Source organism: Manihot esculenta, chromosome 11 (assembly GCF_001659605.2).
Source record: "Manihot esculenta cultivar AM560-2 chromosome 11, M.esculenta_v8, whole genome shotgun sequence".
NCBI classification, from domain to species: domain Eukaryota; kingdom Viridiplantae; phylum Streptophyta; class Magnoliopsida; order Malpighiales; family Euphorbiaceae; genus Manihot; species Manihot esculenta.
The window spans coordinates 12,232,629-12,304,717 of NC_035171.2; the positions used below are offsets into that span (position 1 = coordinate 12,232,629).

The 72,089-nt window shown below is 36.8% G+C and overlaps 2 protein-coding genes across 5 annotated transcripts; both read right to left on the reverse strand.

The window, feature by feature from the left end:
• Nucleotides 1–2,519: 2,519 nt before the first annotated feature.
• LOC110626325 (glycerophosphodiester phosphodiesterase GDPD1, chloroplastic) lies at nucleotides 2,520–11,478 on the reverse strand. Its single transcript, XM_021772153.2, has 7 exons — nucleotides 11,015–11,478; nucleotides 10,738–10,919; nucleotides 10,083–10,142; nucleotides 9,677–9,958; nucleotides 9,471–9,566; nucleotides 9,185–9,381; nucleotides 2,520–2,970 (listed from the first exon to the last, which is right to left on the reverse strand). The coding sequence occupies exons 1-7, from the start codon at nucleotides 11,208–11,210 to the stop codon at nucleotides 2,757–2,759; spliced, it is 1,227 nt and encodes a 408-aa protein (XP_021627845.1). The 5' UTR covers nucleotides 11,211–11,478; the 3' UTR covers nucleotides 2,520–2,756.
• A 30,771-nt stretch (nucleotides 11,479–42,249) lies between these two features.
• LOC110625935 lies at nucleotides 42,250–45,033 on the reverse strand. 4 transcript variants are annotated; one of them, XM_021771646.2, is made up of 4 exons: nucleotides 44,565–45,033; nucleotides 43,033–43,256; nucleotides 42,870–42,932; nucleotides 42,250–42,743 (listed from the first exon to the last, which is right to left on the reverse strand). In XM_021771646.2, the coding sequence occupies exons 2-4, from the start codon at nucleotides 43,246–43,248 to the stop codon at nucleotides 42,360–42,362; spliced, it is 663 nt and encodes a 220-aa protein (XP_021627338.1). In that variant the 5' UTR covers nucleotides 43,249–43,256; nucleotides 44,565–45,033; the 3' UTR covers nucleotides 42,250–42,359. The 4 variants fall into 4 exon arrangements, with proteins under 4 accessions (XP_021627338.1, XP_021627336.1, XP_021627337.1 ...); XM_021771644.2 differs by having other exon boundaries at nucleotides 43,033–43,291; XM_021771645.2 differs by having other exon boundaries at nucleotides 43,033–43,260; nucleotides 44,565–45,031.
• Nucleotides 45,034–72,089: the final 27,056 nt, after the last annotated feature.

Below are 72,089 nucleotides of genomic sequence, written 5' to 3' on the forward strand. Positions count from 1 at the left end.
TGTTGACTTTTAAAGTGATAGTTTTTTGTAGTCACAACCTCTGAATCTTTTGAATGAAATATCATCCCAACTGAAAATTTTTTAGTTGAATTTCAAAAGGAACAACCTTCTAGCTTATCATAAGGATCTATCTTTAGTAAATTAAAATCTGATGAACAATAGGCACAATAAGTTGAGAAAAGTGTGTTGTAGTATTGACGCATACTCAAACTATCTTTCTCGCCGCCATCATCATCCTCAGCAGATATCCATGAATCATTGTTCTCCTCCTCCTGCTCCTCGGCTTTATCCTCCAACTCAACATCACCAATATTATTTGACCTTCCTTCAACACTATTAGATAAATTATAATTATCGCTCTATATATTGTTCAACATTTGATTGAAGAGCATTTTCAAAGGAATCAACATTGGCATCCTCATTCATCACATTAGCACTAAAAATTATCTTAACACATATTTCTATACTATTATACTACTAATTTATGATATGTAATCAAACATAAAAGATATATTATTTTCACCCCATATTTCCATGCACTCAAATTTTATTAGTCCATATAAAATTATAAGTTTTATAAAATTAATCTCCTCTATATATTCATTGTTATCAGCTAATTTAATTGTACAGACAATTTTTTTGATTAAAACTTATCATTTTACCATTTGGAATAATATTTGAAAAATCTCCATCATAATTATATCCATGTGAACTATTTATAATATTTCTGTTACAGTGAATATTAATATATGCAGGATTGTCATTTTTTGATAAAAAATAAAATGAATATATAACTTTATGTACTATATATGAATATTAAATAAAAATTCAATGATATTTTTCCTGAATTTTTTGTTAATATTTTCATATAAATTATAATGTACTTTAATTGTCACGAGTGAAAAAAATCATCAAATAAGTTCATACTAAATAAATTATAATGTACTTTAACAAAATTTCATTCATAATTTTTTTTATTAACTAAATAATATATTTTTTAATAATAATATCTAATTTAAAGTTTTCACTTTTTAAAAATTAAAGCAATTTATAAATCTAAATAAAAATTATTAATATTTATATAAAATTTGATTATAAATATTTAAAATATCATTATAGGTTTTGCTCAATTTATACTCTAATCTCATCAAATTATTTTTTTATAATAAAATTTTATAAATTATTTTCTAAATAAATCAATCAATTTGAGTATAACATATATGTAATTGAATTTAAATATATATAAAAATCATGCAAACATAACTAAATTAAAATTAATCACAGTAAATAAGATATATGTATATTTAAATAAAAATTTATAATTTTTAATATATTTACTTTTCAGATAAATCACTAAATAGCTTTTTCATTAGATTTGATCAATGAAATGAAACCTTTTACATTCTAAAAATAATTAATTTAATATTAAATATTTATTTTTTAATAACTAAACTTAATTATTACATAAAATGTAAAATAAATTTTATTTAAAAAAATACATGAAACTTATTAGTATATTACTTTAATTGCAGTTGAAACAATAATATTAATTAGAATCAAGTGATTTTCTTCTGGAATGTCTTTCAAAATTTCTCCTCTTTTTATAAAATTTCTCTCGATCCAAAATAAATGAAATAAATTTAAAAAAATTTTTTTGTGAGTTTAAATTGGAGCAGGCATGAAGGTGACTGTTGTACCTGTTGCCCGTCACTCACAGATTTTCATGAGTGAACAGTGTCGAAAAAGTCGCTTCTACTCGCGGATTAGCGTAAGTGAACAAAACTTGTTCGCTTTGTTATAAAATCTTATGATCGTTATTGTAAAATAAAATTTTAAAACCGTAAACGCAAGTTTTAACCATTAGATTATTATTTTTTTAAAAATTAAATATATTAATTAATTATATTTAAATATAAATTAAGATTATTTTTATATATAAAATTAATTTATGTTTAAAAATAATAAAATATTACACATAATATACTACTTGAACTCTCATATTTTATTATTAAAAATTAATCAAAATTAAAATCAAATGAAAACGTTAGTTTAATTTATTTAAAATTTAAACATCTAGATTAAAATGCAAAATAATATAAATATTAAATTTTTTTAATTAAATAATCTTAGAAGTTATATTTTATTAAATATGTCAAATATTTATTAGCACTTGATATTATTTTAACCAAGTATATAATCATTTAAAATTTAAAATGTTCAAGTCAAAAATATCTAGTAAGGTAATTTTATTAATTTAAACCAAACATTCTCTTAAAACTGAATTTAAAACTAAAAAGAAAAAAAAGGGAAAACAAAAGTGTCTTATATAATTTATTAATTTTTTTATAAAAATTTATATCCTGTTTGATTCAAACGTCTTACTTTCTAAGAAGTTAACTAGCTTAGGTGAAGGTCTACCACTCATTAAATGAGCTGGTAAGGCATATATGAGAATTTTCTAGTTATTAAGATTCGATTCCCCACCCCCTCTCCCTCACCCAAATGAAGAAAATAAGAGATTTGACTCTTCAGAAAATATAAAAAAAGACCAACTAAACAAATAGAATTTTAACACTTCTTGCTAGTTGAGTTATCTCAATCAAACAAGTTCTAAAAATGGTTGCTCTTCTTCCTGTTCACGTTGTGGGGACGTATGTATGCATGTTGAGCTCCCAAGAGGATATACATCATGTACAAGCTATCAAAAGGGAGCCTAAATTGAGAAACTGTAGTGTATAACAAAGGAGCATTTTGCATCACTCCTGTATCAACTGTGGAATCAGCTTCAGAAGAAATGTGAGCTCCTTCTGTGAGAACTGAGGATTTGATTTTACCTCCTCCTCCTCTTCCTCATCCACCTTAGATGGCTTTATCATATCAGATACAGCCTCAGTTATCTCTTTAACCTGATCAACTATCACTCCATTTATGCCCATTAAGTGTTGCATATAAACAGCTTCAGGCACATTACTGCAAATCAAAAATAATTTTTCAGTGCGTAAAATTTCAAATAATACACAAAATATTCGATATTCAATTTAATAACTTCAAGGATCTTTTCAATATTTAGATTGGGACTTGACCACTTTATTCTAACACTAGAGATTGACATTGCAGGCAAGCTTTGAAACTTGACAATTCTATAGTATCAAAATCGCATGAAATGAGAAAGTTTATGTATATTAAAGAGCTTACTGAGCATTTTTTTCAATTCATGCATAATAAAAAAAGTAATTATCAATTCACGTAGAATCCGAAAATATTTTCGGATTCTGTGTGTCAGCAGAGCGTGTTCAGCAGTGTGTCGAACAATAGAGGGTTCGACACCATGGGTGTCGAACTGCCAGCTTATTCGACACTATGGGTGTCGAACAAGCTGTTCCTTGCCACGGGAGTAGTTCAAACTGCTCCCGTGACTGCATGCAGCTCCCGTGGCTGCATGCGTGGCGTGCTCGGCACCCAAGATGCCAAACACGGATCACAGGTAGATTAAAAGAAGAGTGTTCGACACTTATAGTGCCGAACACTCTTCTTTTGCAGAGCCACGGCATATGCATTAAAAGAAAAGTGTTCAACACTATAAATGCCAAACACTTTTCTTTTGCATGTAGGTCCGTAGCCCTGCATGCATGCATTGTCACGGACCTGCATTAAAAACAAAGTGTTCGATACTTATAGTGCTGAACACTTTTCTTTTACATGTAGATCTGCGTGGCTCTGCATGCATGCAGGTACGCAGATCTGCATGCATGCAGGTACGCGTGCTGCATGCGCGTACCTGCATGCATGCAGAGCCACGCGGATCTGCATGCAGGTATGCGGCACTTATAGTGCTGAACACTTTTCTTTTACATGCAGATCCGCGTGACTCTGCATGCATGCAGGTATGCGTGCTGCATGCAGAGCCACGCGGACCTGCAAGCACATGCATTTGTTCGGCACCATCATTGCCGAATTAGCCAATGGCTAGTTCCCCAGCTCCCTATAAATTACCCCACCCACCACTCTGTAAATTACCCAAAATCTGCACTATATCTCAGCAAATTGCATTCTATAAACTGTTTATTTTCCTTCACAAATTTCACAAAATTATTGTATCTACTTGTTTCGATTCGACTATAGAAAAAGAAACGCCGGTAAGTTTTAAATATTTTATATTTTAAATTTTAAATTTTTTTTATTTATATAGTAGATTGAGTAAAGGAAAATAAATTCTCAAGACAAATTATTTTTTATTCGCAAGAATTGAGTAAATTGATTTCAATGATCGATTCAGTGAAAACGTGATACAGTAATTCATTCTTAAAAGGTAAGTATATAAAAATTATAATTTTTTTAAATGAATATCTTATATTTATTGTGTTTAATTTTAATTTATTGAAATATTTAAGAATTTTTTTTTTATCAGAGAAATGGCAGTTCCTGCATATGCTAATATTCATTAGGATGGAAATATTATAAATAGTTCTCATGGTTACGATTATGATGGAGGTTTTTCAAAAATTATTTCAATGTGTAAATGGATAAGTTTTAATCAATTGGTTGAAAAAATTGCTCGTGCAATTGGACTATCTGAGAATAATGAATTTATAGAGACAATTAGCTTTAAAAAACCTATAATTGTGAATGGATCCTTAAAATTTAAATGTATGGAGATATGGGGTGAAGATGATGTACTAAAATGTTTAATTACTTGTATCAAATTGGTGGTATACCTAGTATAGAAATATATGTTAAGATACTTCGTTCTGTTGATGCGACAAATGAGGATGTTGATATAGGTCCATTTGAAACTGCTGTGGAATCAAATGATGAACAATGTGATGAGCAAAATGTAGTGAATGATTATGGTTTATCTGATAGTCTTGGAGGGCCTTCAAATAATTTATCTGATAGAGTAGAGGACGAGGATGAGGACGAGGATGAGGACGAGGATGAGGATGAGGATGAGGACGAGGACGAGGACGAGAATGAAGATGATGATGACGATGATTCATGGATGTCTACTGAGATGATAATGATGATAATGGTCAGGAGAATAGTGGGAGTGAGTCTCGATATTACGACACTCAATTTGTAATACCCGACTAGAGTCCGGCATCGGAAGTCCTGTTGTCCGATGGAATTTCTGATGTCGGAATCCTCTGGAAGGGTACGGATTATGTTTTCCTATGTTTTGAAAGCGTTTTCATGTTTTAAAGTGTTAAAGAAGTATAAGGTTTTGCAAGAAAAGCACCAAGGCAGAAAAACCAAGGTTCGGCCGCCGAAGGTGACTTTCGGCCGCTGAACGTGCATGGCATTCGGGTTCTCATTCGGCCGCCGTAGTTGGTCTGGCCAGCCAACTATAAAAGGCCCTAGGTCGGTCAAATGGATAAGATTTTCTTTCTATTTGCACGAGCTGAGGTGAGACTTGATCTTCCTTGAGTGATTTATGTGTTTTCTCAAATCTTTCATGGTTTTGATGGATTTTCATGTATTTTTGAAGTTTTTGAGCAAAAGAGCAAGTTTGGAAGCTTGGAGAGTTTGAGCACGGTTTTCTCCATATCTCCACGTAGGGATCGTTCAATCTCTTATTTGGAAGAGGTAAGTGAAGATCCTGAACTTCCTTTCTTGAGTTTTGAAGGTTTTATGAGAGTTGTATGGATAGTTATGCATGTTTAGGTTAAGGGAGGTTTTGGATGATCTTTGGTGTATATGCATGATGAAGTGTTGTTTGTTATGTTTGTTGAGGTTATAGGTTAGTGTTAGACCCTTTTTATGCATGGTCTATGGTATATGCTAGTTGGGAGTAGTTGTTATGCATGTTGGCTAGGTTTTGGGTGAAGTTTGCATGAAACAGAGCAGGTTTCTGCCCAACGGGCAAAACCAGGTTCGGCCGCCGAACCCCTTGTGGAGGCAGTTTCGGCTGCCAAAGCTTGCCTCCGAACATTTGGACTTTCATCTCTGGAGGCAAGGTTCGGCCGCCGAAATTGCTGCCGAAGGTTGAGTTTCGTCTCTGGACGAGACGTTCGGCTGCCGAAGGTGCCGCCGAACATGCATGAGTTTCGTCTCTGGAGGGGAGTTTCGGCCGCCGAACCTGCTGCCGAAAGTGCCCTATCCAGCTTTCTTTTGCATGTTTTATGTGATTGTTCTAGGATGTTTTAGAGGGTTTTTGGGGAGTTTCTTAGAGATGTTCTTGCGAGAGTTGGTTCCTCATTTCAGTCCACCTGTGTAGGAACGGACCAGAGGAACCAAGGAGTTCAACAGTGAGCACTGCTTCAGAACCTGCAGAGTCAGTACAGAGTCAGCCAGAGGTGAGTGGAACTGAACTAAAGCTTTGAATATGAGAACTCACATTTTTAGCATGTTTCATGAATCATTTATGCCATATGTATAGTATTGCATTAGTGAGTACGAAGATGTTGCATTAATCAGTGCATGTACAAATCGGGCGTAGCTTGGATTCATTAGCCCCCTAAATGAAGACCTGAGGAGCCCTGAAAGGGCCAGGCACACGGTACCATAGGGTGCTGAATGAAGACCTGATTAATCCGTCTGAGATTATGTGATTTACTTGTGTTGTGATGCACTCCATGAGATCATATTTTATAACATGTTTTATATGTACTACTCACTGGGCTAGTATAGCTCACCCTCTCCCTTAACCCCAGTCTTGCAGGTTCAGAGTCTAGAGAAGTCAGCAGAGTACAGATAAAGAGAAGAGTTATGTAATAGCTAGTGTGGACATATAATTGTAAAAGATAGTTTATGTTGTTTAGATGATGCTTGACCATATGAGTTGTAATCCCTTTTGTATATACATGGTCGGTTATGCAAATGATTTTATTGTATATGAAAAACCAGGCTTAACATTCTATGAGTTGACCTGCCTAGAGCAAAGATGAGAGCTCTAGCAGGGGTTTTACAGACCAGAGATAGAGTATGCACAGGTTAAGCCTTGGAACATAGAAAAGTTTTAATGTTTACTGAAAATGTATGATCATGTATGGGATTTCACAGGTACACAGAGTTCACAGCAGGCTTGCTACGGGTCCCGGCGGCCTCAAGCCGATCTGGATCCTAGCGCCGGTAGCAGTTCGGTTTCCGGGCTGTTACACAATTTCCTATCTTATTGTGCCTGTTGTTCATCCTCCCCCATATGCAGAAATAGACTTCTATTTGCTTAGGGTGGATCCTTATGATAAGCCAAAATGTCGTTCCTTTTGGAATCCTTCTATATGTGACAGGATGGGGCACAATAAGAAAACTTTTATGGGTGGGGAATCAAATAGATAAATATTGATCATTTTTATTATTATAAATGTATAAAATATTGCAAAGAATTCAGATAATTTTTTTTTTTTTTTAAAATAGGGGTTGGGGGAGTCGAACCTTAGACCTTTCAAGACTACAGGATGCACTTTCCACCAGGCTAAGCCTTGGAGTGCAAAGAATTCAGTTAATTATTAAGTTATTTTTAATAAATTAGTTTATTTTTATAACATAAGAATTAATTATGAATTTGTAACATAATTAAATATTAAGAGTAATAATTGAGATTATTTTTATCATTCTTTATGTTGTCTACAATTTCATTAAAATTATTTTATAATTCAGACAATACTTTTTTGTAGTTATCGATTGATTAAAAAATAATTGATTAAAAAATAATTATTAAAATTTAAGTGAAATTTAAGTTTTATTTTATTAGTTATCTTAATAAGCTGTATGCATTGAGACTATATTTCATTAGTGAACAAATGACTACAGGTTCATTAGTGAAAGTAAAATAATTTCATTTTGAACCAAAATTTATGTGAATTAAAAAACAAAACAATAAAAATATGCTAAAACATAATTGAGATTTTAATCTATTTCCCCACAAAGAATATGCAACTACAACACCAAGAAAGTCTGCAATTTTTTGATTGATCAATCTAAACAATTAACACTACTCATATCCACATGCAAGGAAGTCTGCAATTTTCTGATTTATCAATCTAAACAATTAACAAACTCATATCCACATGCAAGGAAGTCTGCAATTTTCTAATTTATCAATCTAAACAATTAACAAACTTATATCTACATACAAAGAAGTCTGCAATTTTCTGATTTATCAATCTAAACAATTAATAAACTCATATCCACATGCAAGAAAGTCTGCAAGGCTACCAGTCATTCAAAAATATCCCTACCAGTCATTCAAAAATATCCAAACATAAAGCCTAACAGAAATAATAGTGAAGCATAAGGTTGCAAATATTAATTTATTAATTGTATCATTTATGGGCGATTTTAATTTTTAAAAAATTTTACTCTTTAATATCTTATATACAAATATTAATTTATTAATTTATTACAAATTTAAAAATTAATTAATAAATTTTTATTAATTAATTAAATTTTAGAATAAAAATTATTATACTTAAATTTCCAATACATATCATAATTAAAATTACGATTATATACAAAATCATCATTTCTATTTTTAATTTTACATGTAAAAGAAAATATTCATATTCAAAAAAAAATTTGAGTAGAAGAAGAACCTGATGATGATGGTGGAGATGTTGAAAAGAGATGAAGGAGATCTGCTGGGGAGAGAGGTGGAGAGAGAGAAGAAACTGCTTAAGAGATTGGAGAAGAAAATGCTGAGAAGATGAGAAGAAAAAGCTGAGGAGAAAAGATTTCAGAAGAGAAAATGGAGAATGGGAAGATGGAGGAAGGAGACTTAAGTCCCCTTCCCTCTGTGCATGCAGGTCTGCAGGGCTGTGCATGTACAGCGCCGCGCAGGCCTACATTTTCTTCACCTAGGGGTGCAGAGATGCAGAGATTCTTTGCACCTCTAGGCGTGTTAGGCACTCAAAGTCCCGAACACGCCATATCAGCCACGGGAGCAGTTTGAACTGCTCCCATGGCAAGGGGCATCGTTGTTCGATACCATGGTATCGAACAACGACGCCACATGGCAATTTGATACCGGTATCGAACAACAACGCCACATGGCAGTTCGATACCAGTATCGAACAACGACGCCACGTGGCAGTTCGACACCCATGGGTGTTGAATAAGTGTGTTCGGCAGTATGACTACCGAATACATCCCTTCAACACGCATAATCTGAAAATATTTTTAAATTTTGCGTAATTTGAAAATTATTTTTATTATAATGCATGAATTAAAAAAAAAGCTTTGAGCTTACTTCAAGTTTCCATAGGTTAGAAGGGAGAGGTTGGCGTCCTTGATTTTGGACACTGCCCCAGGATTTCTGAAAATCCCTTTGACTTCAGAAACAACCCCATCTAGATCACCTTCTATGCACACCTTCATAGCCTCCTCTAGAGAGTTCCTCCTCACATCATAGAAAATTTCAGTTCCTCCCTCCGTCAGAAAGAAAACCTGTAAAACAAGCATCAGTTAGAAGAAAAAAAATAACATAACAGATGGTAAATAACAAGAGAACATCAAATCCTGAGGGGATGGCTTACAGGATATGTACTTTGCATTTTCCTGACAAGCAGTATTGCATCAGGATGGAAGGATGAGAAGATTATGGGTCTATCATGAACATTTTCAAACACCACCTAGACCACAAGAATGATAAGAAACTTAAGGAAACTCAATACAACTTGAATCAAGCTGAAGCTGAAGGGTGATCTATGTCCAGAAAGAGAGAGGCGAGTTATTAGTATACCTTCAAGATGGCTTGAAGGACATGGACGAGATGGTCTTCTTGGTAGACAATGTGATCATCGATCTTTAATTCTATGTTGAAGCCCACAGAAGGGTCCACTTGTTGAAATGCATCTTTCAATGTGCAAAGAGAGTCATCTTTCTCTACATTCCAGTTGACAATTTTCCCATCTTTTGTTTTTCTTAGAAGAGACTTGCCAATCTTCCCTGCTTCATTTTGGGGGCCATAGCACAGGAATTCAGATAAGCATAGCTCTGTCACTCTCTTTTCAAAAATAACACCCTGAAAATTACCAAAAAATAAAATCAACATCCACATTCCAAGATTTTATCAAAGATAAGAATGGAACGTTTGAGAGTACAAAAATGAATTTTTCTTTTCCCTCATAAGTAGTGGAGGAACTTACATTCTCTTCAGAGATGATGAAGTCGTCATGGAAAATGACAGGACAGTCATCATTGGTAACCTACAAAAAAAAGTCTGCCTCATTCAGCTCCATACTACGTTTCAATTCATTTTTTTTATCAAAAAAAAGGAAAATTCAAAAACTCCCAACCAAAATAAACATAATCAGTTCAGTATCCTCCCAAAAGAACACAATATTCTGAAACATAGCACAGAAAATTCGCATCCTCGTTTGTGGACTGAAACAGAGTATTTGCTCTGTCAACGTAGTGGAATCCTCTACCTCACTAGAAAAGTGTAAAATCACCAATCGCAGTCCTTTTTAACTTGCTCGAATGTTACTAAAAATAAAAAGAAAGCTAAAAACCAAGATAATTTAAACGACATCGTCCCAATCCAAAGATTTATACTTTTGAACTATTTTGACTCAGTTCACTATTGACTTTTTAATTAGATTTTTGAAAACCAAAATTATCAAGACTAGCGTTCTATGCATGCTGTGGACAAAGAAAAAAGCAACCAGAAGCGGCGATCGACGCCGCCCACAAACTGTGACGCGATTTCTCAATTCAAGATCAAAACCCAGTTCCGGTTTTGATATGGAACAAAAAATATTGATGGACGAGATTTACAAGAGTGGGGAAACAGGAGCTAACCTGAACGTCGAATTCGATGAAATCAATAGGGAATTTAGCAGCAGAATCGAAGGACATTATAGAGTTCTCTTTGATAGCTTTCATTCTTTGGTCCATCGAAGTCAATACATTCATTCCATTCCCTCTATGTCCAACCACTAGAAACTTTGGTATCTTATACGGTACCCTATTTAATTCCACCCCTGAAAAACCATCACCACCTAAAATTAATAAATCTTCATCCTGAAACGAACAAAACATTGAAATATCCGACGAGAAACAATCACAAATATGATACCTTTGGAGAAGCTGGCGGTGCAGAGAGCAAGAGAAGCACTCTCAGGGACCTGGTCGAGGTTAGGCACGTCGGAGACATGGACGGCTTTAAGAGCCATTATTTTATGGATTGCAGAGTGATGGAGGAGAAGGGGATACAAAAGGGATTTTATAGATTTGTTATTGTAATAAACAGTTTGGAGGAGATGGGTATACATGGGAGACCATGAGAGAAATAGAACAGGGTTGAATCTCGGCGTAGAATATTCCTCTCCCCCATTGGTATACGCTTTTGGATATTCTTCCAAGTTTTCAGTTCTACATAGTCCTTCTTCCTCAAGTCTCGGCTTTTTCCTTTTTTTTTTTTCTTTTTAATTATTTTGTTAGTGACCTGACAACGGACGTTCGTTAGTCCCGTTGTTTTCCGTTTAGTAAGATTCGGTGCGTTCTCGACCACAGTAAGCCATCGTTTTACTTCGTTTTTGCACTTCTTCCCTGAAATCTCGTGTGTAATTAACACTGAACAGAGAGGAAATCCTGATAAAAAAAAGCCTTGGAGAAGTTATTTACACATATATATGAGGTGTTTTAGATTAGTAGAAATTTAAAATATAGAAAAATGCCAGTAATATATTATCCATTTTATTAAATAAAAAATATTTATTATATTTATTTCTTTAATTAATTATTAATTATTGTACTTTTCAACTGACAAAATAAAAAACAGTATATATTCACTTAAAAAGTAACTATTACGAAAGTCATTTTTTTTAAAATATATTAATATATCTTTTGAGTAATATCCTACTCATTCGAGCATTAAAAGAAAAAAAAAAAAAAAAAAAAAAAAAAAAAAGTAGGGTTTTGAAACTTTAGCTGATTTAGGTAGGATCGAAACTGCTTAACTGCGTCCGCGCTATTTTTCATGTGTAGGGTAGGGAGAGAATATGATAATATTAATGAGTTGGTGGAATGACAAGGCGCCAGCACGGACGAGATAAGACCGGTTTTTGGTAGGAACGAATATACATGATGTGTACCCACCCCGGTCCTTACCTGTCTCCAAGTTTTACGTCAAACTAACTATACATTTTTAATAAGGAAAAAAGAAAATTTAACTTAAAGTGAATAAAATTTTTTACCACATAATTAAAGACATCTTTTATAATATATAATTAATATAATTAAATTAATAAATAAATAATATAGATTTAAGATCCACAAATTTAATTAAATAATAAATATATATAAATAACTATTTTTCCGATTTCAATTATCATTAAAACAAAATAAACCTGTAACTGTTAATTTTATAGCAAAAAATTAATCAACATGGATGTTGTGTCTCATTAACATTTGCTTTACTTTTATTATTTATAATTATTATCATAACATATTAGATTCATGCACCCAATAATTTATCGCTTATAAAAAAATAGCCCGTAAATTATACACTTTTTTATAATGGTACTTTTAACTTTTTTTTTAATAAAAATCAGTATATTAATAATGTTTTTATAATTATTTTTCATTTATATTTTTATTAAATATAAATGAAAAAAATTATTTTTAATATAAATGAAAAAAATTATTTTTAATATAAAAAATTTTTTAATTAATGAAAAAAATCTTAATTAAAATAATATTTAAACTTAAAAGTAGATATAGAGATAAAAAAATATTTTTTTATTTTGTAATTAAATTTCCAGCGGTCGGTCCATAGTAAGTACTAGAAATATAAATGAGTAAAATAATTCTATTTAGAATTTTTATTTGTTAATTGAAAGTTTCATATATTGAGTTGATTTTTTCGATTAATTTTAATAAAAATATAAATAGAAGATGCAATTGTTAAAAAATCGTTAATATAGAATATTTTTGATAATTTAATTATAAATAAATATAAAATTTAAGATGTTTATGTATATTTTCTCTAGAATAAAAAAAAAACAAAAAACTATTGACATTTACAAGTCACGTGCGTTTGTGTGATGGTTTTTGTTCAATCATAGAAAATTACAATTAAATATACATGAAAATAATTTAAATAATTTTTTATAAAATATTTATTTTCTCCTTCCTATTATTTTTATTCATTTTATTTTTTAAAAAATATTTATTATTCATTTTTATTTTTTATAATATATAAATTGACGATTATAATTATATTTAATTTTATTAATTATTTTTTATATGAGTATTTAAAATATTTTTTAATATTTAATAAAATTTAATATTTTTAAAATGAATATAATTAAAAATGTTTTTTTAATATGTGTAAAAAAATAAAATAAATAAAAAATGATAAAATAGAAAAAGTATAATATTAAATTAAATTTTATTAACAACTTGTACTAAAATTAAATTTAAATCTTCAATTTTAAATGTGAACATCTAAACATAGCATTTTATTTTTGAGTTTAGTGTCTGAACCAAAATTTTATCAGAATACCCAGAAAATAAATAAAAATCTCATATAGTTAATGACTTCAAAATCACATAATTATTTTTTAGATTACCATAATAAACAACCTCATTTTTTCCTAAATGTTTTTTAAATTTTAACCACTAAAATATTGTCTCATAGAAAAAAATATTTTTTAAACGTCTTCTTACTATATATATATATATTAAGAATTATAAAAAATTTAAGACATTATAAAATTTTTTTTATCATATTATATATTCATAAAAATCAACCTTTTTAATAAAAATTTTTGGTTATATGTATTGGTCTAATGTTTGTAATAAGAGTGTTCATAGATGGGATCTGACTATTAAATTCAACCAATTCAATTCAATTTCAACTAATCTCTATACTCTTTTGTTGGTTAACCAACAAATTACTATTTTACATCTAATTATATATTATAACCTTAACTTTATCTTTAGTTTGGATATAATATTAATTAATTTTTTTATATTTTTATTGGTATTAGGAATGTAATATCACAAAATTTAATTATCTTTATTTTATTTTTATTTTTTGATTTTAAAAAATTAAAATTAGTCATATTTTTACATATGTAATGTGTTTGGCAGACACATTATTTTATTATTCTATAATTATTTCAGGTGCAATAATTTTTTTAATTTTTATAAAATTAAAATTACTCATATTTTTTAAAAAATAATTATTTTAACTTTTTAATTCGTGTAAAATTAAAATTAAATATATTTCTAAAAAAAGTTAAAATGATATACGAAAATTATTTTATTTTTTAATTTATGTAAATTTAAAGTTAGTCACATTTTTTAAAAAGTAATATAATATGCAAATTCTTTTAACATTTTATTTTCTGTAAAATTAAAATTAAAGTTATAATTTTTATTTGAAATTAACTCTTTTGTTTGTATTTTGATTATCAGAACGTAGTTTGCAAGATTTAAAAGGTCTATAATTTATAAAATTAATTATATGTTTTTTATTTTTTATTATTTAAATTTAATTATTTAATTTAATTTTTATAATACTTTTTAATTTGTATTTTTTTATTGTGTTTTTATAATTTTAACAAAATATAAATAAATGAGTGATTTGCTTTTCAACTACGAAGGGATGATACTACGTTTGTATTTTGATAGTTAGTATAATATTAATTAGGTAAAATTTATTTTGATCGTCGTTGGTATGACGTTATTAAATTATTTAAATGGTTAATTAATAAATAAAATATATTTTATTGGAATTCAACTAACTAGTAACTAGTTTTATGATGGATGAAAATGGTTTGAATTAAAACCAACCTTTAAATAACTCTAATTTGTAGTTTAATCAAAAATTAAACTAAACTAAATTAATCAGTTCGATTTTTTAGTCTATTTAATTTGGTTCAATTAATAATTTCAAAAAATATTAATTTTAAATTTGATTCAATTAATTTAATAATATAATTGAACTAATCTAACCAATTGATTTAATAAACCATGGCGTTTTAGACCTTTATATATTTATATCAAAAAAATTGAAAACTATTCTCCAAGCCGACCCTTCCTCTGCCTCTTAAACCCTTCACTAAAGCCATTCATGTGGATTCCAAATTATATTGCCATTCTAGTATGGAATCTACATATTAGTCTTGCAATCTACGGCTTGTCGATTTTAATTTTTCATTAAATTTACTGATTTACTATTTTTATTGAATATGTTGATTGAATATTAAAATATTCACAACTATGCTAAAGATTTTAAGTTTGTTGATTTCAATTTATTTTAGATCGATTCAAATTAAATTTTATTAATTTCATTTGATTTGATTATACTTTAATATTTAATTTAGTTTGATTTTTAATTTTTTGGTTTGTTTTAAAATTGAACCGATTAAGGGTGAGCATTCGATCGGTTTGATTCAAAATCAAATCAAACCGAATAAACCACAAACTGAAATTTTGGTATTTATGAAAATCAAACTGAATTAATTGTGGTTAAAAATCAAATCGAATCAATCTGATTCAATTGGATTCGATTTGATTGGTTTAAATTTTTAATAAATTTTTTATTTTTTATCCTTTATTTTTAATATTTAAATTTTAATTAGAATATTTTAACTTGATTTAACTTCTCTATATTATTAAAAATAATATATTATTATCACTAATCCGCTCGATTCAATTTTTTTGATTTTTTATCAAAATCGAATCGAATTGAAATAATCAAAATTTTTAAAATTAAAAATCAAACAGAACCAAACCGAAATGAATAAAAAACTGAATTAAATTTATAAATTAATTTAATTCAATTAATTTTTTTAATTTGAATTGAATACGACGTATCTAGAACCGACTAATTGCACAACTCTTATAGTATTTATTATAAATTCAAATATAATTTACATTTTAAAGTTATATTAATATATATTAAAATAATTATTCAAAAAATTATTTATAAAATTTAATTTACTTTTAATAACATCTATTTTATTTAAAATTTAAGAATTTTATTAATTGTATTTAAAAAAAAAAGGCCACATAGCTAGCATATTTGCCCATTCGTTTCTACTTATCCTTATTGGTATATATCAAATAATTTTAAAAAAATAAAAAATATAATAATCAACTTATTTTTAGAATTTAAAGTTGAATTGTTTATATTTTATACCTTTATTAAATATAAAATTAAATATCATAGTTATAATTTATTTAAATGAGTATCAAATAACTTTAAAAAATAAAAAATATAATCAACTTTATTTTAGAATTTAAAGTCAAATTATTTATATTTTATATCTTTATTAAATATAAAATTAAATCTAGTAGTTATAATTTATTTAAACGAGATTATAAATAATTTGGACAATGAACTCACAAATTTAGTATAATAATAAATATATCTAAATAAATTTAAAAAATTTTAAATTTTATTTTTTCAATCTCTAATTTTTATTTTAAAATAAAAAAAAAAAATTCGAGCAATCGCCCTTAATTCAACTAGTTTATTACTGAAGTGGGGAAAGAAACGGGAGGATCGCAGTTTGTTGCGAATTTTTCTCTGCCATACATTAATAATTATATATTATTATTTTAATTTATAATTTATTTTATATATTTAAATATATAAATATTTTTAAATTTTATAAATAATATATATAAGATTAAAGTTGTACAAAAGTCGTTTTATGAATTTTAGCCTTAAAATTATTCAGATTTCAGTACCGATCTGATTCATAAGGTTAAGAATAATATATAAAGAAGATCCTCTTTGAATTTGAAGTTGGAGCGGGTGATTGAAGAGTTAAAAATGTATTTTTTTAAAAAAACATATTTTAAATATAATTAAAGTGTTTAATTTTTTTTTAAATATTTATAACTAAACTATATTAATTTAAAAACGTTTAAATTATTTTAATAATCTGTATTCATTTAAATAGACAATATTTCCAATGACAAGTTCAAGAAGAGAAATACATGAAAGTGTCATTTATTTGTAAACATAATTTAAATTTTGATACCCAAAATGTATGAAGTAATGATAGATGTTTCAGATTTTACAATTTTACATGTGTATTTCCTGCTGATTTATAGGTCTTTAAATTAAATTTTTTACAAACTTTTATTTTGTAATCACTGAGTTAAAGGACTAAGAATGTCTTATTTTTAAAATATTTAAGTACATGAAAAAGTTCTAAGAAAGAAAAATACACAATGAAAACTAAAGAAGAGGAACTCTAGATCTAGATGCAAGTTTCCATTCGAAAGGATTAGACTCGATTTAATAAGACTTTCTCCTATCCTCTCCATAGAGCTTTTGGTCATTTGAGGAAGAAAAGACGCTATTTAGGCTTGATCGGACCTCTAGAAGTAGCTTTTTAAGCTCATGAAAACATACTGAAGCATTGGAGAAAATAAAAAAAATACAAGTAATCAACAAACCCAGCGGAAGAGGAAGCACATGAATTCCATTTATGCATATACAAAAATAGATATGAGAGTTGCCTACCACCATCAGAGAGAAAATTAACTTTTCAAGATATCGATAGTGACAAATCCTTTCTGGTTCAGAAAACAAGAAATGTAATACCCGGCTAGACCTCGGTATCGGAATTTCAACCTTCCGGCGGAATCTCCGTTGGAATCTGGAATTTCTCGGACGTCGGAACCTTCTAGAAGGGTAAAATAAGGTTTTCATAAAATGTTTTTAATGCTTTTATGGTTTTAGTGAAGAAAGAAAATTGAGTTTTAAAAGAAAAAGTCATGGAGGAAAAACCCAGGTTCGGCCGCCGAACCTCAAGTTCAGCCGCCGAACATGGGGAGTTTACGGAAGCTCTTTTGGCCCCCGAAGGTGGTCTGGCCAGCCACCTATAAAAGGCCCCTTGTCCGAAAATGGGCGAGTTTTCTCTCTTTATTTTCAGGCATAGGTGAGATTTCGCCCTCCTTTGGTTGATTTTATGTTTTCCTTCAAATCCTTCAAGTTTTTGATGAGTTTTTACCTTTGTTTTGAAGATTTTAAGCTAAGATCAAAGTTTTGAAGCTTGGAGACCCCCGGAGCTCGTTCCTCCATATCTCCAAGTTTGGGATCACATCTCCTCTCGATCTTCAAGAGGTAAGTGTAGATCCTCCTCTTCTTTTAGGTTTTAAGTGAGTTTTAAGGGGTTTTAAGGGTGTTTAATGCATGACTAGAGTAGATCTAGAATGTTAGGGTTTATGTTAGTTTAATGAGAAATATGATGTTAAATGTAATGTTTATTGGGGTATAGGCTAGTTTTATGCCCCTATATTCTTGATGACGTGTTTATGCATGCTTTTGAGTGTTGAGTATGAGTTTGGAGGGTTTTGGGAGGCTAGATGAGAGAGGCGAATCGGGTTCTGTCATTCTGGAGAACCCAGGTTCGGCTACCGAAGCCATGTTCGGTCGTCGAACCTGCCTGTGGAGGCAGCTTTAGGCCGCCTAAACTCGCCCCTGAAAGTTGAAATTTCGGCTCTGGAGGGGAGTTTCGACTGCCGAACCTGCCCCCGAAGGTTAGTGACTTTCGGATTTGGAGGGAGTTCCGGCCGCCGAACCTGCCCCCGAAAGTGCTTGACTTTCGAATCTGGAGGGACCTTCGGCCGTCGAATGCATGTTTCATGATGTTTTAGGGGGTTTTTGGGGAGTTGTTTAGAGTCATGTTAGAGTATGTTTGGTCCCTCATTTGAGTCCACCTGGTAGGATCGGACCTGAGGAACCGAGGTGATCAGCAGTGAGATAGCTGCTTCAGAGTTAGTTCAGAGTCAGTCAGAGGTGAGTAGAACTAAGCTAATCTTTTATTTTAAGAAATCAAATGTTTTAAGCATGTTTATGCATCATGTATATGAAATAGGTTGGATGCATTAGATTTCACGAATATGCCACATAGCATAATTGGTTGTTGATGTGGATGGACAACAGGACGACCCATTAGCCCTCTAGATATTATGTTATGTAATGAAAGACCAGGGCTGCCATTCTACGTCCCTAGCACAGAGTACAGGAAAGACTAGGTGTGGCCTACACTACGCCCTTGGCACACAGCTTATGTTATGTAATAGAAGTCCTGAGGAGCTCCACCGAGGGCCGGGCACAGAGTAGAGGGATTTTTGGGTCAGTCCATCCGTGATGTGAATTGTTTGTGTTGTGATGCATTCCATGAAAGCATATGTTTATTAAATTGTTTTCACTGTTCTGCTCACTGGACTTTTGTAGCTCACCCCTCTCCCCTAACCCCCAGGTTTGCAGGAGCACAGGTAGCTATGGGAACGTCAGCAAGGTTATGGTACAATCTATATAATAGATTAGTAGTGGACATGTAACGTAATATAAGGTATTGTTCAGTAATGTAATGAGGATTAGTTTTGTGCTTGGCCCTAATGTATGGTTAATCCCTTTTATACATGATCTTTATGTAAATATTTTAATGATAAGTTATGTTGAACCAAGCTTGATGTATGAGATGTTGACCCAACTGGAGCATTTGATGACGGCTCCAGTAAGGGGTTTTATGTATACAGTTTTAGTACATGCACAGATCAAGTTTGGTATATGAAAAGTTTAAAGTTTTTATGAAAATGTATGATCATGTATGGGATTTTATCAGATGTATAGGATGTATGTTAGGCTTGCTACGGGTTTTGGCGACCTTAAGTTGATCTGAATTCTAGCGCCGGTACCGGTCCGGTTTTCGGGTCGTTACAGAGTGGTATCAGAGCCCTAGGTTCATATGGTCGAACCTAGAGTGTGTCGGGCTCATAGATATTATAGAAGGGCAAGCACAATAGGAAAAATCATGTCCACTAGGATAGGATGTAGAGTCCTGTCTTGATGATGATGTGAAATGTAATGACCCGGAAACCAGACCGCTACCGGCGCTAGGATCCAGATCGGCTTAAGGCCGCCGGGACCCATAGCAAGCCTAACATACATCCTGTATACCTGTTAAATCCCATACATGATCATACATATACATAAAAACTTTAAACTTTTTCCTTCATTCACCAAGGTTAACCTGTGCATGCACGAACTCATAAACATAAAACCCCACACTGGAGCCCTCATCAAATGCTCCAATGGGGTAACATATCATACATTAAGCTTGGTTTACATAAACATCATTAAAACATTTCATTAAAAAGATCATGTACCAAAAAGGGATTAACATACACTAGGGCCAAGCACAATTCTATCCTCAATATAATTCTTTACATTACATCACATTATAACATTTTACAATACATGTCCACATCTAACTATTATATACATAAACCTCTAGTCCTGGTGACTTCTTGGTCTATCCCGTACCTGCAAACCTGGGGGATTAAGGGAATGGGGTGAGCTACTAGAGCCCAGTGAGCAGAATAGTAAAACATTATATTAAAATTCATGCTTTCATGAAATGCATCACATCACAAATAAATCACATTAAGGATGAACTTGTCACCAATAGCCCTCTACATATCCAATAGTGCCAGAACATAGACTGGATCCTGGTCTTTCCCTTACATAACATATCATAATATTCCAATGTGCCAGGGACGTAGAATGGGTCTTCCTGGACTTTCTCTTACATTGTGCCAGAGACGTAGAATGGGTTTTCCTGGACTTCCATACCGTATCATCATCATATCATATCATACCATACGAGGGCTAATGGATCATCCAATGTTCACCCGCATCAACATCATATTATGCAATGCAACATATTCGTGAATTCTAATGCAGGCAACCTAATATATCTCATGGTATTCGTGATGCATGAACATGCTCAAAATTTATTTATTTACTTTGCAATATAAAGAGTCATTCTACTCACCTTAGGCTAGCTCTGAAAAGACTCTGAAGCAGCTATCTCACTGCTGGGGTCCTTGGTTCCTCGGGTCCGAACCTACACAGGTGGACTTAAATGAGGGACCAAACATAGACTAACATGACTCTAAAAAACTCCCCAAAAACCCCCTAAAACACCTTAAAACAATCATAGAAATCATGCAAAGCAAGGCTGAATAGGGTGCAAAGCAAGGCTGAAAAGGGCACTTTCGGTGGCAGGTTCGGCTGCCGAAAGTCCCTCCAGAGCCGAAACTCAGCCACTTTCGGCGGCACCTTCGGCTGCCGAAAGTCCCTTCCAGAGACGAAACTCATGCATGTTCAGCGGCACATTCGGCGACCGAAACTCCCCTCCAGAGCCGAAAGTCCAACTTTCGGGGGCAGGGTTCGGCAGCCAAAAGCTTGCCTCCACAGGCAGGTTCGGCGGCCGAAAGTCCTTCAGCTGCCGAACCTGAGTTCTTCCAAAGTGGCAGAACTCAGCCTCCTCATGCACATTTTGCCTCCTAAACCTTTCAAACATGCATTTAGCTATTCTACAACATGCATACTCATGCAAACAAGCATATAGGGGTCTCACACTCTCCTAAACCCCAACAACAACACATATAGCAACTCATACAACATACATTACACATTTTCAACAAAACTCACATAAACCCTAACATTAAACAACTAGCTTAAACATGCATTTCTACCCCATAAACTTTCATAAAACTTGCTTAGAATATCGAAGAAGGTGAGGATCGACCTTACCTCTTGAAGATCGAGAGAAAACGTGACCCAACTTGGAGATTTGGGGAAAATGGGTTCCGGAGGTCTCCAAGCTTCCAAACTTCGCTATTTGCTCAAAAACTTCAAAAACAAGTTAAAGCTTGTTAAAAACTTGAAAGATTTGAGAAAAATCATCAAAACCAACCATGGGAGGGCATGGACTCACCGTTGACCGAAAATAGGGGAGAAAACTCGCCCATTTTCGGCCATGGGGCTTTTTATAGGTGGCTGGCCAGACCACCTTCGGAAGCCAAAGGTGACTCCAAAACTCCACCATATTCGGCGGCCGAACCTGGATTTTCCTCTATGGTCATTTGCATTCAAAACTCAGTTTCTTTCTTACTTGAAACCTTAAAATACATGAAAACATTTTATAAAAATATTATTTTACCCTTCTAGAGGTTTTCGACATCCGAGATTCCACCGGACGGTAGGAATTCCGATACCGAAGTCTAGCCGGGTATTACATGAAATGCCATGACTATATGCATGCGCATTAATGATATGTGATGTATGTGATGCGGGTTCATGTGTTTCCACATGAACCATATGATGCTAATGTTTATGTGTATATGTTGTTTTTCAGAAAACAGAATGAGAGGCACTCGTCGATATGCACGATTGACTGGAGTCCCACCTGAGAATGAGGGCATGGATGCCCTTCCCCCTGCTTTGCCAAGGGCAATGTCTAGTAGGTCCAGCAGGGAAGAGACATCAAGGGACCCTAGAAGGTCTTTTGATGTAAACAGGAGGAGAACAGATCCGGGTAGAATGTCAACTGATGTGAGGGAGGCAGAGGAGGATGAACAGAGAAGAGATGGTAGTCTGGGCATGAGTATGTCAGAAGAGGATATGGGAGAGTCCCAAGGAGGCGCTCAGGCCTCGGGTTTTGTTCAACCACCCCAGTACCAACCCTTTCCACAGGGCCCAGGGTATCCGATGGGGGTACATCGGATTACTCCAGTTATAATCCATATCCTACCTTCATGCCCTATCCTCCCTTTTACCCACTATATCCACAGTACCCCATGTTTCCACCCTCACCCTTCTATCCAAATCCAGCAAACCCTAACCCAGGGAATGCTGCACCTCCTCCACCACCAGCAGAACCTATGGTCCCTGATATCCAAACACCCAAACCTAGCTCATCTGTGGGGAGCAAAGTAAAGATGACAGATTACCTGAAGCTGGATGCTCCCAAGTTCAAGACAGGTGATGATCCGTTTGAGTACCTCAAGACGGTAAAGATGATAATGGATAAGCTAGGAGCCAGTGACAGTAGAGCCATTCAAATGGCGGGGTTCACATTGAAATGTAAGAAAGCTCGGGAATGGTTTAAAAATTATGTGGACCCAAGGTTGGATAGCCTATCCTGGGAAGAGTTTGCCGACGAGTTTATTGGATGGGCTTTTCCGAATAGTTCAAGGGAGCTAAAGGTTGTTGAGTTTGAGCAGCTGAGGCAGACAGATGATATGAGTGTCGATGAGTACACGAATAAGTTTCTGGAGTTGCTGCAGTATGTGGGACAGGCATATGACACGGATCAGAAGAAAGCCAGGAGGTATACCATGAGGCTCCACTCTAGGTACTCCTCCCTGATCCTAGCAGCAGAGAGGGAGAGCTTCCACACCATAGTGGATGCGGCCAGAAAGATGGAGGCTAGTGCCATCATTCAAGGAACAGTGAAACAGCAAGTGGCACAGCCCTCGGGTTCCAAGACCCCAGGTTCAGGGAAGTTCGACCTCTCTTCTTTGAGTACAGCAGCTTCGGGTAGCAAAAAGTGGGACAGAGGCTCTAAAAAGCCGAAGAAGAATAAGTTCTGGAGCCGGTTGAAGATGGGTCTGGGATTAGGTGGTGGTTCGAACTCTGGTTCAGATGGCTCCAAATGCTTGAGGTGCGGTAAATCGCACAAGGGAGTCTGTCGGTTTGGGACATCAGCATGTTATAGATGTGGGCAGGAGGGACACATAGCACGGGAGTGTCCTAGAGTAGCCTTTATGGCACCGTCCCAGCAGATAGCTTCAGGCAGTGTGGCTAAGCCAGTAGCTCCAGCCACGACACAGGGCAGTGGTAGAGGCAGAGGGAGAGGGACAGCCTCTTCTTCAGCAGGTTCTCGGGGTGAAGGTCCATCAGCTCCAGCTCGGATCTTCACTATGACACAGCAGGAGGCTAACACGTCAAACACCATGGTGTCAGGTAATCTCATCATTGGATGTTCTGATGTGTATGCTTTAATGGACCCTGGTGCATCTCATTCTTTTTGTTGCTCCGAGAGCCGTAGATAGAGTGGGTTTGATAGTCTCTGGGTTAGAGTGTCCCCTTTGGGTCAGTGGACCCAAGTGTGATCCATCTGTGGCAGAGTCAGTCTGCCGGTTCAGTCCAGTTTTTGTTGAGGGTAGATGCCTTCCAGCCGACCTTGTGGTTCTAGATTTGACTGATTTTGATGTCATTCTAGGGATGGATTGGCTATCTGCTCATGGTGCTACCTTAGATCGCAGAGACAAGGTAGTCAGGTTCAGAGATCAGGATGGGTCAGAGGTTGTCTTCAGGGGAGACAGGAGGGGTACACCTAGAGGTTTGATATCAGCCCTACAGGCTCGTAGGTTGCTCAAGAGAGGTTATCAGGGGTTTCTAGCTCATGTTAGAGAGCTTGATAGTCAGGTCAGGGAGCCCGCCTCAGTGCTCGTAGTCAGAGAGTTTCTAGATGTCTTCCCAGACGAGCTTCCAGGACTACCACCTGCTAGGGAGATAGAGTTTGAAATAGAAGTGATGCCTGGAACTAGACTGATCTCTATCCCTCCCTACAGGATGGCACCTGTAGAGTTGAAAGATCAGCTGCAAGAGTTGGTAGATAAGGGTTTCATCCGACCGAGTACCTCACCTTGGGGTGCTCTAATGCTGTTTGTAAAGAAGAAGGATGGATCCCTAAGACTTTGTATCGACTACAGACAATTGAACAAAATCACTACCAAGAACAAGTATCCTCTACCTAGGATCGACGATCTATTTGACCAGCTAGCAGGAGCAGGTTGTTTTTCCAAGATAGATCTGAGATCTGGGTACCACCAGCTAAGAATCAGAGAGGAAGATATGCCGAAGACGGCATTCAGGACCTGATATGGGCATTATGAGTTCCTAGTGATGCCGTTTGGGCTGACCAATGCCCCTGCAGCATTCATGGACCTCATAAACAGAGTTTTTAGCCAGTATCTAGATCACTTTGTTATCTTTTTCATTGACGATATCTTAGTGTATTCCAGAAATGCAGAAGAACATGCCCATCATCTGAGGATAATTTTTCAGACCCTGAGGGAGCACGGCTTGTATGCCAAGTTCTCCAAGTGTGAATTCTGGTTGAGGAGCATTTCTTTCTTGGGACATGTTGTGTCAGAAAAAGGAATTGAAGTGGATCCCAAGAAGGTAGAAGCTATAGCTAACTGGCCTAGACCCACTACAGTAACTGAGATTAAGAGCTCTTTGGATTTGGTAGGTTACTACAGGAGGTTCGTTTAGGACTTCTCCAAAATTGCCGCTCCTATGACCAGGTTGACCAAGAAAAATCAGAGGTTTGTGTGGTCTGAACAGTGTGAGAAAAGCTTTGAAGAGCTGAAGAAAATGTTAATATCAGCACCGGTGTTAGCTCTGCCTACCAGTAATGAAGACTTCACAGTGTTTTGTGATGCATCCCGTGTGGGACTAGGTTGTGTGTTGATGCAGAATGAGAGGGTAATTGCTTATGCTTCTAGGCAGCTGAAGAAGCATGAGTTGAATTATCCTACACATGACCTAGAGATGGCAGCTGTGATCTTTGCACTCAAGATGTGGAGGCATTACCTTTATGGGGTTAAATGTGAGATCTTTACAGATCATAAGAGTTTGCAGTACATCTTGAGTTAGAGAGAGTTGAACCTGAGGCAGAGAAGATGGGTAGAACTGCTTAGTGACTATGATTGCAAGATTCAGTACCATCCGGGAAAGGCAAATGTTGTGGCAAATGCCCTAAGCCGGAAATCACTTGGCAGTTTATACCATGTTATAGCAGAGAGAAGACCGGTGGTGAAGGAATTCTATAAGCTCATTGATGAAGGGCTGCAGTTGGTGTTGTCTGGTACAGGTGCTTTGATAGCTCAGATGAGAGTGACACCCGTGTTTCTGGAGCAGATGGCTCAGAAACAGCACGAGGACCCCGAGTTGGTGAAGATAGCCAGAGCAGTTCAAGCAGGCAAGAATGAGGAGTTCAGATTCGACGATAAGGGGATCCTCCATTACGGGAACAGGTTATTTATACCAGATGACATGAGTCTGAAGGGAGACATTATGAGGGAAGCTCATAATGCCAGGTACAGCGTTCACCCTGGGGCCACCAAAATGTACCAGGATCTGAAAAGAGTCTATTGGTGGCCAGCTATGAAAAGAGAAGTGGCACAGTTCGTGTCCGCCTGCGAAGTATGTTAGAGGGTGAAGCTGGAACATTAGAAGCCGGCTAGAATGCTTAACCCACTGCCGATTCCAGAGTGGAAATGAGAGAATATAGCTATGGATTTCATGGTGGGGTTACCGGTAACGTCCAACAAACTAGACTCCATATGGGTGATTGTGGACAGACTGACCAAATCTGCTCACTTCATCCCTATCAGGAGTGGCTATTCTGTGGACAAATTGGCGCAGGTGTATGTTGATGAAGTTGTTAGGTTGCATGGGGCTCCCGTTTCAATAGTGTCAAATAGGGGACCCTAGTTCACCTCTAGGTTTTGGCGGAGTCTGCAGAATGCTATGGGTACCAGGCTGGACTTTAGCACTGCTTTCCATCCATAGACGGATGGACAGTCAGAGAGGACCATCCAGACTATAGAAGATATGCTCAGAATGTGCGTGCTAGATTTTGGCGGTTCTTGGAGGCAACATCTACCCTTGGTGGAGTTTGCCTACAATAACAGCTATCATGCTAGCATAGGGATGGCTCCTTATGAAGCTCTTTATGGGAGGAAGTGCAGGTCACCTGTTTGCTGGAAAGAAGTGGGAGAAAGGGCCTTAGCAGGGCCTGAGATAGTAGAGATCACCAGCAGGGTAGTGCCCATTATCAGAGAAAGGATCAGAACTGCTGTGAGCCGGCAGAAAAGCTATGCAGATGTCCGCAGGAAGCATGTAGAGTTTCAAGAGGGAGATATGGTGTTGCTCAAGGTGTCTCCTATGAAAGGGGTGATTCGTTTTGGGAAGAAAGGTAAGCTAGCTCCACGGTACATCGGACCCTTTGAAATCTTGCAGAAGATTGGGAATGTATCGTACAAGTTGGACTTACCTGCTTCAATGGAGAGAATCCATCCGGTTTTCCATGTTTCCATATTACAGAAGTTCGTGTTAGATCCGGGCAAGGTTCTTAATGAGCCTGATGTGGAGATCCTAGGAGATCTCACCTATATTGAGCAGCCAGTGCGGATCCAAGACATGCAGATCAGAAAGCTGAGAAACAAGGAAATCCCAATGGTGAAAGTCCTTTGGAATCACCACAACATAGAAGAATGTACCTGGGAGACACAGGAGTCTATGCTCCAGCAATACCCTTATCTCTTTTAAGGTTAGTGTCTATGTGTTTTTATGTGTTTATGTTTATGCCATGCTGTGTTTGTTTGTTGAACATTCGGGGACGAATGTTCTTAAAGGGGGGAAGAATGTAATACCCGGCTAGACCCTGGCATCGGAATTCCGGCGGAATCTCCGTTGGAATCCGGTATTTCTCGGACGTCGGAGCCTTCTAGAAGGGTAAAATAAGGTTTTCATAAAATGTTTTTAATGCTTTTATGGTTTTAATGAAGAAAGAAAATTGAGTTTTGAAAAAAAAAAGCCATGGAGGAAAAACCCAGGTTCGGCCGCCGAACATGGGGAGTTTGCGGAAGCTCTTTTGGCCCCCGAAGGTGGTCTGGCCAGCCACCTATAAAAGGCCCCTTGTCCGAAAATGGGCGAGTTTTCTCTCTCTATTTTCGGGTATAAATGAGATTTCGCCCTCCTTTGGTTGATTTTATATTTTCCTTCAAATCCTTCAAGTTTTTGATGAGTTTTTACCTTTGTTTTGAAGATTTTAAGCTAAGATCAAAGTTTTGAAGTTTGGAGACCCCCAGAGCTCGTTCCTCCATATCTCCAAGTTTGGGATCGCATCTCCTCTCGATCTTCAAGAGGTAAGTGTAGATCCTCCTCTTCTTTTAGGTTTTAAGTGAGTTTTAAGGGGCTTTAAGGGTGTTTAATGCATGACTAGAGTAGATCTAGAATGTTAGGGTTTATGTTAGTTTAATGAGAAATGTGATGTTAAATGTAATGTTTGTTGGGGTATATGCTAGTTTTATGCCCCTATATGCTTGATAACGTGATTATGCATGCTTTTGAGTGTTGAGTATGAGTTTGGAGGGTTTTGCGAGGCTAGATGAGAGAGGCGAATCGGGTTCTGCCATTCTGGAGAACCCATGTTCGGCTGCCGAAGCCATGTTCGGCCGCCAAACCTGCTTGTGGAGGCAGCTTTAGGCCGCCTAAACTCGCCCCCGAAAGTTGGAATTTCGGCTTTGGAGGGGAGTTTCGGCCGCCGAATCTGCCCCCGAAGGTTAGTGACTTTCGGATCTGGAGGGAGTTTCGGCCGCCGAACCTGCCCCCGAAAGTGCTTGACTTTCGGATCTGCAGAGACCTTCGGCCGCCGAACCTGCTGTAACGACCCGAAAATCGGACCGCTACCGGCGCTAGGATCCGGGTCGACTTAAGGCCGCCGGGACCCGTAGCAAGCCAAACATACATCCTGGAAACCTGTATAATCCCATACATGATCAACAACATGCATAAAAATTGAAACTTTTCTTTCAACCATCCAACTCAACCTGAACATAGACTGTGCATAGTCATAATCATAATCATAATCCCTCTGTGGGATCTCAACAATGCCCCAATGGGCGATACATCATGAGATGAGTTGGCTTTCATAAACAAAATAAAACATAACTATAGATCATGTATCAAAAGGGATAACAATACTCATAGGGTCAAGCACAACTATAACCTCAATATACCTCATTACATAACATACTGTAATCTCTTACATCATCTTACAATTTATCATAGTACAATTGTCATGTCCACAATCTAACTATTACATCAGCATATGCCGAAACTCTGGCTAACCTCCTGGTCTACCTTGTACCTGCACATCTGGGGTTAGGGGAGAGGGGTGAGCTACAAAGCCCAGTGAGCAGAATAGTGAAATCATATATATAAAAATCTCATGCTTTCATGAAATGCAACACATCACAACAAATCACATCTCGGATGGTATTGTCACCAATAGTCCTCTACATAGTCCAACTGTGCCGGGACGTAGAATGGGTACAACCGGTCTTTCCCTTATCATAACATATCATAACATACCAATGTGCCAGGGACGTAGAATGGGTACAACCTGGACTTTCTCTTACATCGTGCCAGGGACGTAGAATGGGTACAACCTGGACTTCCATACCATCTCATGCCGTAGCATCATCATATCATATGAGGACTAAAGGATCATTCAATAACCAATCCACATCAACATCATAAATGCAATGCAACATATTCGTGAATACTAATGCAAACAACCTACTACATCTCATGGCATTCATGATGCATGGATCATGCTCAAAATTCATATTTCATTTATTTTTAAAACTTAAGGTTTATTCCACTCACCTCTGGCTAGCTCTGACAAACTCTGTAGCAGCTGGCTCACTGCTGGGGTCCTCGGTTCCTCGGGTCCGAACCTACACAGGTGGACTCCAATGAGGGACCAAACATACATAAACATAACTCTAATATACTCCCCAAAAACCCCCTAAAACATCATAAAACAACTACATAAAAACATGCAAGAAATGGCTGAACAGGGCACTTTCGGCGGCAGGTTCGGCGGCCGAAAGTCCCTCCAGAGCCGAAAGTCAGGCAGGTTCGGCGGCACCTTCGGCGGCCGAAACTCCCAGACAGAGGCGAAACTCATGCATGTTCGGCGGCACCTTTGGTGGCCGAAAGTCCCAGACAGAGATGAAAGTCTCTTTTCGGGGGCAACTTCGGCAGCCGAAAGGCCTGCCTCCACAAGGGGGTTCGGCGGCCGAAACTCCCTTCGGCTGCCGAACCTGGTTTCTCCCAAAAGGGCAGAAACTTGGTTCACATGAGCCTCTTGCCTCCCAAAACCTCAAATCATGCATATAGTTCAACTAAAACATGCATACAAGTTCCTAGGGGTCTCAAACAATCATATACCCCAACTACAATACTTCAAACACACACAATCAACACACATTTCTTAAAACATCAATATTAACCCATAACTCAACATATATCCTAACATGCATTCTACCCCATAAAACAACTTAAAACTTACTTAAAATACATAAGGAGCTTAAGATCGGCTCTTACCTCTTGAAGATCGAGAGGGAGACGACCTAAACTTGGAGATCCACGAAAATGAGCTCTTGAGTTCCCAAAGCTCCAAAACTTGTTTCAAAAGTTCAAAACCTTCAATGCAAGCTTAAAACTCAAGAAAAATGGTGGGGATTTGAAGGAAGAACACTAGATTTGGAAGAGGGAGGTCGGAAGCTAGCTATGGCCGAAAATGGGAGAAAGCTCGCCCATTTCGGCTAAGTGACCCTTTTATAGGTGGCTGGCCAGGCCACGTTCGGGGGCCGAAAGTGCTTCCGCATGCATGCCATGTTCGGCGGCCGAACTTGACTTTCGGCGGCCGAACCTGAACTTCCCTCACTTATGCTTTCGGGGGCCTAACGTGCCTCCAAAACGCATGCATGTTCGGCGGCCGAACTTGAGGTTCGGCGGCCGAACCTGAGTTTTCCTCCAAAGACTTTTCATGCAAAAACTCATTTAATTTTCATACTTAAAACCATGAAATACCTTAAAAAATTTTAAGAAAACATGTTTCTACCCTACTAGAGGCTTCCGATATCCGAGATTCCACCGGACGGTAGGAATTCCGATACCGGAGTCTAGCCGGGTATTACATTCTCCCCCCTTAAGAACATTCGTCCCCGAATGTTCCTCAACTAGCACATAACAAGGCATAAAACATAACATACATATATACACATAGAGTTCTAACCTTAAAAGAGATGAGGGTACTGCTGGAGCATAGACTCCCGTGTCTCCCAAGTGCATTCTTCCATATTGTGGTGGTTCCATAGGACTTTCACCATCGGGATTTTCTTGTTCCTTAACTTTCTGATCTGGGTGTCTATGATCCGTACTGGCTGTTCAACATAGGTGAGATCCTCTTGGACCTCCACATCAGGCTCACTAAGAACCTTGCTCGGATCTGACACAAACTTCCTCAACATTGAAACATGGAAAACCGGATGGATTCTTTCCATTGAAGCAGGTAAATCCAACTTGTACGACACATTCCCAATCTTTTGCAAGATTTCAAAGGGTCCGATGTATCGTGGGGCTAGTTTACCTTTCTTCCCGAAGCGAACCACTCCTTTCATTGGAGACACCTTGAGCAATACCAGATCCCCCTCCTAAAACTCTAACTATCTTCTGCGGACGTCTGCATAACTCTTTTGTCTGCTGGCAGCAGTCTTGATTCTCTCTCTGATTATGGGTACCACCCTGCTGGTGATCTCTACTAGCTCAGGCCCTGCTAAGGCCTTTTCTCCTACTTCCTCCCAGCAAACAGGTGATCTGCACTTCCTTCCGTACAAAGCTTCATATGGAGCCATCCCGATGCTAACATGATGGCTGTTGTTGTAGGCAAACTCCACCAAAGGTAGATGCTGCCTCCAAGAACCGCCAAAGTCCAGCACACACATTCTGAGCATATCCTCTATGGTCTGGATGGTCCTTTCGGACTGTCCGTCCGTCTGGGGGTGGAAGGCAGTACTGAAATCCAACCTAGTACCCATGGCATTCTGCAGACTCCGCCAAAATCTGGAGGTGAACTGGGGCCCTCTATCTGACACTATCGAAACAGGAACCCCATGCAACCTGACGATCTCATCCACATACACCTGCGCCAACTTGTCCACAGAATAGCCACTCCTGACAGGAATGAAGTGAGCAGATTTGGTGAGTCTGTCCACAATCACCCATATGGAGTCCAATCTGTTGGACGTCGCCGGTAACCCCACTACGAAGTCCATAGCTATGTTCTCCCATTTTCACTCTGGAATAGGTAGCGGGTTAAGCATTCCAGCTGGCTTCTGATGTTCCAGCTTCACCCTCTGACACACTTCGCAGGCTGACACAAACTGTGCCACTTCTTTCTTCATAGCTGGCCACCAATAAACCTTCTTTAGATCTTGATACATCTTAGTGGCTCCGGGGTGAATGCTGTATCTTGCATTATGAGCCTCTCTCATAATGTCTCCTTTTAGCCCAATGTCATCTGGTACGCATAGTCTGCTCCCATAGCGGAGGATCCCCTTGCTGTCGAATCTGAACTCATTACCATTGCCTGACTGAACAGTCCTGGCAATCTTCACTAACTCCGGGTCCTCATGCTGTTTCTGAGCCACCTGCTCCAGAAACACGGGTGCTACTCTCATCTGGGCCACCAAGGCACCTGTACCAGACAACTCCATCTGTAGACCTTCCTCAATGAGCTTGTAAAATTCCTTCACCACTGGCCTCCTCTCTGCCGATATGTGGGATAAACTGCCTAGTGACTTCCGGCTTAGGGCGTCTGCCACGACATTCGCCTTACCCGGATGATACTGAATCTTGCAATCATAGTCACTCAGCAGCTCCACCCATCTCCTCTGTCTCAAGTTCAAATCTCTTTGACTCAGGATGTACTGCAGGCTTTTATGATCTGTGAAGATCTCACATTTTACCCCGTAGAGGTAGTGCCTCCATATCTTGAGTGCAAAGATTACTGCTGCCATCTCCAGGTCGTGTGTGGGGTAATTCAACTCATGCTTCTTCAGCTGCCTAGAAGCATAAGCAATCACCCTCTCATTCTGCATCAGTACACAACCCAGTCCCATACGGGATGCATCACAAAAGACCGTAAAGTCTTCATTACTAGATGGCAGAGCTAAAACTGGTGCTGAAGTCAACCTCTTCTTAAGCTCTTCAAAACTTTCTTCGCACTGGTCGGTCCACAGAAATTTCTGATTCTTCCTGGTTAACCTGGTCAGAGGAGCTGCTATCTTTGAGAAGTCCTGAACGAACCTCCTGTAGTAACCTGCCAAACCCAAGAAACTTCTAATCTCTGTCACTGAAGTGGGTCTAGGCCAGTTAGCCACAGTTTCTGTCTTCTTGGGGTCTACCTCAATCCCATTCTCTGACACTACATGCCCCAAGAACGAAATGCTCCTCAGCCAGAATTCACATTTAGAGAACTTGGCATACAAGCCGTGTTCCCTCAAGGTCTGCAAGACCAACCGCAGATGATGGGCATGCTCCTCTGCATTCCTGGAATACACTAAGATATCATCTATAAAGACAATAACAAAGTGATCCAGGTACTGACTAAACACTCTGTTCATGAGATCCATGAATGCTGCAGGGGCGTTAGTTAACCCGAACGGCATTACAAGGAACTCAAAATGCCCATATCTGGTCCTGAAAGCTGTCTTCGGCACATCCTCATCCCTTATCCTTAGCTGATGGTACCCCGATCTCAGATCTATTTTGGAGAAACAACCCGCTCCTGCTAGCTGGTCGAATAGATCATCGATCCTTGGCAGAGGGTACCTATTTTCGGTAGTGACTTTGTTCAACTGCCTGTAGTCGATACAAAGTCTGAGGGATCCATCCTTCTTCCTCACAAACAAGACCGGAGCACCCCAAGGTGAGGTACTCTGTCGGATGAAACCCTTTTCTACCAGCCCTTGCAACTGCTCTTTCAACTCCTTCAACTCGGCTGGGGCCATCCTGTAGGGAGGGATAGAGATCGGTCTAGCTCCAGGCACCAACTCTATTTCGAACTCTATCTCCCTAGCAGGTGGTAAACCTGGAAGCTCATCCGGAAAAACATCTTGAAACTCTCTGACAACTGGCACCGAGGCCGGTTCCCTGACCTGACTGTCTAGCTCTCTCACATGAGCTAAGTACCCCTGACATCCCTTCCTAAGCAACCTACGAGCCTGAAGAGCTGATATCAGACCTCTAGGTGTACCCCTCTTGTCTCCTCTGAAGACGACCTCTGACCCGTTCTGATCTCTGAACCTGACTACCTTGTCCCTGCAGTCCAAGGTAGCACCATGGGTAGATAGCCAATCCATCCCTAGAATGACGTCAAAGTCTGTCAAATCTAGAACCACAAGGTCGGCGGAGAGGCATCTTCCCTCAACAAAAACTGGACTGTACTGGCAGACTGACACTGCCACCGACGGGTCACACTTGGGTCCACTGACCCATAGGGGACACTCTAACCCAGAGACTATCAGACCCAACCTCTCAACGGCTCTCGGAGCAATAAATGAATGAGATGCACCCGGGTCCATTAATGCATACACATCAGAACACCCAATGACGAGATTACCTGACACCACGGTGTTGGATGTGTTAGCCTCCTGCTGAGTCATGGTGAAGATCCTGGCTGGAGCTGATGGACCTTCACCTCGGGAACCAGAAGAAGAGGCTGCCCCTCTCCCTCTACCTCTGCCACTGCCCTGAGTTGTGGCTGGAACTGCTGGCTGTGCCACACTACCAGAAGCTGTCTGCTGGGGCTGGCCCATAAAAGGCGCTCTAGGACACTCCCGAGCTATGTGTCCCTCCTGTCCACATCTGAAACATGTATTTGTCCCAGCTCGACACACTCCCCTGTGCGGTCTTCCACATCTCTGGCATTCTGTACCATCTGAGCCTGAGCTCGAGCCACCGCCAAATCCCAGACCGGATTTCAACTTGTTCCAAAACTTATTCTTCTTCGGCTTCCTGGTGGTGTTATCCCACCTCTTCTTACTTGAGCTCTGAGAAGAGAAACCTGGTCCTCCTCTGCCTGGGTTCTTAACCCCTGAAGACTGGGTCACTGACTGCTTCACTGACCCCTCAACTACAGCACTTGCTTCCATTCTTCGAGCCATATCCACCACAGTGTGGAAACTTTCTCTCTCAGCTGACTGAATCAACGAGGAGTACCTGGAATGCAGCTTCATAACATACCTCTTGGCTTTCTTCGTATCTGTATCTAGAGCTTGCCCTGAAAAAGGCAATAGCTCTAAGAATTTATCCGTGAACTCCTCTACACCCATGTGCTCTGACTGCCTCAGTTGCTCAAACTCAATCATCTTCAGTTCTCTAGAATTGTCTGGAAAAGCCCATCCAGCGAACTCATTCGCAAATTCTTCCCATGTCATACCGTCTAGTCTCGGGTCCGCATAACATTTGAACCATTTCCGTGCCTTCTTGCACTTTAAAGTGAACCCTGCCATCTGAATGGCCCTGCTGTCACTTGCCCCTAGCTCATCAGTTATTGTCTTCACCGCTCTCAGATACTCAAAGGGGTCATCCCCTGACTTATATTTGGGAGCATCTAGCTTGAGGTAATCTGTCATCTTTACCTTGCTCCCATCGGCTGAGCTAGGTCTAGGAGGTTGAGTAACTGGGGCTGCTGGTTCTGTAGGTGGTGGAGGTGGAGGTGCAGCATTCCCCGAGGTGGGGTTTGCTGGGTTTGGATAGAAGGGTGAGGGTGGATAAGCTGGGTACTGTGTGTAAGGTGGATAGAAAGGTGGATAAGGCATGTAGGTAGGGTAGGGGTTAAAGCTGGAGTAATTCGATGTACCTCCCATCGGATACCCTGAACCCTGTGGGAAGGGTGGATAATGGGGTGGAAAACCATACCCCGAGGCCTGAACGCCTCCTTGAGACTCCCCTGTCCCTTCTTCCTCTATGCTCACATCCAGGTTCCCATCCCTCCTCTGCTCCTCTTCCATAACCTCCCTCACATCTGAAGAACTTCCTCCTCTATCTGTCCCCCTTCTGCTAGCATCAAAAGACCGTCTAGGGTCCCTTGACACTCTTTCTCTGTTGGCTCTACAAGACATTGCCCTAGGCAATGTGGGAGGACGGGCGCTCGTGCCCTCATCCTCAGGTGGCACTCTAGTCAATCGTGCAGATCGACGAGTTCCTCTCATCCTGTTTTCTGAAAAACAGCACACATCATACAAGCATTAGCATCATATGGTTCATGTGGGCACACATGAACCCTCATCACATACATCACATAGTATAGCATATCATTAATGCACATGCACAAAATCATGGCATTTCACATCATCAAACAAGACAGGACTCCACATCCTATCCTAGAGGACATGATCTTCCTATTGTGCTTGACCTTCTAGAACATCTATGAGCCCGACACTCTAGGTCCGATCCTATGAACCTAGGGCTCTGATACCATTCTGTAACGACCCGAAAATCGGACCGCTATCGGCGCTAGGATCCGGGTCGACTTAAGGCCGCCGGGACCCGTAGCAAGCCAAACATACATCCTGGAAACCTGTATAATCCCATACATGATCAACAACATGCATAAAAATTGAAACTTTTCTTTCAACCATCCAACTCAACCTGAACATAGACTGTGCATAGTCATAATCATAATCATAATCCCTCTGTGGGATCTCAACAATGCCCCAATGGGCGATACATCATGAGATGAGTTGGCTTTCATAAACAAAATAAAACATAACTATAGATCATGTATCAAAAGGGATAACAATACTCATAGGGTCAAGCACAACTATAACCTCAATATACCTCATTACATAACATACTGTAATCTCTTACATCATCTTACAATTTATCATAGTACAATTGTCATGTCCACAATCTAACTATTACATCAGCATATGCCGAAACTCTGGCTAACCTCCTGGTCTACCCTGTACCTGCACATCTGAGGTTAGGGGAGAGGGGTGAGCTACAAAGCCCAGTGAGCAGAATAGTGAAATCATATATATAAAAATCTCATGCTTTCATGAAATGCAACACATCACAACAAATCACATCTCGGATGGTATTGTCACCAATAGTCCTCTACATAGTCCAACTGTGCCGGGACGTAGAATGGGTACAACCGGTCTTTCCCTTATCATAACATATCATAACATACCAATGTGCCAGGGACGTAGAATGGGTACAACCTGGACTTTCTCTTACATCGTGCCAGGGACGTAGAATGGGTACAACCTGGACTTCCATACCATCTCATGCCGTAGCATCATCATATCATATGAGGACTAAAGGATCATTCAATAACCAATCCACATCAACATCATAAAATGCAATGCAACATATTCGTGAATACTAATGCAAACAACCTACTACATCTCATGGCATTCATGATGCATGGATCATGCTCAAAATTCATATTTCATTTATTTTTAAAACTTAAGGTTTATTCCACTCACCTCTGGCTAGCTCTGACAAACTCTGTAGCAGCTGGCTCACTGCTGGGGTCCTCGGTTCCTCGGGTCCGAACCTACACAGGTGGACTCCAATGAGGGACCAAACATACATAAACATAACTCTAATATACTCCCCAAAAACCCCCTAAAACATCATAAAACAACTACATAAAAACATGCAAGAAATGGCTGAACAGGGCACTTTCGGCGGCAGGTTCGGCGGCCGAAAGTCCCTCCAGAGCCGAAAGTCATGCAGGTTCGGCGGCACCTTCGGCGGCCGAAACTCCCAGACAGAGGCGAAACTCATGCATGTTCGGCGGCACCTTCGGCGGCCGAAAGTCCCAGACAGAGACGAAAGTCTCTTTTCGGGGGCAACTTCGGCAGCCGAAAGGCCTGCCTCCACAAGGGGGTTCGGCGGCCGAAACTCCCTTCGGCTGCCGAACCTGGTTTCTCCCAAAAGGGCAGAAACTTGGTTCACATGAGCCTCTTGCCTCCCAAAACCTCAAATCATGCATATAGTTCAACTAAAACATGCATACAAGTTCCTAGGGGTCTCAAACAATCATATACCCCAACTACAACACTTCAAACACACACAATCAACACACATTGCTTAAAACATCAATATTAACCCATAACTCAACATATATCCTAACATGCATTCTACCCCATAAAACAACTTAAAACTTACTTAAAACACATAAGGAGCTTAAGATCGACTCTTACCTCTTGAAGATCGAGAGGGAGACGACCTAAACTTGGAGATCCACGAAAATGAGCTCCTGAGTTCCCAAAGCTCCAAAACTTGTTTCAAAAGTTCAAAACCTTCAATGCAAGCTTAAAACTCAAGAAAAATGGTGGGGATTTGAAGGAAGAACACTAGATTTGGAAGAGGGAGGTCGGAAGCTAGCTATGGCCGAAAATGGGAGAAAGCTCGCCCATTTCGGCTAAGTGACCCTTTTATAGGTGGCTGGCCAGGCCACGTTCGGGGGCCGAAAGTGCTTCCGCATGCATGCCATGTTCGGCGGCCGAACTTGACTTTCGGCGGCCGAACCTGAACTTCCCTCACTTATGCTTTCGGGGGCCTAACGTGCCTCCAAAACGCATGCATGTTCGGCGGCCGAACTTGAGGTTCGGCGGCCGAACCTGAGTTTTCCTCCAAAGACTTTTCATGCAAAAACTCATTTAATTTTCATACTTAAAACCATGAAATACCTTAAAACATTTTAAGAAAACATGTTTCTACCCTACTAGAGGCTTCCGATATCCGAGATTCCACCGGACGGTAGGAATTCCGATACCGGAGTCTAGCCGGGTATTACACCTGCCGCCGAAAGTCCCCTGCCCAGCCTTCCTTTGCTTGTTTTGCATGCATGTTTCATGATGTTTTAGGGGTTTTGGGGAGTTGTTTAGAGTCATGTTAGAGTATGTTTGGTCCCTCATTTGAGTCCACCTGTGTAAGATCGGACCTGAGGAACCGAGGTGATCAGCAATGAGATAGCTGCTTCAGAGTTAGTTCAAAGTCAGCCAGAGGTGAGTAGAACTAAGCTAATCTTTTATTTCAAGAAATCAAATGTTTTAAGCATGTTCATGCATCATGTATATGAAATAGGTTGTATGCATTAGATTTCACGAATATGCCGCATTGCATAATTAGTTGTTGATGTGACGACCCATTAGCCCTCTAGATATTATGTTATGTAATGAAAGACCAGGGCTGCCATTCTACGCCCCTGGCATAGAGTACAGGAAATCTTTGAGACCAGAGTACAGGAAATTTTTAGATGTGGTTCTCAAGCATTATGGAGGCGAGCTAAGAGAGGACCACTTAATAAGTCTCAACAAAAAAACAAATCTTTGAGACCAGAGCAACATAGCGGAGGGACATCGTGAGTTTCACTGAGATAACTAATTGTTGCTCGTAGAAGGAGAAGATTAATATGCAAAATATATAACAGAGCACCAACCATAGAGCACACACAACCAAAAAAAGCATAACTATATATATATATAAAAAAAAAACTTCTTTCGATCACCACTGCTGCGTTCAACTATAAAAATAAAAATATTTATAACCCGTCCTAGATAGGAGAGTGTAAACCCACGTCTGGATGGAGAAAGGAGTAGTATTTCCCTGTCCAAGAAATATAAAAAAATTGATCAGTGAACAAGAAGAAGAGAAAAAGGAGAAGAGTACCTCTATCTAGATAAAACTAGAGAGAGAAAAATTTGGAATGCATAAAATAAATATCTACAAATAAATTATAAATGATGTGTGCGGTATCACTATAGGATTTCTGTTTTTTATTTTCTCAAAATTAAAAACAGTTTTTTTATTTTTATTATTTACTTTTTAAAAATGGTTTTTAAAACGGTTTTAATAAAAATAAGTATAAATTTTTATATAAAAGTAAGAAATAAAAATATTATTTAAAATATAATATTTAATAATAAAATAAAAATATAAATAATTTTATAAATAGTTATATATAAAAATAATAACCATTTATGCTTACATGATATATAATATTATAATAAAAAAATTATTATTTGATATCTATAATATAGAAAAATTTATTTGTTAGTCTTTTAATTTTAAAAAATATATTAAAATGTCTCTGAAATTTTAAAAAATATACCAATTAATCTTTCCGATAATTTTAGCAGTAAAGTATTATAAAATTAAAAATTACTATTTAATTTCTATTATATAGAAAAATTTACCAATTAATCCATTAATTTTAAAAAATATATTAAAACGTCACTAAAATTTTAAAAAATCTATCAATTAATCTTTCCTTCAATTTTAACGGTTAAATATTACAAAAAAGTTTTAAATATTCTTAATACAAAAAAATTAATTAGTAGACATTTTTATAAAATTGAGAGACAATTAATGAATTAGCAAAATATTTAATAGTTAAAACTAATGAAAGGACTAATTAATATATTTTTAATATTTTACAGATACTTTAATATATTTTTTCAAAATAAAAAGATAAATAAATAAATTTTTTCATATTATAAAAATTAAATAGTAATTTTTTTAAAAAAAAATTAAAATACTTTTAATATAAAAAAACTAATTAGTATGCATTTTTACAATATTAAAAATTAATTAATAAATTTTTCATATTATAAAAATTAAATAATAAAATATTTAACGACTAAAATTAGTGAAAGAATTAATTAGTATATTTTTTAAATTTTTAAAATATTTTAATTTATTTTTTAAAATTGAAAATTAATTAATAAATTTTTGTATATCACAGAGATTATATAATAAATTTTTTTATAATAATAAAATAAAAATATATTTCATAAATTAAGTAAAATATATTTAAAAATATGAATTGAATTGATTAGATAAAATTTTGAAAATTTTAATGATAATTTAATAAAAATGGTAAAAAAAACAATGATTTGATAATATGTAACTAAAAACTAATATTTGTAATTTTTATTTTTTATTTTTTTATTTTTTATTTTCAAAAATATTTTTAACAAATAGTAAAAATAAAAATGCAACATCATCAAACTAACAAATTTTATATATTTTTATAAATAAAAAAAATAACCGCAATGATAACTCACACACCTAAAATGTTTTAGTGATTTCCAAATATTTATGTCAAATTTACCAACTCATTAAATAGTCAGTTAATAATTTGTGAAATTAAAATTTTATTCTCAAATTTATCGGAAGATTTTAAAGTCTGTTGAAAATTTACCAAAGAATTCTGAAAATTTATGGCAAATTTAAGAGGAAAAATCTCGCCTTCTTTTTTAAAGCCCTTTTTTTTTTTAATTTACCAATGAATTTTAAAATATATTAATAAATTTAAGAGCAAAAAAAATTGTCATTTATTTTGAAGCCAACTTTTCTTTTTTTTTTTTTTTGATTTAACAGTGATTTTTTGAATATTATTAGTAAATTATCGATAGATTTTAAAATTCATTAGTAACTAATAGAAAAGCTAGCTTTTTAAAAAATTTACCAACCAGTTTGCAATATATTGGTAAATTAATTGCTAATCCCACATATTTATATCCAAAAATGGCTATTTTCTCTCAAATTGATTATTTTCTTTCCAGCCCTTTTGACGTCTCCCTTTTCTTTTATTTACCTTCATTTCCTCTTACTTTTATCAGTTTTTTTTATTTTACTCTTTATTTTTTTTCTCCCATTTTCCTGATCATGTTCTTCTCCTTTCTCTAACTTTCTTATTATTTCTAATTATTTTTCATGGCTTCTTTTCTTTTTCTCTTCCGTTTTCTCTTATTTTATTTTTCTTTCTCCTCATTTCTTAACATTTATATTATTTTCTTTAGTTTTCCTTTTCTATTTTTCTTACTCTATTTCTCTCATTTCACATTTTTTCTTTTTATTACTCCACATTTCTATTATTTCCTACTCTTTTGACTATAACATACAACCAGATTAATAATTGAAATTTCCATTACTAATCACAAAAAAATATGTTAATAAAAGAATATAGGAATGGATTTGTAACGACAGTTTTCTATTTGCATGAACATCAATTTGTAACAAAGATTTTCTTGCTTAATGGCAGTATTTCAATCATATAATTTTAGTAACAAAATAGGTTCAGCAACAAATATTCATTATAAAAATTGTTACAGAATTTATGAATACAGACATGAGTTTCATACAAGTAGCAAGTAGAGTTGCTTGGGTTACGGTAATTTAGTAATGGATTTTCTGTTACTAATTTGGACAACCATATTTAAAAATTTTATTACATATAACGAAAACTAAATAACCAGTCAAAGAATATATATACTCCAACATAAATGAATAACAAATCAAACCTCCAACAAAGCAAATCTTTTCGCTTTGGCTCTTAGCATTTTGGTTTCATGTCTTTTTTATCAAATTAACTCACCGTCCACATCTCGTTCATCAACCTCTGAGCCTCCTCTGCTTTACACATTAAACATGTGCCCAGAAAAGCAATCTAAGCATTTGATTTGCTAACATAGTAAGGTCTTCATTGCAGGGAAAAAAATTATATCCTTGCTTGTTACATTGCTTACGTTTTATTCCTGAGCTTGGTTGGCTTGTTTTGCTGGTTATGGATCTGTTTGTGTGTTTTTGGATATCGAGTTTAGGGTTTCTAGGCATTTTCTCTTAGATTTTCATACCTAACTAAGTGGAGGCTTTGTTTTAGTTTTACTGTATGAGTTTAGTAGCACTATCTTATTAAATTTTCATGAATCCTTTAGTAATATTTTTCTTATGAAAAAAAAAACAATTTTATACTACAACCCCGTTATCTTTTCACATAGATAATTCATTAAAATCCAAGTATAAATGTTAGATAGCCAAATCAAACAAAATAAATATTAGACAGCCATAAAAAATATCTAGGAAATTTCAAATCTTTAATTTCATTGTTATTCTTGTCATCTCCATGGAGATTCTCTGAAGGCTAAGTAGAAGAACCAATATTACCTGTTGGAGCAGCAGTTTGGGATGACGGACTCTGAGCGATAACGCGACGCAGCAAATCCCTCATCTCCAGAATCTCTTTGGCACTCTGCTCATAACTTTGAGTGAGCTCCTCTATCTTCTCTTCTAGTTGTTGCTTTCTCTGCTCATACTCATCATGCTTAAATGTCGGTTTTGACGTTAAAGAATAAGAAGTAGCAGATGATGACGATTTAAAAGCAGATGTCTGAGAACCCACTCCGTGTACTATTCTTTCTTTCTTCCCACTGATTGCCTCCAGCTGCACATCATCTGGCTGCGTAGCCTCACTACACCCCTCCTCTTGTTGCTGTGTTGCATTTTCCTTAAGCTCAATGAAGTGCTCCTGCATGGAATTAAAATTACAAGCGATCACTTTAGAACTATTTTGGTAAATTAAAACTATGTATAAATATTTAATTTTCACATACATGGATAGCTTTAAGGCGTGCATGAATAAAATTTGAAGTACCCTTTTTTCCGGGAGTAGCCTAAAAAACTCATGTGGGTAAGGATCTTTGTCCAACCTTTCTCGCTATGATGGAAAAAATTTTAAATTATTTAGATACTTTACTCATTTAATTGCACTAATTCATACTAAATATGATATGAGTAAAAGTAGAATTAAACAATACCGTTTGTTGATGATGACGATACCGAGATGTGGAGTCCTTATAATAGCGTGAGATAGTTGCTCCGTCATTGCCGGTTTTCCTCCTCCTATTCCATGAGAATTTCTTGAATTTTCCTAGAGGCTCATAATCACTCCAAGTATATCTCCGCCACTCCACTACTCTGTTTGAGACTGACAACCTCTTATTCTTGCCATTCCACGATCTGATGCTATACATTCGTGCTTCTGCCTTCATGGATTCATGATAGAAGCAGTGATTGCTAAATAATACAAGACAAATATCTTCTGATGGTTATTATGAAGATACGAGCATTTGGTAGCTTAACAATTTCTCTGTTTTAGCCCTTTAATAACGAGCTTATAAGCTATAATTTGTCCTATAATGCAATTGTTGAGTTCCGAGTCAAAAAAGGTATATTTGTTTCTTATTTAATTTGTTGTATGTCTAACGTATAATCATGAAGAAAATTCAAAAACACCATGTGCAGAGGAATAATACCTTCAATAGTTAAGTATAAGAGACTTAACCCAATTTTCATCTACATTTCTATGATTGAATATAATTCTTAGACCCTGAAGATGACTGCTCCAAGATATTCAGATTCCAAAAGCTTTTCCAAACTGAACAAGCTAGAGCATCTATACAGCAACTTGCTGGATAAACAAGTTTTAAAGGTTTTGGGTAAATTCTCGGCCCTCACAGTAATTCTATGGCAGGTCAACCATCTGAGCTAGGTACGTGCATTTGCAAATTTAATTTCCTCTTTTTTTTTTTTTTATGCTTAGTTGCTAAGAAAATTGAGTTTAATAAGATTTGAATTAACCTAATTTGGTTTAAATCTTGCTGAACTTAGCAACTTGAAGTACTTAGTCTGCAATTCAATGACCCTGAATGGAACTCTGCCCATTCCTTGTTAAAAAAATTATTCTATCAAATTTCTATTCCTATTCACAAGTACATTTCCAAAATTTTATTAGCATGTTTTTCTTGGTAGATTTGGGCAATTTCAGGAGTTTGGAGATTTTGGACTGGAGAGAGAACCATTTCACTGGAAGCATTCCACCAAACATATGAACAAATCTGTACATTACCATAAAATTTAGAGATTTTGCCTGTTCACATGAAGCATATATGTATAGATGGACTTGATATTTTGTGAAATTATTATAAAGTTTCATATGTTCATAATTTCTTGAAATTATCTGGTAACATACTGATGGGCTGGTCCAAATATCCAATATATACTTCATATGAACAATGCACTGGGCATCTGTCATCTCTCAGAGCTTTAATTCCTGGGTAGCTAAAGTTTTAAATTTTATTTTTCCCTATTAATTTTTGTTGTGCAATCACAATCAGAGGGGAAAGGGAAGAGTGAACCAAAAACCATCAACAAATGAATCCAAACAAATAACAGACAATCAACAAATTTCAACAAAATAAATCTCTAAACTTCAACAAATGAACAACCCAGGAAGCAAGAACCAAAAATCAAAAGCAAATGATGCACTGAAGAAGAAGAAGCAAAGAACCTCTTGCAATGAACTGTCGAACTGAAGCAGGAAGCAGGAAACAAAACGCAGTCGATCTGCTTCCTACAAAAGTTACAAACGCAATTGAACTGAAGCAGGAATCAGGAAGCAAATGATGAATTGAGCGTTCCTCCAAAATCGAACATAAAGAGAGAGAGAGAGAGAGAGAGAGAGAGCGAGAGAGTTCCAGAGGGAGAGAGAGTTTCTAAGAGAGACAGAATTAGGATTGCTCTTCGCGCAGTGGCAGAAAGAGGAGGATATAAAAATTTAGGGTTAAGAAATCACTAACGGATTCCTATTTCGGTTACCGATTTGTGTTTACAGATTTTTAAGACTCTTATTTATTTAGACAGAAATATTTTATCATAATAACAGATTCATTTCCATTACAAACGTAGCATGCCGAGAGACTTCCATGCTCGCCATTGATCGAAGCTGATTCTCTGCTGTTTGTTCGAGCCATCAATCTTGATCACCCTTTGCTGCTCATACTTTAGCTTCTCAGACTGCTCGTGATACGAATTTTACATGCAATGCTACTGAATGTATGCACTTTTTTATTTATAATCCCTCAATTTAGAAATTCATCATTCAACTTTATTCAATATTAATTTAAATATTATTAAATTGAAAAATTATTATAAAATCCCTAAACTTTACAAAAATTCACTACTTAATCTTTATAATTCACAGAGAATTAAAATATACCTCACTTAAATTAAGTAGAACTAAGTAATCATTCTATCCATCTTTTCCTTAATCAAGGTAGAGAAGAATTAGTTAAAGAGGAGAGAAATCTTTATAATTTCAAAAATAACCCCAATATCTACCCCTTATATTACCCTAGTTTTAGGTACCAAAAATTTCACTTCCCACTTTTCTTTTTTTTTATTTTTGTTTTTCATTGTTTTTTTTTTTTAAAACACCAATCTTTGTGAAACACAAGTATATTTCCATTTCTTCTGTTTTGTGGTAGTAGGAGCATGTCTCAATTAAGCGGCACAATAGGAACATTTGAGATTAGGTTGAAGAACCATGACTGTCGCTATTGGATAAGAGCCAATGTAAGAGTCTCTAAAACTGCAGAAAATCCAAATCAGCCTTACTACTATTTTAGGGAAAATAAATGTGAAAGTTTCAGGGGATGGTGTGAAAGTTTTCCATCCTTCACTGCCACATCACCTGGAGATATCATAAATTTGGATACGAGGCAAATAGGTTGGCAAAGGTTGGTGGCTGAGTTGAAGGAAGAAGTTACCAAGCTGAAAGAAGATATTAGAATGGCTAAAATGCAGCTAGAAAAGATTGAAATCCATATTGGATATTTGAAGTCTATTTTGTTAATACTAATTGTTTTGTTTATTTTCATTAATATGAAAATAATGTGAATCCCTTTTGCTAAATTACAGATAACTGAGGTTGGTGTTGTTTAGTAAATGTTCCTTTGTAAATTTAATTATGTTCATTTTAGTTGATTAATGATATGTCTCGTAGACTTCTCATATTGCTCTATGTGTAGCTGAGTTCAAATAATGAAAAGTGAGGGAGCAAATAATTATTAAATGTAAATGTAAATGGCTCAATAATATTTATATTTGAAATGTGAGGGACCCAATAGTACAATAAATAGAAAGTGAGGGACTGCACAATTTGAAGTAAATGGTGATTGTTATTTCAACTACCTTGAAAAATTTATGGAAATGGATGTAACTCAATATATTAATCGAAGGAAATTCATTCATCAATCAAAATAATACAAATAATGTGAACTCAATAGCATATTTCCATTGCTTATTCATAGTCAAAAGCCCCACCGTTACATTAAACAAATATGTTTCTAAAATGATTAACACATTGTTAATCATTTGAGTGATCGAGTCTATTACATTCCTTCTATCAACCAAAAAATGACCTCAAAAAGTATCCTAACCACCCTGCATACAGCTCTAATCCAAAATAACATTTACAAACTTCCTAATGATAGTCAGGTCACATTCTTTTCATCCAAAATAAACATAATGACATTCTCGTCTCCAAAACAAAACATAACAAAATATATCCTAAAATAGACTTCATAACTAATCCTATATATCATAGTAACTAAATTTGGATTTAAGGATAACTGGAATTGATATCTTCCAATGTTTACCTTGAGAATAATTATGCAAAAATGTTAATGCTAGTTATGCACTTAGAAAATAAATAAATAAAAACAAATAAAAATCTATACAACTTACTGCAATTAGTAAACCCTGTCAGGTTTTAGTGTTGTATCCAAATTGCTTATATCTAGCACATATTACAGTGGCATTTCTCTTTCTTTTTGCTGCAGGTCCTAGCTCTCTTTCTTTCCTTCTCCTTGCTTTTCTAGGTTTGTCAGGTTGTCGTATTAATGGTGGAGATTTTATTGCTGGGAATTTTTCATTTGGATGTAAATTACTTTCTAAAATTGGATGAATAGAACCTTCATATACTTTGAGATATGTTTCCTTAGCAAAGTATTCATGGCAGTAGTCTTCAATATCCTATCTCTTATATCCAATGGTCTTGGCTGCATATTTACAAGGCAGACCTGTGAAATCCCACCATCTGCATGAGCAACTCTTCCTCTCAAGATTGATTGCAAATTTGCAGCTATCTTCTTCAACGCAATAACTTCACATATCTACTTTGAGTTATAATCTTGTTTAAGCTTTTTGTGATCCTTGGAATCAACTTCCCTTCCCATGTGCATGCCTTATATCTTTTGTGAAATATGACCATACACTTTCTTTTGATTGAATCAATAATTTGAATAATTGGCTACTCCCTCAATTTTCCTATCCAACTATTGAAGGATTCAGTCATGTTGTTAGTGTAATGATCTAACTTGGTTTCAGCCCAAAAAGCATGCCTAGCCCATTGTGGTGGGGGAATTTTTACCAACCAATCATAAGACTCTTGTTGTCTTCAACTTTTTAGAATATTCATATTCAACCAAAACTCTTTTACACGAGTTGCTTTGGCTAAATTTCAAAAGTATTCTTTCAATGAGAAGTTTGGAAATCTCTTTTTGAAGTTGTTAAAAAGATGTTTACAACAAAACTTGTGTCTAGCATTAGGAAAATAATTCCTAATAGTATCAACTATAGCCTGTTTAAAAATGAGAAGCCTGAACTGTTATCAATCCCTGAAATTTTCAATCAAATATTAAGGACACTAATGATAGTCAACTCAATCAAAATATTAATGAAACTGACCTTTTGTCTGTCATACATGAAGATGAATGGCTTATTGTTAGTTCTTCCACTAATATAGTCATATAGATTCTCCATAAAGAAATTTCAGCTATTAAGATACTCTAACTCAACAATACCAAATGCTAGAGGCAAAACTCCTCTATTACCATCAAGAACTACTGCATATAAAAGTATACCACCATATGACCCCTTCAAATGGCAGTCATCAACATCAATCAATAGTCTACAATCCTCTAAAACCCTTTTTTTAATTGCACCAAATATAATGTATATTCTCTTAAAAACTAGTGGATCACTATCTATTTCTCTTATCTCCAATTGAATCTTAACCACAATTCCAGGGTTATATATTATGAGATAATAAATATACTTATTCAAGTTCTTGTAACTCTCAGCATGCTCATCAAAATTGTATAGCTTTGCAATGCATCTTGCTCTATACAATTGCCAAATTGGAGCATCTACTCCCCCAATATTGCATTAAGTTATGGTTCATTAACTCATACCTCATTTTCGGATCAGCCTTGAGAGAATCCACAAGTTTGTATGCTATCCATTTTGTTGTTATGTAACTATTCTATTCTTAATAGGTCTAATGCATTATGCTCCTCATTTAATGTTTTAACCATAAAGGTTATTTTGTCTGCTAACCTATATACATACAACCTCCAAGGGCAACCCTTAAATGGGCATTTGATTGGAACTCTCAGATTATTATTTTTCAATCTCTTGATTTCATACCCTATTTTAACAATATAATCCTTAAGGGCAGCTCTAAGGACATTCACATCTCCAAATGTTTGGCCAATTCTAAAACTAGTTTCCTCTCCAACACCTTGAACATATGGCTCTGCATACATGCTAGTAAAGTGATCTTGATCACTTTCAGCTTCAGGAACCCCAATCACATGCACATCTTCTTCTTGACCACTTTCTATGTCAAACATGTTGTCATTTGACTCAACCTCAAACTCATCACCCTCTCTATCTCCATCTGATTCAGAACTAGAGCTTAACTACCAACTGGTGCAGCCATCTAATCATCATCATCAGATTTAGAAAATTTAAATTCACTATTAGTAAGTGTAATAGCCTCTTATGTATTTTCTAATCTGACCCTACCTCCCTTTATTCTACCTTTATAAATGTTTGAACCCTCCTTATTCACCTTTTTATGGACTGTTTCACTCCTAATATATCCCCTTCTAGCATACTCATAACCTATCATAGTAGACTCTGATCCAATTCCCACTAGCTTGAAATCCCATCCAGTAGCCTCACAACCCATCACATTAGCCTCAAAACTCCCTTTAATAATACCAAAATCCACCCCTACAGCATCATCATTAACCCTCCTAGCAATGACATAGCCCATCTCAACATCCTTAGCAACCATCCTACCAATCTCTGACCCACTCCCAATAGGTCAGAAAGTAACCTAGCAACTATAGAATCCCTCCTAACTACAGAACCCTTCTTACCTCCTCTTAAAGGCATTACACTGGACCTTCCCCTCCTCATTGATCTGCCTATATGAACATCACTGTTATCACTCTCCCTATCTAAAGGTGGGTGAACACTAATAGCAGCACAAGACTTACATTCAAAATGATCACATGACTATTCTTGTATAATTCCATAATCAACAACAAATCCAAATCATTTTCTATTATTAGCCTATTTGAAGCTTTTATACTTACAAAGTCTACCCCAATATCTAATAACTTATAAATATCACTTAGTAAGGCTATGTATGAGTACCTTTTTGCAAACACATGAAATAACTGACCATGTTGCCCTTCGTACTTTATAATCAAGGTATACCATTCTGCATATGACATATTGCTTACTCTCTGAAATCAAAAGCAGTAAGCTATCAAGAATGAGATGCACAAGCCATTATTAATAAATATCAACAAAACCTTAGAATATAAACAAATAAAATGCAGTACACATACAATAATATTAAACATTTATATATATCATCAATAAGGGACCACTGATAATATTGAACACGAGAAATATAAAATATATAATAACTCCACTTTGTCCCATAAATAAACAACAAAATAGATTAACTTTAAAAAATTAAAATCCTAACCCTTCGACAACAAGGGACCATCAATAATATTCAACACAAATCTTTGTCAACTGTCGAAACTCAGGGACCACTAACAGATTGAAGGAAAATGATAAAATCGAGCGCAAATTACTATTGATAGATTGTCGATAGTGACATGAGGCCAAAATATCCAAAGATTTAGTGAAATTAGAAGAGTGAAATTAGAAGAATGAAATGAGTAGAGTAAAATTAATTTTTCCTATAGTTAGGGATTTTAAAGTCTAACTTTATAGAGAGGTTACCTAATAATTAAACAAGGGCGATTTTGACTTTTTTTATGTAAACAAACAGAGAATCTGATAATCAAACTTCATGGAAAGATCACTTAGTTCTATTTAACTAAAGTGAGGTACATTTTATTTGCCTTTAAGAATTATAAGGATCAAGTAGTGAATTTCCCTGAAACTCAGGGACCTCATCATAATTTTTCCTATTAAATTCCTTCTAACATATTGTTATAGGTTTTCAAATTAATTCAATTAAAATATTATTTTTCATACTTTTTATATAATTTCATTTTTTATAATTAAAATTTAATAAATTTTAAATATTTATGCCAAAAATAATATATTTGCACATATCATATAAATTTATTATTTTTTAACTATTAAATATATTAATTCCTTTGAATAGAATAAAAAATTTTCTACTCTTTTTATCTATTTCATTTTTATAAAATTAAATATTAAAATAAATAAATATTCAATATTAATAAAATTGAAATAATTCATAAATATTTAAATATCATTAATTTTAATTCCAATTGTATTTTGTTAAATATTATTATTATTTTCATATCATAATTATTATATGCTAACATTATTAAGTATAATTTAAAAAAATTTTCTAGTTAGATATTTATTTCATATTAGTATTTAAAAATAAAATAATACAATAAATGAATAAAAGAATAACTAGTTTAGGTCCTAACTATTTTTTACTTTTCTTTGATTTATATTCTTTATTAAAATTTAGCAATTGACATGGTTATAGAATTTTTCACGAATTAAAATATATTGAAGTGTACTATCAATGTAATTAGATAACCATTAAAATAGTCAGAATGGCCAAATCTCATATAATAATAATAATAATAATAATAAAGAAAAGTTACTACTTAGTCCTTATAGTATAGGAAAATTTACTACTTAATTTCTGTATTTTTTAAAATAGAGGTGAGCATTCGGTCTGTTGGTGCTGATAAAAATAATAAGGAAACAAAAACAAAAGAGAGAAAGTGGATCTCTGTTATTCAGTCAAAGAAAAGAAAACAAAGCCTTTTATAGGCATTACAAAGTAAAGTAAACAAAACTAAATGGCCTAAAAATCTGCAATTAATCTACAGCAGATATGATTTTATTTGCCACTACTAACAATAACATAATATCAGGAATAGAAACTAAACACTTATGATTTTGTAATCAAATCTTAACATGCCCTCTTGATTCAAAATCACTGATACCCAATTGTTGACCAAAATAAGCATGTTTTGGCTGAGACAACGACTTAGTGAATAAGTCTGCAACTTGATCATTAGTACCACAAAATTCCAGCTCTATTTCTCCATTTGCAACCAACCTTCGAATAAAATGGTGCCGAATCTCAATGTGCTTTGTTCTGCTGTGGAAAGCTGGGTTTTTTGTCATTGCTATTGTACCTTTGTTATCACAATAAATTTTAGTTGTTGCCACTTGCTCTTGACCCAAGTCAGCCAGAACTCGCCTAAGCCACACAGCTTGACATGCTGCAGAAGTTGCAGCAATATATTCCGCTTCTGAAGATGACAAAGCGATAGTATCCTGCTTCTTTGAGCTCCATGAGATGGCACCTGAACCAAGATTGAAAGTGTAACCTGATGTACTCTTTCTATCATCTAAAGAACCTGCCCAATCACTATCAGTGTAGCCAAATAATTTGAAATTTGATACGGTGGTATACCAAATTCCAAAATTAACAGTTCCAGCAACATATCGCAATACCCTTTTTGCTGCTCCAAGATGATGCTTTGTTGGACTGTGCATGAACCTGGATAAGACACTAACAGAGAAGGCGATATCAGGTCGTGTATGAGACAAATAGTTCAGTCCACCAACCATCCTCTGAAAATAAGTTACATCAGCCTTCTCCGTCCCATCTTCAGCTTGTAATTTTTCATTCAAATTCATTGGAGTTGCAGCCACATTGCATTTTGCCATGCTAAATTTCTTAAGCAAATCATTTGTATATTTTTGTTGTCCAACAAATATCCCATCTGCATATTGTTTTACCTCAAGCCCAAGAAAATATTGCAATAACCCCAAATCTGTCATCTCAAAATTTCTCATCATAGAAGACTTAAAATCAGCAATAAGACAATTATTGGATCCAAAATAAATCATGTCATCAACGTAAATACACACAACCAGAAATCCAGCTTTGCCTTCTCTTTTTAGGTATAAAGTGGGCTCATTTTCACTTTTAACAAAATCATTTTCACCAAAATAGCTGTCAATTTTACTATACCAGGCTCGCGGTGCTTGCTTAAGCCCGTAGAGAGCTTTTCTCAATCTGAAAACTTTATCCTTATGATCTTTTTCAACAAAGCCCTCAGGTTGAGAAACATAAACTTCTTCCTCTAACTCTCCGTTCAAAAAGGCAGACTTCACATCAAATTGAAAGACAGGAAGAGATAATTGAGCAGCTAAAGCAAGCAATAATCTTACAGTTTCAAGACGAGCGACTGGTGAGAATGTTTCTTCATAGTCGATACCTCGTTGTTGGGCATATCCCTTTGCTACAAGTCGTGCTTTATGCTTTTGCACACTCCCATCAGCATGATACTTGGTTCTGAAAATCCATTTGAGACCAATAACATTCTTTCCTTTCGGTAAATCAACCAACTCCCAAGTTTGATTTTTCTGAATTGAAGCCATTTCTTCATTCATAGCAATTTTCCATTCTTCCATTGTTGCTGCCTCCTTATAGAAAATTGGATCTGAAACATTCAAAGCAAAAGAACAAGTTTCATATATTTCTTTTAAGGATCGGGTCTTTCTCGGAGAAGTTTCAGTTGATGATGAACTTGTGCTGATTGGACTGGAAGATTCTGTGCTGGCTGGACTTGATGAGTTGCTACTTGCTGAATTTGATGATGAAAAATCAGCAACATCATTTGATGGTGAAGAATCAGTAGGTTCACAAAAATCAGCAGCTTTATTCTCTATCACTGGAGCTTGGTCTGACTTCATATATTTTGTCCAATCCCATCTTGCATCTTCATTAAAAACCACATTTCTGCTAACAATAATTTTGCCACTTAAAGGGTTATATAGCCTATATGCTTTAGATTGAGTGCAATAGCCAACAAAAATGCATTTTTTAGATTTTTCATCAAGTTTATGGTGAGAATTAACTAAAGCATATGCTATACAACCAAAAATTCTTAAGTGACTTACACGTGGTTTTCTACCTCTCCATGCTTCATATGGTGTTTCATTCATGACAGCCCTTGTTGGAGAAATATTCAAAAGATATACTGCAGTTGCGACAGCTTCAGCCCAGAAAGAATTCGGAAGGCCTTTGACTTTGAGTAAGCTTCTGGCCATCTCCATAACAGTCCGATTCTTCCGCTCGACAATACCATTCTGCTCTGGTGTGTATGGTGCAGTAAGCTCCCTGTGAATGCCATTTTCTTCGCAAAAAACATTAAACTCAATAGAATTAAATTCACCACCTCTGTCAGTCCGGAGACATTTGATACTACTATCATGTTGATTTTCTACCAGGCTTTTAAATTTCTTGAAAGTGACAAGGGCTTCAGATTTACAATTCAAGAAATAAACCCAGTTCATACGGCTATAGTCATCAATCAGCAAAAAGAAATACCGACTACCACCAAAAGATTCAGTTTGCATGGGTCCACATAAATCCGCATGTATCAATTCAAGACAACCATCAGCTCTCCATGACTTTCCTACGGGAAATGACTTTTTACTTTGTTTACCCAAAACACATCCCTCACAAAAATCAATAGATCCAATATTGGGTAATCCATTAACCATATTTTGTTGACTCAACAACTTCAACCCTCTTTCATGCAAATGTCCATAACGTAAATGCCACAAAGTAGATTCAGCAATTGTATTGACAGCAAGAGCACCATTTTCAATGGAAGCATCTAATGGAAACATCTTGTTTTGAGCCATTGGAACATTAACAATGGTAAGACCCGTTTTCTTATCCATAATGCTACATGAGTTATCATCAAATACGATTTTATATCCACTAGTCATCAATTGCCCAATACTTAATAGATTATAAGCCAAACTAGGAGCATATTGCACATCATTTAAGAGTTTGGTTTTACCGTGACAAGTTTTGATGGCAACTGTACCTTTCCCTTCCACTTGAAGTACCTTGTCATCACCTAGCCGAACTGTTGATTTCTCTTTCTCATCAAGCTCTTTAAACAATTGCTTTGTACCTGACATGTGATTAGAACACCCACTATCCAAAAACCAAACAGCATTAGCATGGATAGCAATTTTATCAACAGCATGAGCCATAAACAGCATACTCTCTTCTGGTTCCTCTTCTTCTTCAGCAACATTGGCATGCTTTCCTTCATTCTTTTGCTTTTCTTCATCCCTTTTCTTGGCAAAACAATCAGCTTCTCTATGGCCTGGTATCAGAGCCACTATTTGAGCAAAGTGGAGAGAGAGGAAAAAAAAATTAGGGAAAAGAGTGGTTCACGCAAACCTTTCAAATGGCAGTAAATGGCACTGCTACTTCCACCCAACCTTTAATTCCTTCCTTCAACGGTGTCAATTATGAATTTTGGGCCATAAAAATGCGAACCATGTTTATTTCGCAGGAATTGTGGGAGCTGGTTGAGTCCGGGTACAGCGACTCAGATGATGAGAAAAAGCTAAAAGACAACAGAAAGAGAGATGCAAAAGCTCTGTTCTTCCTTCAACAAGCTGTATCAGAAGAGATCTTTTCGGGTATTTCAGCAGCAGAAACTTCTAAGGAAGCATGGCAGATTCTAAAAAATGAATTTCAAGGTTCCTCAAAGGTAATCACTGTGAAACTTCAATCTCTCCGTCGATCATTTGAAACGCTTCAAATGAGTGATTCTGAGTCTGTTTATGCATATTTATCAAGAGCTTCTAAAATTGTCTCTCAAATGAAAGCATATGGTGAAAAAATTACTGATGAGACTGTGGTTTTAAAATTGTTGAGGAGTCTGACTCCTAAATTTGATCATGTGGTTGCTGCAATAGAAGAGTCTAAAGACTTATCTTCTTATTCTTTTGATGATTTAATGGGTTCTTTACAAGCTCATGAAGGACGGATAAATAAATCATTAGTGAGAATTGAAGAAAAGGCATTTCAAGTGAAAGGAGAATCCTCTCACAGTGGTTATCATGCTAGTTATCATGGTCGAGGTCGCGGCAGCAGCAGCAGCCGTGGAAGAGGAGGTCGTTCTGGAGAACAGCGACAGTATGGAAGTTATGTAATCAAATGCTGCTATTGTGATAAACCAGGCTCTGATACCAAAATATGTTGGTGCTGATAAAAATAATAAGGAAACAAAAACAAAAGAGAGAAAGTGGATCTCTGTTATTCAGTCAAAGAAAAGAAAACAAAGCCTTTTATAGGCATTACAAAGTAAACTAAACAAAACTAAATGGCCTAAAAATATGCAATTAATCTACAGCAGATATGATTTTATTTGCCACTACTAACAATAACATAATATCAGGAATAGAAACTAAACACTTATGATTTTGTAATCAAATCTTAACATGGTCGGTTCGGTTCAAAACCGAACCGAACCGAATAAACCGAAAACCAAAATTTTAGTGTTTATGAAAATTGAACTGAACTGATTTTGGTCAGAAACCGAATCGAACCGAACCGGTCTGATTCGGTTCGATTCGGTTCGGTTTGATCGGTTTCAATTTTTAATAATTTATTTATTTTTTACACTTTATTTTTAATATTTTAAAATTTAATTAAAATATTTTAATTTTAATATGATTTAATTTCTCTATATTATTGAAAAAATATATTATTATCACTAATCGGTTCGGTTCGATTTTTTCGGTTTTTTTCTGATCAAAACCAAATCGAACTGAAATAACCGAAATTTCTGAAATTAAAAACTAAACCGAACCGAAATGTATAAAAAACTGAACCAAATTTTCAAATCGATTCGATTCGATCGGTTTTTTCGGTTTGAACCGAATACTGCTCATCCCTATTTAAAAATACATTAAAACATCTCTTACATTTTAATAATTCAATTAGTTAATTTCTACCATTAGTTTTTATGTTTGATACTGTTAGTTTTGATGAGAAATGATGAGAGAGAAAATTTATATTCCAAAAATAATATTTTTGTAATGTTTATAAGTAAAATTAAATAAGGAATTCAGAGAGAAAATTTAAAAATACATGTCAAAATCACGAAAAACTTCTATCAACCGGACTAAAATTACACACCTAAACACTCACGAGTCACAACCACAAACCGCATTAAGAATAAAGGCTTAAACTTTTGGGATGTCTCAAGACATTATCTATCAGAAAAAACAATCAGCTGAAGAGTCTTGTGGCCTTACAAAAAAAAAAATCATCATGCATGGAAAAAGAGAGAGACTCGGTGAGGTGGGGAGGCAGAGTGTGACATGTTGGGAGAGAGGGAAAAAGGGGAGAAGGATGTTGGTGGGCTGAGAAATAGCAGAGAGAGAAGACAAGAGAAGGGAAAGAGGAGAGAGGGAGAAAGAGGGAAATTGGGGGTTTAGGATTTTCTTTAATTCTTTAGGCTATTTAAGTTATTACAGTAAATTATTAAGGGTATTTTTATCTTTTCGTTTATCTTTAACGGAAAAAATAACAGAAATATTAACTAATTAAATTATTAAAATATTTATTAAAAATATTAACTTATTAAAATGTGAGAGATATTTTAATATATTTTTAAAATTTTAATAATTAAATAGTGAATTTTTTTATATTATAGAGACTAAATAATAATTTTTTTAATAATAATAATAATAATTCTTCAAAATTATCGTAATAATATTTAAGTTTAAATTTAAATTTTGAAAATTTTTAGTGTTAAACTTATTATTATGTATTTTTTAATAAAATAAAGAGAGAAAAAAAAAAAGAAAAAATAGATTTAAAGAGAGATAGTAAGAAAGAGAAAAGAATTAAATGTTTGTAAACCTGAAAAATTGAAATAACGAGTAAAAGAGAGTTTTCTGATAATCAAATTAAAGTTAAAAATTTTTTAAAGTTAAATTGAAATAAAGTGATATTAGGATAAAAATTAACTTATTATTATTTCTACAACATTTTATAGTTTTTTTCATATTTTTTTTCTTTTTTCTATCACAAAATTTTATTGATCTTTTCTTTCATTTTCTTTTTTTCCGCTTATTTCCTATCTTTTTCTAATTTTTTTTCCTTAAACCTCACAATTTTACCAAATATTATTTATTTTCATTATTATAATTTATTTAATTATCCTCATTTGCTTTTGTAATAATTAATTGTCATAAAGTAAAAACATATTTAAAATAATAACAAAAATTTTAATTTAAATTAATCAGTATAACAATAATATTTATAAAATTTTTTAGAAGTTTTATTTTACCAATATAATTACCCAACAGATTTGAAATTATTAGTAATTTTACTAACAAATTTAGTATTTAATACTTTTATATCCCAAAATAGGCTTATTATTATTTTTACATTAATTTTGTTCATAATTTTTGTTCATTTTATTTTTATTATTTTAAAATTATTAACCATATTAACTTTATTTTATTTTATTTTATTTCTAAAAAGACCTTTAAAAATATTTTTTAGTATTTGATAAAATTTAAAGTACTTAGTATAGGTATAATGAGAAAATTTAAAAAAATTATTTTTTTAATATATGTAAAATAGTAAAGTGAATAAAAATTATAAGATGGAGAAATAGTTAATAAGTAAAAGTTATAAATTTTATGTTATCATTCCTATTGTACTACTTATTTATATTCCTTCATTACTTAAATTATTCTTAAAATTAATATATTTTAATTTTTAATACATATTAAATAGAAATATATTAAAATTAATAAATAAATTACTATTTCAAACAAAATATTATCTATCTATACAATAAATAAAAGTGAAAATTGGGAGAATAATAGAATTTTCATAATGTCCTTAAATTTTTAAATTATTTATAATAATATTTAATTATTTAAATAGTTGATAATTTTATTTTTAAAATGTAATTTTTAAAATAGATGATAATTTTATTTTTTAAATTATTTTTAATTAATTAAAAATATTTTTAAAAAATCATTCGATTTAATATAATTATAATGAAGAACTAAATTTGATTGGCTATTAAAAGATTTTATTACAATTTTTAGATAATTTAAAATTCTATTCTTATTTCCACTTAAATTCTATATTATAATTTAAACTAAAAGTATAGAAGTCCTAACAAATTTAGGTGTATTAATATTTTAATTCTATATATATTTATATGTAAAAATTACTAGCACTAATTTTAATTTTTCAAAGGAATTTATATTTTAAATTTTATTGAAATACACAAAAAAAAAAGTTAACAAAAGACACTAAAATAATTAAATGGTAAAATATTGATAGGTGTTGAAACTATAAAAAATAATTTTTTACTTTTTCAAAACAAAATAAATTGTGACAGTGGTGAGTTGATCGATTCCACATAGATGAGAAAAAAATAATTCTATTGAGCGAATAAAAATAATAATAAAAATAAAATAGAAAGATTTTAACCGTAAAGAAATAAAAAATTAATTTAACAAAAAATAAATTAAATTAATTTAAAGTGGTAAGTAATTAAATTTAAGATAAAAAAATAATATGAGATGAATTTAGTCAAAGGATCAATATTAGTTTTAACTTCATTGCTTGATCACGGATGTAAAAATAATTCTAAATTATTTTTTGATAAATTAGTTATAAATATTGAAAACGTTTTAGATATCCTATATTTTTTTAATTTTTAAATTAGTTAAAAGATACTCGTTAACTTGTTCTCGTTATTGAATAATTATACAAGACGCTCTTAGAATTTAATCCAATTACTGCATTAAGAATTAGAAGAATATGATTTTAATTAACAAACACGAGACGCTCAATTTATTTAAGTTAGATTATATTATTTATTAGGAAGGTCTTACGCGACCTAATTCACCGCTTATTTCATATTAAACTAAATAATTACAGATTTAATCAATTTGAATAATAATATATTATTTTAACAATTGCACAATGTGCTCTTATTATAACAATTGATAAAATAATAATAGACACTAGTTATATGAATAATATAAGTACCAAAAGATAATAAAGAAATTATAAAGTCATTAGATCTTACGACCAATTGAACTAAAATTTTAATTATCCTTCAACTAAAAAAAGGATTTAGCTACAAATGTTCATGAAACACAATAAGAAGAAGTGTGTTTTCAACCTTCCAAAATTAATTCAGAGCAAAAGGTGATGTTATTCATCAAAATATGATCTTTATATAATACTAAAAGTCTTAGTTCATCCTAAAAACAAGTAATCAAAATCAGGTAGAAAGGTGTATTTGAGTGTATCCATGATTCCTCTTTCATTCAATGCTTTATTTTCCTTAAAATAATTGAGTTTGACATGTCTTGGTAGATAAGAATTTTCTTATCCCATATCAGATTTGAAATTGAACTCTGATTCTTCTCGTTAAATACGTTATACCCATAACATAGTTCATAACACAGTACGTCTGAGAGTTAAAATTCTCTTGTGAACTTGGTTATGCACATGACTCTTTTTAATTTCAGAATGTAGAGTCCAAAATATAATTTTTCTCTTGTTATTCTCCAATTCTTACTTAACCTACCAAGATATCAAAATTCAAACAAATCAACTTATTTTAAATAGAATCAAACTTAAAATCTAAGTATTTTAGAATATTAAAACTATACAAATATGTAGATTATCAATTCCCCAACACTTAGATCATGCTATCTCAAAAACTCAAAGGTGCTACCTACAATCCTTAGAATTAATGGCTCAAAGAGCTAAGCCAATTGACATTAAACAACTAGCATGCCACAACACGATCTACTAATGTATACAAATCATAAAAGAAATATCAACACAATCTTTAAAGCCAAAATGTAACAAACTCATTTTAATATGTAAGTACACAATTAAATTCAATAATTTTTAAGTTAATGCATAAAGAAACATATACCCAACCAAACAAGAAAGTCTCTAAAATTGTAATTTTTCACTAAAGAACAAAGTAATCCATTTTTTTTATTTGATGGTCTTGGTTCGAGATTTTTATTAGCTCCTATGAGGATGTATTCTCCTAATAATAATATTTTCCATTCACAAGAGATATCACTTATTTAAGAGGAATGGGCAGGAACCATCCAAACCAACCAATGATGGTGAACCATCTTATTAGTGGTATATTTCGAAATATTGACGGCCCTATAAGGTATAGTTCTCCAAATCATAGACTTTTCTTTATTTACAAAGGACATCTCTTACTTAAGGAGAATGAGTGTCATACCGCTTGAATCAACCAATTTTAGTGAACTACTTATTTATTTATTTATTCAACATATAAGGTTCCTTGGGGTATTATTCTTCATTGAAACTCACCAAAGCAAGTTGAACAAAGTTTCAGAATGCACTAACATGTCTTTTAATTAGCAATATCAATTTATTTAAATATGAGTTTGCACATTTTCCATAAAGACAAATGCTATAATTACTTATGATTTGCATAAAAAGATAAGCGGAAGTCATTTGTGCTAGTTACCTAAAGTAATTCAATCTAACTCTAAAAATCACAACTCTTTTTTTAACATAAAAAGAAAAGAAAAATAAATAAAATAGAACATAAAATAAATAAAACAATAAAACTAAAGAAAATAAAGATAAAATAAAATAATTAAATTAAAGAAATATAATGCAATGGACATCATGGATATGGACATTAGAATATGGTCTCTAAACTCTTCCCTCACACTTATGTAACGACCCGAAAATCGGACCGCTACTGGCGCTAGGATCCAGGTCGGCTTAAGGCCGCCGGAACCCGTAGCAAGCCTAACATGAGACCTGTAAACCTGTATAATCCCATACATGATCAACAAACTTGCATAAGAATTAAAACTTTTCTTTTCATATACATCAACCAAACTCAACCTGAGCATAACATAAACATAATCATGACCCCTCTGTGGGATCTCATCAATGCCCCAAAAGGGCGATACATTAAACGTTGAGTTGGTTTGCATAATCATCATTAAATATCTAAGATCATGTATTGAAAGGGATACTTCATACATAAAGTCAAGCACAATCTCTAATCCTCAATATCATTACATGACTGAAACTGTACTTTTACATAACATTAATACATTTACCATGTCCACATTATCTATTACATACACATAACTTCATTACTCTAATGGATCTCCTGGTCTACCCTGTACCTGCAATCCTGGGAAAAATGGGAGAGGGGTGAGCTACTAGAGCCCAGTGAGCAGAATGATAAAAACATTTAAATCATATGGATCATGGAATGCATCACATCACAGCTAATCACATCAAGGATGAACTTGTCACCAATAGCCCTCTACATGGTCCAACTGTGCCAGAACGTGGAATGGGTCCTGGTCTTTCCCTTACATATCATAACATAACAGTGTCCAACTGTGCCAGAACGTAGAATGGGTCCTGGTCTTTCCCTTACATAGTGCCAGCGAACGTAGAATGGGTCCCACTGGTCTTACGATCCGTACCGTACATATCACATCGTCATATCATAGGTCGAGGGCTATGGATCATCCAACATTCATCCACATCAACATTTAAAATGTGCAATGCAACATATTCATGAATTCTAATGCAAGCAACCTAATTCATCACATGGCATTCATGATGCGTGAAACATGCTGAAAAGTCCATTATTTGCTTTAAAACATAATAAGTTATTCCACTCACCTCTGGGTAGCTCTGACCAGACACTGGAGCAGCTGACTCACTGCTGGGGTCCTCGGTTCCTCGGGTCCGAACCTACACAGGTGGACTCAAATGAGGGACCAAACAAACAAGAACATAACTCTAAACTACTCCCCAAAAACCCCCTAAAACATCATGAAACAATCATAGAAAAACATGCAAGAAATGGCTGAACAGGGCACTTTCGGCGGCAGGTTCGGCGGCCGAAAGTCCCTCAAGAGCCGAAAGTCAGGCAGGTTCGGCGGCACCTTCGGCGGCCGAAACTCCCAGACAGAGGCGAAACTCATGCATGTTCGGCGGCACTTTCGGCGGTCGAAACTCCCAGACAGAGACGAAAGTCTCCTTTCGGGGGCAAGCTTTGGCAGCCGAAGGCTGCCTCCACAAGAGGGTTTGGCGGCCGAAAGTCCCTTCAGCTGCCAAACCTGGTTTCTCCCAAAGGGCAGAAACTCAGTTCAAACATGCACAATTGCCTCCAAACTCAAACCAACATGCATTTAGCTCAACCAAAATATGCATTCAAGCTCCTAGGGGTCTCAAACTACCTTAAACCCCAACTACAACACATCAAACACACATTACAAGCCACATTGTTCAAGAACATACATTTATACCCATAAACATAACTATGACCTAAACATGCATTCCATCCCCATGAACTTCATAAAACTTACTTAAAACATAATATAAGCTAGAGATCGACTCTTACCTCTTGAAGATAGAGAGTAGAGGCGACCAAACTTGGAGTTGGGAGAGATTTGAGTTCTTGAACCTCAAAGCTCCAAAACTTTGCTTAAAAGCTCAAATCTTCAAAACGAAGTTAAAACAAATGAAAAACTTGAAAGATCTAGAGGAAAAACATCAAAGATCGGTGAGGGGCGGCAGAAAGCTCACCTTGGCCGAAAATGGGGAAAAGCTCGCCCGTTTTCGGCTAAGGGACCCTTTTATAGTGGCTGGCCAGGCCACGTTCGGGGGCCGAATATGCCTCCGCATGCATGCCATGTTCGGCGGCCGAACTTGAGGTTTGGCGGCCGAACCTGGACTTCCTCACTTATGCTTTCGGGGGCCTAAAGGCGCTCCCGAAGGCATGCATGTTCGGCGGCCGAACCTGAGTTTTCCTCCAAGGTTGTTTTTATGCAAAAACTCATTTTCATTTTACTTAAAACCTTGAAATACCTTAAAACATTTTATGAAAACATGATTCTACCCTACTAGAGGCTTCCGACATCCGAGATTCCACCGGACGGTAGGAATTCCGATATCAGAGTCTAGCCGGGTATTACATTCTCCCCCCTTAAGAACATTCATCCCCGAATGTTCCTCAACTAGCACATAGCATGGCATAAAACATAACATACATACATAGCACATAAACACATAGAGATCTAACCTTAGAAGAGATGAGGGTACTGCTGGAGCATAGACTCCCGTGTCTCCCAAGTGCATTCCTCCAAATTGTGGTGGTTCCACAGGACTTTCACCATCGGGATTTCCTTGTTTCTTAGCTTTCTGATCTGGGTGTCTATGATCCGTACTGGCTGTTCAACATAGGTGAGATCCTCTTGGACCTCCACATCAGGCTCACTAAGAACCTTGCTCGGATCAGACACAAACTTCCTCAACATTGAAACATGGAAAACCGGATGGATTCTTTCTATTGAAGCAGGTAAATCCAGCTTGTACGACACATTCCCAATCTTTTGCAAGATTTCAAAGGGTCCGATGTATCGTGGGGCTAGTTTACCTTTCTTTCCGAAGCGAACCACTCCTTTCATAGGAGACACCTTGAGCAATACCAGATCCCCCTCCTGAAACTCGACCTGACTTCTGCGGATGTCTGCATAACTCTTCTGTCTGCTTGCAGCAGTCTTGATTCTTTCTCTGATTATGGGTACTACCCTGCTGGTAATCTCTACTAGCTCAGGCCCTACCAAGGCTTTTTCCCCAACTTCTTCCCAGCAAACAGGTGACCTGCACTTCCTCCCATATAAAGCTTCATATGGGGCCATCCCGATGCTAGCATGATGGCTGTTATTGTAGGCAAACTCCACCAAAGGTAGATGCTGCCTCCAAGAACCGCCAAAGTCCAGCACACACATTCTGAGCATATCCTCTATGGTCTGGATGGTCCTTTCTGATTGTCCGTCCGTCTGGGGGTGGAAGGCAGTACTGAAATCCAACCTGGTACCCATGGCGTTCTGCAGACTCCGCCAAAATCTAGAGGTGAACTGGGGCCCTCTATCTGACACTATCGAAACAGGAACCCCATGCAGCCTGACGATCTCATCCACATATACCTGCGCCAACTTGTCCACAGAGTAGCCACTCCTGACAGGAATGAAGTGAGCAGATTTGATGAGTCTGTCCACAATCACCCATATGGAGTCCACTCTGTTGGACGCCGCCGGTAACCCCATTACGAAGTCCATAGCTATATTTTCCCATTTCCATTCTGGAATAGGTAGCGGGTTAAGCATTCCAGCCGGCTTCTGATGTTCCAGCTTCACCCTCTAACACACTTCGCAGGCTGACACAAACTGTGCCACTTCTTTCTTCATCGCTGGCCACCAATAAACCTTCTTCAGATCTTGATACATCTTGGTGGCTTCGGGGTGAACGCTGTATCTTGCATTATGAGCCTCTCTCATAATGTCTCCTTTTAGCCCTATGTCGTCTGGTACACATAGTCGGCTCCCATAGCGGAGGATCCCCTTGCTGTCGAATCTGAACTCACTATCTTTGCCTGACTGAACAGTCCTGGCAATCTTCACTAACTCCGGGTCCTCATGCTATTTCTGAGCCACCTGCTCCAGAAACACGGGTGCCACTCTCATCTGGGCCACCAAGGCACCTGTACCAGACAACTCCATCTGTAGACCTTCATCAATGAGCTTGTGAAACTCCTTCACCACTGGTCTCCTCTCTGCCGTGATATGGGATAAACTGCCGAGTGATTTCCGGCTTAAGGCGTCTGCCACAACGTTCGCCTTACCCGGATGGTACTGAATCTTGCAATCATAGTCACTCAGCAGCTCTACCCATCTCCTCTGTCTCAAGTTCAAATCTCTTTGACTCAGGATGTACTGTAGGCTCTTATGATTCGTAAAGATCTCACATTTAACCCCATAGAGGTAGTGCCTCCACATCTTGAGTGCAAAGATTATTGCTGCCATCTCCAGGTCATGTGTGGGGTAATTCAACTCATGCTTCTTCAGCTGCCTAGAAGCATAAGCAATCACCCTCTCATTCTGCATCAGTACACAACCCAGTCCCACACGGGACGCATCACAAAAGACTGTAAAGTCCTCATCACTAGATGGCAGAGCTAAAACTGGTGCTGAAGTCAACCTCTTCTTAAGCTCTTCAAAACTCTCTTCGCACTGGTCGGTCCACAGAAACTTCTGATTCTTCCTGGTTAGTCTGGTCAGAGGAGCTGCTATCTTTGAGAAGTCCTGAACGAACCTCCTGTAGTAACCTGCCAAACCCAAGAAACTTCTGATCTCCGTCACTGAAGTGGGTCTAGGCCAGTTAGCCACAGTTTCTGTCTTCTTGGGGTCCACCTCAATCCCATTCTCTGACACTACATGCCCCAAGAACGAAATGCTCCTCAGCCAGAACTCACATTTAGAGAACTTGGCATACAAGCCATGTTCCCTCAAGGTCTGCAAGACCAACCGTAGATGATGGGCATGCTCCTCTGCATTCCTGGAATACACTAAGATATCATCTATGAAGACAATAACGAAGTGATCCAGGTACTGGCTAAACACTCTGTTCATGAGATCCATGAATGCTGCAGGGGCGTTGGTTAACCCGAACGGCATTACAAGGAACTCAAAATGCCCATATCTGGTCCTGAAAGCTGTCTTCGGCACATCTTCATCCCTTATCCTTAGCTGATGGTACCCCGATCTCAGATCTATTTTGGAGAAACAACCTGCTCCAGCTAGCTGGTCGAATAGATCGTCGATCCTTGGCAATGGGTACTTATTCTTGGTAGTGACTTTGTTCAACTGCCTGTAGTCGATACAAAGTCTAAGGGATCCATCCTTCTTTCTCACAAACAAGACCGGAGCACCCCAAGGTGAGTTACTCTGTCGGATGAAGCCCCTTTCTACCAGCTCCTGCAATTTCTCTTTCAACTCCTTCAACTCGGCTGGGGCCATCTTGTAGGGAGGGATAGAGATCGGTCTAGTTTCAGGCATCAACTCTATCTCGAACTCTATCTCCCTAGCAGGTGGTAAACCTGGAAGCTCATCTGCAAAGACATCCTGAAACTCTCTGACAACTGGCACCGAGGCTGGCTCCCTGACCTGACTGTCTAGCTCTCTCACATGAGCTAAGTACCCCTGACATCCCTTCCTAAGCAACCTACGAGCCTGAAGAGCTGATATCAGACCTCTAGGTGTGCCCCTTTTGTCTCCTCTGAAGACGACCTCTGACCCGTTCTGATCTCTGAACCTGACTACCTTGTCCCTGCAGTCCAAGGTATCACCATGGGTAGATAGCCAATCCATCCCTAGAATGACGTCAAAGTCTGTCAAATCTAGAACCACAAGGTCGGCGGAGAGGCATCTTCCCTCAACAAAAACTGGACTGAACTGGCAGACTGACTCTGCCACTAACGGGTCACACTTGGGTCCACTGACCCATAGGAGACACTCTAACCCAGAGACTATCAGACCCAACCTCTCAACGGCTCTCAGAGCAATAAATGAATGAGATGCACCCGGGTCCATTAAAGCATACACATCAGAACACCCAATGACGAGATTACCTGACACCACAGTGTTGGATGTGTTAGCCTCCTGCTGAGTCATGGTGAAGATCCTGGCTGGAGCTGATGTGTAATACCCGGCTATACTCCGGTATCGGAATTCCTACCGTCCGGTGGGATCTCGAATGTCGGAGACCTCTAGAAGGGTAAAATCATATTTTTGTAAAATGTTTTCATGTTTTTAATGGTTTTAAGTATGAAATTAAATGAGTTTTTGCATGAAAAGTCCTTAGAGGAAAACCCAGGTTCGGCCGCCGAAAGTCAAGTTCGGCCGCCGAACATGGCATGGATGCGGAAGCGCATTCGGCCCCCGAACGTGGCCTGGCCAGCCACCTATAAAAGGGGCACTTAGCCGAAATGGGCGAGTTTTCTCCCATTTTCAGCCACAGCAAGCTTCCGACCTTCCCTTTGCAACTCTCGTGTTCTTCCTCCAAATCTCTTCCATTTTCTTGAGTTTTAAACTCACGTTTGCAAGTTTGAGCATTTAAACCAAGTTTTGGAGCTTTGGGAACTCAGGAGCTCATGTTCGTGGATCTCCAAGTTTAAGTCGTCTCCCTCTCGATCTTCAAGAGGTAAGGGCCGATCTTAAGCTCCTTATGTGTTTTAAATAAGTTTTATGCAAGATCTATGGGTAGAAATGCATGTTAGGTTATATGTTGAGTTATGGATTAATGTTGATGTTTTGAACAATGTGTGTGGATTTTGTGTGTTTGAAGTGTTGTAGTTGGGGTATATGACTGCTTGAGACCCCTAGGAACTTGTATGCATGTTTTAGTTGAGATTTATGCATGATTTGAGGTTTTGGGAGGCAAGAGGTTCATGTGAACCAAGTTTCGGCCGCCGAAAGGAGTTTCGGCCGCTGAACCAAGTTTCTGCCCTTCTGGCAGAAACCAGGTTCGGCCGCCGAAAGGAGTTTCGGCCGCTGAACCCCCTTGTGGAGGCAGCATTCGGCTGCCGAAGCTTGCCCCCGAAAGAAGACTTTCGGATCTGTCTGGGACTTTCGGCCGCCGAAGGTGCCACCGAAAGTGCCTGACTTTCGGCTTTGGAGGGACTTTCGGCCGCCGAACTTGCCGCCGAAAGTGCCCTGTTCAGCCATTTCTTGCATGTTTTTATGTGAAGTTTTCATGATGTTTTAGGGGGTTTTTGGGGAGTAGTTTATAGTTATGTTCAGGTGTGTTTGGTCCCTCATTTGAGTCCACCTGTGTAGGTTCGGACCCGAGGAACCGAGGACCCCAGCAGTGAGTTCAGCTGCTTCGGTGTTGTCAGAGTCAGCCAGAGGTGAGTGGAACTAAACTTAATCTTTTAAATTAAATGTTTTATCATGTTTCATGCATCATGATTATGCAATAGGGTGATTGCATTAGTTCACGAATATGCCGCATTGCATCATGTGTTGTTGATGTGAGTGAATGTTGGATGACCCAATTAGTCCATGACAGGAAGACCAGGACCCCATTCTACGGCCTGGCACGGAAATGAAAGACCAGGACCCCATTCTACGGCCTGGCACGATTGTGGACTCGAAGACCAGGAGCCCAGAGGAGGCCCTGGAATAATGGTAAGTAATGTATGTATGACAGGAAGACCAGGACCCCATGCTACGGCCTGGCACTATGTTAGCTTGGACTAATTGGTGACAAGTTCACCTAACCCTTATGTGAATTGTTTGTGTTATGATGCATTTCATAGAGCATAGTATTTATGTGTTTTAATAGTTCAGCTCACTGGGCTTTTAGCTCACCCCTCTCCCTTTACCCCCAGGCTTGCAGGTACAGTATAGTGCGGGAGTCCGGATAGAGTAAAGAAGTCATGCTTATGTAATAGCTAGCAATGGACATGATCAAATTGTAATGTAAAAGTACATTATAGTTATGTAATGAGGTTTATGGATGTTAGTGTGTGCTTGACCATAGATTGTGCTATCCCTTTAACACATGATCTTAGAGATTTTTACGATGTTTATGTAAACCAACTCAACGTATGTTATGTCACCCCTTGGGGGCACTGATGAGATCCCACAGAGGGATCAATGTTATGTTAATGTTTATGCACAGGTTGAGTTTGGTTGATGTTCATGTAAAGAAAAGTTTTAATTTTTATGTATGTTGTGGATCATGTATGGGATTATACAGGTTTACAGGTTATATGTCAGGCTTGCTACGGGTCCCGGCGGCCTTAAGCCGATCTGGATCCTAGCGCCGGTAGCGATCCGATTTTTGGGTCGTTACAGAATGGTATCAGAGCCCTAGGTTCATATGGTCGGACCTAGAGTGTCGGGCTCATAGATGTTATAGAAGGTCAAGCACAATAGGAAAGATCATGTCCACTAGGATAGGATGTGGAGTCCTGTCTTGCATGATGATGTGAAATGCCATGATTTTATGCATGTGCATTAATGATATGCTATGATATGTGATGTATGTGATGCGGGTTCATGTGTGCCCACATGAACCATATGATGCTAATGTTTGTGCTATGTGTACTGTTTTTCAGAAAACAGGATGAGGGGAACTCGTCGATCAGCGAGATTGACTGGAGTGCCACCTGAGGATGAGGGCATGAGCGCCCGTCCTCCTACATTGCCTAGGGCAATGTCAAGCAGGTCCAACCGGGACAGAGCAGTAAGAGACCCTAGAAGGTCTTTGGATCTGGGTAGAAGTAGATCAGTCAGAGGAACAGTTCAGGGAGGAGCGTCAGAGGATATGGGGGATGATATGGATGTAGAGCAGAGAAGGGATGGCAGTCTGGGAGTTGGCATGTCAGAAGAGGGAATGGGAGAGTCCCAAGGAGGCACTCAGGCCTCGGGATTTGTACAGCCACCTCACTACCCACATTTCTCACAACACCCCGGGTATTCGATGGGAGGTACATCGGATTACCCTAGCTTTACCCCTTATCCCACACAGATGCCGTACCCACCTTACTACCCACCATACTCTCAGTACCCAATGTATCCACCTTCGCCTTACTATCCAAATCCAGCAAACCCTACCTCAGAAAATGTTGCACCATCTCCACCACCTGCAGAACCAGCAGCCCCAGTTGTTCAGCCACCTAGACCTAGCTCAGCCAGTGGGAGCAAGGTTAAGATGACTGACTACATGAAATTGGGTGCTCCTCAGTATGAAAAAGGGAATGACCCCTTTGTGTATCTGGAAAGGGTTAAAGTGATCACAGATGAGATTGGGGCTGATGATAGTAGAGCCATTTAGATGGCTGGGTTCACGCTTAAGTGCAAGAAGGCACGAGAGTGGTTCAAGAATTATGTGAACCCGAGAGTGGACAGCATGACTTGGGAAGAGTTTGCAAACGAGTTTGCAGGATGGGCTTTTCCCGATAGTTCAAGGGAGCTGAAGATGATAGAGTTTGAGCAGTTGAGGCAGACGGATGAAATGAGTGTAGAGGAGTACACCGACAGATTTATGGAGCTGTTGCCTTTTTCTGGATAGAGTCTGGACACAGATTCAAAGAGGTCAAGGAGGTATGTCATGAAACTCCATTCCAGGTATTCCTCCTTGATTCAGTCAGTGGACAGGGAGAGCTTCCATGCCATAGTAGATATGGCCAGGAAAATGGAGGCCAGTGCCATTGTTCAGGGGACAGTTAAGCAGTCAGTGGCACAGTCTTCCGGTTCTAAAACTCTGGGTGGGGGAAGATTAGATCCCTCTACCCTGAGTGCAGCAGCTTCAGGCAGTAAGAGATGGGGTAAGCCCAAGGGTAAGAAGAACAAGTTCTGGAATAAAGTCAAGTCTAGTCTGGGATTTGGGAGTGGCTCAAGCTCTGGTGCGGATAATGCAGTTTGTGCGAGGTGTGGTAAGCCACACAGGGGAGTATGTCAGTTTGGGACGAACGCCTGTTTCAGATGTGGTCAGGAGGGGCATATGGCTCGAGATTGTCCAAGAGCAGTCCCGATGGCTCAGTCCCAGCAGACAGCTTCAGGCAGTGTGGCGCAGCCAGCAGCTCCAGCCATGACTCAGGCCAGTGGCAGAGGCAGAGGGAGAGGGGCAGCCTCTTCCTCAGCGGGTTTCAGAGGTGAAGGTCCATCAGCTCCAGCACGGATCTTCACAATGACTCAGCAGGAGGCAGATGCATCTAACACCGTGGTGGCAGGTAACTTAATCATTGGTTGTTCTGATGTGTATGCCTTGATGGACCCTGGTGCATCTCATTCTTTTATTGCTCCGAGAGCCGTGGGGAGGTTAGGTCTGATGACTTCTGGGTTAGAGTGTCCTCTCTGGGTCAGTGGACCCAAGTGTGATCCATCAGTGGCAGAGTCAGTCTGCCAGTGTAGTCCTGTGTTTGTTGAGGGAAGATGCTTGTCCGCCGACCTAGTGGTTCTAGATTTGACAGATTTTGACGTCATTCTAGGGATGGACTGGTTATCTACCCATGGTGCTACCTTGGACTGCAGGGACAAGATAGTCAGGTTCAGAGGTCAGGATGGGTCTGAGGTTGTCTTCAGAGGAGACAGGAGGGGTACACCTAGAGGTCTGATATCAGCTCTTCAGGCTCGTAGGTTGCTCAGGAGGGGATGTCAGGGGTATTTGGCTCATGTGAGAGAGCTTAGCAGTCAGGTTAGTGTAACGCCCCGAAAATCGGACCGCTACCGGCGCTAGGATCCGGGTCGACTTAAGGCCACCGGGACCCGTAGCAAGCTTGACATAAAACCTGTAAACCTGTATAATCCCATACATGATCAACAACATGCATAAAAATTAAAACTTTTCTTCATACATACTGTCATCAACTAACTCAACCTGTGCATACTCTGATCATATACATAACATAGTCCCTCTGTGGGATCTCATCAAGCCTTAAAGGCAAAACAACTTGTGTTGAGTTAGTTTACATAAACATCATAACATAAGATCATGTATATACAAAAGGGATTAACAATATATTATGGTCAAGCACAACTCTATCCTCAATGACCTCATTACATAACATCCTGAATATTTATACATTACATCATAACACAATTGTCATGTCCACAATCTAACTATCAAATACATACGACTTTTTCTTCTTGCCTTCTCTATCTATCCCGTACCTGCAAACCTGGGGGTTAGGGGAGAGGGGTGAGCTAGATGCCCAGTGAGTAGAACTGAAAAAAAAGAATATTTAAAACATGCTATCATGGAATGCGTCACTGCACAAATAAATCACACCACGGGTGGACTGATTCAAAAATCCCTCAACTCCATGCCCGGCCCTATTATGGGCACCACAGGACTTCGTATTGCCCGACCCTATTATGGGCACCACAGGACTTCGTACTCGGAGTTATTGCTCGGCCCTATTATGGGCACCACAGGTCTTCGTAT

What these genes read in the sequence shown, in the direction of transcription:
- LOC110625935 (XM_021771644.2), bottom strand. Translation starts at nt 43,266, where the DNA reads ATGAAGGCAGAAGCACGAATGTATAGCATCAGATCGTGGAATGGCAAG. An exon ending in ATCGTCATCATCAACAAACG is followed by an intron (nt 42,933 to 43,032) that starts GTATTGTTTAAT and finishes TTTCCATCATAG; the next exon opens with CGAGAAAGGTTGGACAAAGA. An exon ending in GGCTACTCCCGGAAAAAAGG is followed by an intron (nt 42,744 to 42,869) that starts GTACTTCAAATT and finishes AATTCCATGCAG; the next exon opens with GAGCACTTCATTGAGCTTAA.
- LOC110626325 (XM_021772153.2), bottom strand. Translation starts at nt 11,210, where the DNA reads ATGTATACCCATCTCCTCCAAACTGTTTATTACAATAACAAATCTATA. An exon ending in CACCGCCAGCTTCTCCAAAG is followed by an intron (nt 10,920 to 11,014) that starts GTATCATATTTG and finishes ATGGTTTTTCAG; the next exon opens with GGGTGGAATTAAATAGGGTA. An exon ending in AAATGCAAAGTACATATCCT is followed by an intron (nt 9,382 to 9,470) that starts GTAAGCCATCCC and finishes CTTGTTTTACAG; the next exon opens with GTTTTCTTTCTGACGGAGGG.